This window comes from Sipha flava, unplaced genomic scaffold (assembly GCF_003268045.1).
Source record: "Sipha flava isolate LNK unplaced genomic scaffold, YSA_version1 103_pilon_pilon, whole genome shotgun sequence".
NCBI classification, from domain to species: domain Eukaryota; kingdom Metazoa; phylum Arthropoda; class Insecta; order Hemiptera; family Aphididae; genus Sipha; species Sipha flava.
Window position 1 is genome coordinate 166,768 of NW_020271717.1, and position 72,089 is coordinate 238,856.

General features: G+C 28.0%; 10 protein-coding genes and 1 non-coding gene across 17 annotated transcripts in view; 4 read left to right on the top strand and 7 right to left on the bottom strand.

Moving 5' to 3' along the window:
* The window catches only part of LOC112682597 (glycine receptor subunit alpha-4), a 20,252-nt gene extending 18,993 nt beyond the window's left edge, over positions 1-1,259 (bottom strand). Inside the window, exon 1 of the mRNA XM_025553236.1 lies at positions 1,244-1,259. The gene's annotated coding sequence lies outside the window, so the exon portion shown is untranslated. The remainder of the gene's footprint in view (positions 1-1,243) is intronic.
* A 516-nt stretch (positions 1,260-1,775) lies between these two features.
* LOC112682089 (adenylate kinase isoenzyme 1) lies at positions 1,776-6,038 on the top strand. The gene is made up of 5 exons (XM_025552564.1): positions 1,776-1,890; positions 3,550-3,607; positions 3,676-3,839; positions 3,910-4,026; positions 5,632-6,038. The coding sequence occupies exons 2-5, from the start codon at positions 3,571-3,573 to the stop codon at positions 5,893-5,895; spliced, it is 582 nt and encodes a 193-aa protein (XP_025408349.1). The 5' UTR covers positions 1,776-1,890; positions 3,550-3,570; the 3' UTR covers positions 5,896-6,038.
* Positions 6,039-10,164: 4,126 nt separating this feature from the next.
* LOC112682470 (kelch-like protein 28) lies at positions 10,165-14,833 on the top strand. Of its 2 annotated transcripts, none has more exons than XM_025553083.1 (7): positions 10,165-10,523; positions 12,707-12,886; positions 13,011-13,749; positions 13,801-13,927; positions 13,986-14,110; positions 14,198-14,455; positions 14,517-14,833. In XM_025553083.1, exons 2-7 carry the CDS (start codon positions 12,728-12,730, stop codon positions 14,765-14,767), a joined length of 1,659 nt encoding a protein of 552 aa, XP_025408868.1. In that variant the 5' UTR covers positions 10,165-10,523; positions 12,707-12,727; the 3' UTR covers positions 14,768-14,833. The 2 variants fall into 2 exon arrangements, with proteins under 2 accessions (XP_025408868.1, XP_025408876.1); XM_025553091.1 differs by having other exon boundaries at positions 10,166-10,523; positions 13,819-13,927.
* A 2,621-nt stretch (positions 14,834-17,454) lies between these two features.
* LOC112682483 lies at positions 17,455-18,039 on the top strand (the record flags this gene model as incomplete). The annotated part of the gene is made up of 2 exons (XM_025553101.1): positions 17,455-17,634; positions 17,732-18,039. Coding segments are annotated over 2 exons (330 nt in total), but the record flags the coding sequence as incomplete, so codon positions are not given.
* A 4,618-nt stretch (positions 18,040-22,657) lies between these two features.
* On the bottom strand, positions 22,658-22,730 carry Trnan-guu. Its single transcript has one exon. It is a non-coding gene; the product is annotated as a tRNA-Asn (tRNA).
* A 4,998-nt stretch (positions 22,731-27,728) lies between these two features.
* LOC112682565 (facilitated trehalose transporter Tret1-like) lies at positions 27,729-41,788 on the top strand. 6 transcript variants are annotated; one of them, XR_003148532.1, is made up of 7 exons: positions 27,729-27,974; positions 34,214-34,327; positions 34,386-34,521; positions 35,232-35,417; positions 38,830-39,609; positions 41,074-41,295; positions 41,482-41,554. XR_003148532.1 is itself a non-coding variant. In XM_025553199.1 (6 exons), the coding sequence occupies exons 2-6, from the start codon at positions 34,292-34,294 to the stop codon at positions 41,715-41,717; spliced, it is 1,374 nt and encodes a 457-aa protein (XP_025408984.1). In that variant the 5' UTR covers positions 27,729-27,974; positions 34,214-34,291; the 3' UTR covers positions 41,718-41,788. The 6 variants fall into 6 exon arrangements, 5 of the variants coding, with proteins under 5 accessions (XP_025408984.1, XP_025408995.1, XP_025408991.1 ...); XM_025553199.1 differs by lacking the exon at positions 41,074-41,295 and having other exon boundaries at positions 41,482-41,788; XM_025553210.1 differs by lacking the exon at positions 41,074-41,295 and having other exon boundaries at positions 35,259-35,417; positions 41,482-41,788.
* A 3,318-nt stretch (positions 41,789-45,106) lies between these two features.
* Positions 45,107-48,141, bottom strand: LOC112681929 (facilitated trehalose transporter Tret1-like). The gene is made up of 5 exons (XM_025552302.1): positions 47,856-48,141; positions 47,635-47,770; positions 46,859-47,044; positions 45,886-46,650; positions 45,107-45,403 (listed from the first exon to the last, which is right to left on the bottom strand). The coding sequence occupies exons 1-5, from the start codon at positions 47,910-47,912 to the stop codon at positions 45,162-45,164; spliced, it is 1,386 nt and encodes a 461-aa protein (XP_025408087.1). The 5' UTR covers positions 47,913-48,141; the 3' UTR covers positions 45,107-45,161.
* Positions 48,142-49,522: 1,381 nt separating this feature from the next.
* Positions 49,523-56,460, bottom strand: LOC112682648. Its single transcript, XM_025553321.1, has 5 exons — positions 56,305-56,460; positions 55,776-55,988; positions 51,931-52,072; positions 51,397-51,663; positions 49,523-49,581 (listed from the first exon to the last, which is right to left on the bottom strand). Exons 1-5 carry the CDS (start codon positions 56,458-56,460, stop codon positions 49,523-49,525), a joined length of 837 nt encoding a protein of 278 aa, XP_025409106.1.
* Positions 56,461-57,170: 710 nt separating this feature from the next.
* On the bottom strand, positions 57,171-64,811 carry LOC112681936 (facilitated trehalose transporter Tret1-like). Its single transcript, XM_025552313.1, has 5 exons — positions 64,679-64,811; positions 64,439-64,574; positions 61,634-61,819; positions 60,281-61,057; positions 57,171-57,674 (listed from the first exon to the last, which is right to left on the bottom strand). The coding sequence occupies exons 1-5, from the start codon at positions 64,712-64,714 to the stop codon at positions 57,448-57,450; spliced, it is 1,362 nt and encodes a 453-aa protein (XP_025408098.1). The 5' UTR covers positions 64,715-64,811; the 3' UTR covers positions 57,171-57,447.
* Positions 64,812-65,544: 733 nt separating this feature from the next.
* On the bottom strand, positions 65,545-66,624 carry LOC112682657 (ATP-dependent DNA helicase pif1-like). The gene has a single exon (XM_025553329.1). It carries the CDS (start codon positions 66,622-66,624, stop codon positions 65,545-65,547), a length of 1,080 nt encoding a protein of 359 aa, XP_025409114.1.
* A 346-nt stretch (positions 66,625-66,970) lies between these two features.
* On the bottom strand, positions 66,971-68,578 carry LOC112682663. The gene is made up of 2 exons (XM_025553342.1): positions 68,527-68,578; positions 66,971-68,394 (listed from the first exon to the last, which is right to left on the bottom strand). The coding sequence occupies exons 1-2, from the start codon at positions 68,576-68,578 to the stop codon at positions 66,971-66,973; spliced, it is 1,476 nt and encodes a 491-aa protein (XP_025409127.1).
* Positions 68,579-72,089: the final 3,511 nt, after the last annotated feature.

Here is a 72,089-nt window from a genome sequence, read left to right on the forward strand (position 1 = left end):
TGACAGACAATGATTAGTCTTTATATGTTGTCAATAATACCCATTGTTAAAAATATCATGACAGAAATTTTTTCAGTATGAAAAGTCAAAATTAAACAATTATAATTTTACGATTGGCAATATACTAATAACAAATATACTTTAATAAACGATAAGGTATACTCTGTACAATGAAATGGATTCAATATTTTTAATTTTTAATATTTATAATGTTTAATATTATTGTTATAGTCAATAACTTAATAGTCATTTGTAATATGTAAACATAAAGTTAGTTGTTGTACATAAATTAAAAAATATGTAATTTGTCAACATAAATATTAGTTTATTATACTTGTATACGTAGTCATATTTAATTTAATGATAATAAACTGGAATAATCTTTAATCGTGTGTGAGTTGTCTACATACTAATTAATTTAGGCTACAATAGACGTTTGGACGGATATTTTATACCAATAGTTATTCAGATAATTTCTATTACACTATGTAGCAGGTTAAGTGTGAATATTTTTTCCATCATTAGCTATTTATACATGTTTATCGCATATGTTAAATTTTAGTTGTCCACATTCCTCGTAGATCTATTTATTTTATTATTATTATTATTTGCATTATTATATAGTGGTTAGTAGGATTTTCAGCGAAATTCATAGAAACGTGCACTTAATAAACTATTGGGATTAATTTAATTTTTCTACATTTTGGAATTTGATCTTTTAGTCACAACTCTAGTAAAACTAATGTAGAACATAAAGTATTATTAATTTATAAATCACTTATTATGTTTTTAGACACGTAGATTAGTATGTTACATGTATGAATAATAATATTTTTGTTAAATTAATACTGTACACGTAATTTTATTAAGCAAATAAATGTCCTTATTATCCTTATATAAATATCCTTTTTAGATCCACGTAACAATACATCACGTATGCATCTGGTTAGGTAATGAATAGTTGTGACAATCATTTATTAATTGATCACAAGGATTAATAAATTATGTTCGACGCGCCACTGGCGTGGATTTCGATGGACAATGAGATTATTTGTATAATCAGCGCTGTAGACAGCGCGCTAGACCGTCGGGTCTCGATCAATACTATTTCGTATTTATATGATACACATACACACACACACACACACACACATATATATATATATATATATATAAAAGTATAAATTACGTATGATAATATTGTATATCTACGAACGACTTAGGAAATAAAAAGTGTACGTACCGCGACAACGTACATGATAGTATGTAAAATCATTGTAAAAAAAAATATTCCCATGGTAAAATAAAATAAATTACAAATCATTTGACTAAAATGATGACACGTAGCATTTACAATACGGCAAACGGTTTGAGTTAATCAAGTAATAATAGTATTTTTTCCGCTTTAGGTTATTTTCAAAACAAACTCACCAAATGTACTCGTATATTGTATACATAACATTATATAGATATATTTATAAAGTACATAGGTGTTATAATAATAATAATAATAACTACCGCCGTGGTCGATACTTAAAAATAGAAAAGCCGACCTTGGTCTGGTATCTACGACCTGCAATACTGTGATGACGGTTAGTATTCCACCGCCGAAATGACCGTTCGCCGAGGCCAACAAATTCATTTTTCGAAGTCGATTGCCAAAAAAAAAAAATAAAAAAAAATAAAATAAAAAGTTTCTTCACCCCACCGCCCACTCGATTATCGAGATTATCGCTGCCGCCGTAGCCGCTGCCGTCATCAGCGTCGCTACCACCCAAACTAATAGTCCAAAACCTTTGGCCGCGTGCGACACTCTTGTAGTAGCGTTAGCGTTTCACTGTACTCCGCTGCAACAGCACACTTCTTTTTACCTACCCGTGTGGTTTCACGGTGAGTATGACGATATAATCTCCCGTATCTCTCTCGGCCCCTTTCAGCTCGGTTACCTGTTTATTTTTCGTTTCGTTTCGTTTTTTTTTTTGCTGTTTATTTAATATGTTTTTGCTTTTTTTGTTTTTTACAACCGCTGTTGCTAGACTATGGCGATTTTCACAGCACCATGTTATTAATTATTGCACTCGCACATTTTTAATTTCCTCGAAATATTATACAGCGGCAGATAAATCATTGAAAAATCACTCATCAATGTCGTTATACAGCAATAATTCGTAATTTTTATTGATATATGTGCACATGTATGAAAGTGAATACACAGAAAATTTAGAAATTTTCTAGTCCGTATTGAAATATTGAAGCGTCGTTACCGTTGTTGATCATATTAACAGTATAAACGTTTCCAGTTAAAGCTGTAACAGGAATGAATTTAAAATAAAAATTTATAACGATGCTCGTTTTTCTTTTTTATTCTCGAGCAAGTATTTAATGATTTGTTAACCCTATGTTATTCATGCGTTAGTGTACAACTCTTAATTACCGATTTTCTTATAATTATTTATTTACCATGTACGCATAGTAAAATTATGTAATTTTGTATACCCAAAACTTATATATTATGTTAAATTAATAAAACTGTAAACTAATTGTAGTCTATCCGTTATAATTATTTAATTTTGTCTCGTGTTTCTGGTATATCAGCTTGTGTTTATTGATTTAATTCACATTTGTCCTTGACGTTTTAATACACTTGACAACGGATACATGCTGTGTTAAATTCCTTAACAACCGAAAATCCTAATCATTTTAGGTCTTGTAGGTTATATTTCATTTTTTTTATTTTTATCTAAGCTTTTTAGTATTAAAAAAGCGTTTATTTGTTACGAATTCACGAACACTGGCGATTTAAATATTTAAATTAAGTGATTTCATTTTGTTTCCCTGATAAAGCTGAATTATATTGTAATTTATTTATTGTTAAAACATTAGAAGAGCTATGCCAATTATTCACATTTTCAAGTTGTAAAATGTATAGTTAAATATTATTTAAATACTCTTTAAGTAATAGGTTATAATATAACGATTATAGGTTATTAGAAAATATGCTTTCATATTATTATTAAAAAACATTTAAAGTATAGATTTTAGAAAGGTTTTGAAGATTTACTTTAAATTCAAGTTTCAAATTAAAAAAAGCTTTTATATTTATTTTATAGCGCATTTTTTTTTAAAAAAAAACTATATTTTTGTATTATTTATTTTAAAATCAATATACAAATTTCCAATTTCCAATTTCCAATTTGTCGACATCTCACCAGAAAAATTAAAAAAATACATACAAATTAACTTATTTTTTAAATTAAATTAAATTACCTTTGCCATCATTAACTGTAGAATATTATACATTATAGCGGTAATTTTTTTGTTGATGTTAGTACCTAATGATATGACCTTCAGTATTACCCATCCTTTTTTTACTAATAACTTTTATTCGTAGTTTGTATCGTATATTATTGTTCATGATAAATTTATACAGTTTAAATTATAAATTGAGTTCGTCTTTTGTTTAAATATTTATTGTTATATAACATAATTCACACACAAATTAAATGTTTTAGAACTAGAAATATATTTTTAATCCATATTTTTCAATAGGCATAGACAATTTAAACGAAGATGTGTGAAATCAATTTACCAACTATTTGGATTCTAGGTAAAACACAAAAATAATGAGTAATTTAATTTGTAACTGTTTAAAATATTCAAAATTAATTTAAATAGGAGGCCCGGGCAGTGGAAAAGGTACCTTATGCGACAAAATTGTAACCAAATACGGGTTTACTCACATTTCAACTGGCGATTTGCTAAGAGATGAAGTAAACACCGGATCAGAACGTGGTCAAGAATTAGTAAAAATTATGAAAGAAGGAGCTCTTGTTCCTACGGTAAATTTTTGAAGTATATTCATATAGTATAGCTATTCTATGAATATATATGGGTACATATTTCTTTTAGTCTGTTGTGATGGAATTGCTCAATGAGAAGATAAAAAGTAAAGTAGCAACATCCAAAGGATTTTTAATCGATGGTTATCCACGTGAAAAAAAACAAGGAGAGGAGTTCGAAATAGCGGTAAATTTGCTTTATTTTTACTTTAAACTATTTACATACTGACAATAGTAATTTGTCAAAAATATTCGTATTTATTTTATATTTTTATTAAATTGAAGTATTGAACTGATTCGGATAAGTATTTAAACTCCATTAAAACATAGTTAGATAATATTATTATAATTAGGAAAACGCTTACAATTTACTTTAGTGATTGATTATCTGGATATTTTTTAACAATATCCTTAAATATACAGAATGAATATAATTGCTTTGAAACAAATTTTAAAATCTAATGAAAATCTTGATTACAAGAGTTTAAATTTCAATGTAATGTACATATTATTTTGAGTGATCTAAAAAAATGCTTTAAAAGTACATATTCGTGTAATATACACTTTAAAGGTGACATATAAGTATTATATAATACTTATATTATAAGTATTATAAGTATTATATTACTTATATTATATTATAAGTATATAAGTATTATATAAAGATAGTATATTTATTAATATATTTACTTGTTTTAATATATTTATCAGCATGAAGTCAAATTTATCTAGTTTTTTTTTTGTTAATTATAAATTAGGTAAATAATAGAGCAATTAATTTAATAACAATTATTTAAATTAATTAATACTTTTAAGTAAGCACACCATATTTCTTATGTGTAAAAATGTTTGATTATATATACTAAGTAGCAAAATTAAAAATTTTTATTACAAATGTATAAATGTTGTTGATAACTAAGTTTAGATACTTTAATTTTAATTATTTGGTTTTTTTTTTTTAAAGAAATTAAATCATTATGTTAGATTATATTATTTTGGTAGAATTTAAACAGAGAGACAAGTAAAAAAAAAATTAAATGAGTAATAAAATTAATAATATTTCAATTTGTTATTAGTAACATTTTGAAATAACAATTTTCCAATATTTTCTTTAATAATTTTAACTATTTTTTTTAGAGTATAATATTTGCTAATAAATAGCATTTAACATATAATTCCTAGTAAAGGGTATTTAATAGAGAATATGAATTACAACTTCAAAATTAAGTTTATCGATTTTTGTAAAATATTGAATGATTTATTGTTGCTTTTAAATTTAATCCTACACAAGTGACTTAGTAAGACACTTGGTTTTTCTAATTTATATACTTTAGGTTTTATATTTTACTATGGATTGACCTAGAGTTGGTGTGAATTGTACAGTAGCCAATATTCTATGCTTAATGTGTTCTTGAAAAACAAGTTAATTATAAAAATGATCTACGAGCCAAGATTTATTATAAATTAAGTGAAACAAATCTAGAATACATTTTTTTGATATAAAAATAATATTGTAAAATTGTATTTTCTAAATTTTTTTTACACAATTACATTCAATTAAATTTGTGTCAGTAAGTAATTTTAAAACATTTTCATTTTGAAAATTCCATGTGGTACATTTTTGTTTGTAAGTTTCCTTTTATTTTTAAATAACTTTCAATCATAACTTTTGTAGAATGTATTATACATTTTTTTGTTTAATTATTTTCAATTTCCAAAAATTTCATTAGTAATTATAAGATTATAACATTATAAGGTTTTTAATAAAATTGTTACTTTTATTTTTTCTTAGATAAAACCTGTTGATATGGTGTTATACTTAGAATCTAAAGACGAGACAATGGTACAAAGGTTGCTGAAACGAGCAGAGACTAGTGGTCGGTCAGACGATAATTTGGAAACAATTCAAAAGCGCCTGCAAACATTTCATGCCAATAACGATCCAATCATTGAAGCGTACAAATCAAAAGTGGTGATTATTTCAGCCGAACAAAGTGCTGAAGCAGTTTTTGCTGAAGCTGAAAAACAATTAGATGCTTTAGTTGCTACAAATTAGATATAAATATGAACTTAAAATCTATACTTGTTAATTTTGGCAATGAAAAATTATTTTTGTAGAGACATCTGCTCAAAGTTATATAAATAAAAAAAAAAACAAAAATTTATAATTCATAGTATAAGCACCACAAGATACATTAAAGTTTATTGATATGATAAAAAGTTTAATTTCATAAACAATCTATTCATAAATAATTTTTATTTATTATTTAATAGTGAATTAGATTATAGTCAAAGAAATATGAAATACTTGAGTGCTTTTAGTAAGTAATATAAATATCATTTTTATAATTCTCGGAAGCTGTTATAACTCTTTATAATGTTATAATCTCTATATTTATTACAATTTTTGATTATAATAAAAAATACATCTTTTATTAGTTCTTTACTTAAAGCATTTTTTTTATGGCATTACAGTTGCCTTTTAGCAATGTTTTATCAAAAATTTGTCCAGTAATTTATTTGTAAGTACCTATCATCAAGTATTTTTAAGCTAGCATATTATAATGATATTGATAAATAAAACACAATTTTTAATAATTAGGTATGTATTGTTATGTTTTATAAATTTGTTATTAAATGGTGCATATTTAATACATTATTTGCTTTTCAAAAATAAATATTTGTTTAAATACAACTTATATTTTTTTATACTTAAATATTAATATTATTATTTTTATTTAGTTACTTCATGATTATCCATTTTATTATGAAAATAATTTGTGATGAAATATACATTAAGACAAAAAAATGTATTTTTCATTTGAATAAGATAAGAAACAAAATTAAAAAATCATAATTTTAGTCAGTAAAAGCATTTGTTTTAATTTATGAGGGTATTAGAACATTTATTTTTTATAGCTTACTAAATGTAATTTTCTTAGTGTTAGTATTAAAAAATCCATAAAAATATTTATAAAAAAAATAAAAAAATGCATTTTACAGTTTTGTGAACAAAGATAATATAACTCAATAAACTGTTGTGTATTATTTAAATTTTTTTTTAATAAAATTATATTTTTATCACTCTATACATAATTATAAAGCATTATGTTGTTTCATTAAACTTTTTATACTAATCATTAATAAAATATTCACTGATTATTTTAATTTGTGTTAAAGCAACAACAACAAACTTTATATAAAATGAAGATTTTAAATTAAAAATAGAAGTGAACAAAAAAAGTGTATTTAATTTATTAATTATTTTGTTATCATTTGCTATAGTTTTAGAGCACATTCAGCTTAAAACAAATCATTCACGTAAGTTGATATTTATTATTTAATATACATATACATTTTGTGTTTTATTCTTAATAAAATAGATTCTAGCATTGCAAGTATTTATAATGCAGAAGTAAACACTGGAAATTTAGTAAATTTGATATTTTTAAATATTACCTAGTATAAATAGCACTTACATTGATTTTATAATATTTATTATAAAATCAATGATACAATACTTTTGTCTAATCATAAATTATAAAGTTCATTTATATATATGTTACCGGAAAAGATGAAAATTCAGGAATTGTCAGTATATCCTAGTCATTGTAGGATATTTCGTAGTTTTATCAACATTTTCGTATTATATTAGGCAATGTTATAAATTCGCATTCAAACAAATATCAACACCGCTTTAGCGATGATCTATCTGATTATGGAACATTCAAGTCTTCATGAAATATATATTAATTTTAAATGACGAACATTTTTTTAAATTTTTTGTGGTGTTACAAACGGAGCCCTAGGTAAACCATTGCGGAGCACCAAAGGCTTCGCGGAGCACAGTTTGGATACCGCTGTATTAAATTATATAATTCCAAGTGTCATAGTGATTTACCACATAACAATAAAGATTAAGATTATGATTTATCCTAAATAGCTAATAAGTATTAAAATATATTAAATTAATTTTTAATGTTTTAATCAATGCTTTCTTTTATTAGGAATTGTTATCAATGACTAGGTATTGACATTAATTCCTTACTAAATCAGTCATTATCGTTATTGACTAGTCATTCTCAACACAGACTGATTGTCATCTTTTCCGGTAATATATATATATACATTTTTAACTTGCAAGTATTTATAATGCAGAATTAAATATTAGCAATTAAGTAAATTTGATATTTTTAGTAGTTATAATTAAAAATTATGTTTATTTTTTTATTTCCTCTGTATCAATTAAAAATATATTGAACAAGAACATGTATATAAATTCCTACAAAGTAAAATGTAACTTTTGAATTCTTTATATTATTTTATATAACAAAAAAATTTAACCTTGCTAATCATTTGAAAAAGTTATAATTTAATATACATAAATAATTCTACAATTCAGAATGATAATAAGTATTTATTATTCCTTTGAGAATTAATTTGTAAATTATGACCGGTTTCAGATTAAAAATTCATCGTTGTGTATATAGAAAGTCATTAAAACTAGATTCTAAAGTTCATTCTGAAATTTAATAAATTAATTTCTATACATAACCAATTTGTTTATTTATTAATATATTAAATTAGCATGTATTAAATATGTACTAATTTTATATTTAAATTTAGTTTTTATTATTTTATTATTTAAATAATTAGTAAATCAAATAAAATTCCAATGAGGCTGAAAGAAAAATGTTACAGGAGTATAGTGAGACCAACTATGCTCTACGGTTTGAAGTGTTGGGTGGTTGATAAGAAAAAAGAACAGAGAGAAGAAATGAGAATGCTTAGATGAATGAGTGGATTGACAAAAGAACATAGAATAAGGAACGAACATGTGAGTGGTAGTATTGGTATAGCTTATATAGTCGACAAGATGAGAGAAAATAGACTGAAATGATTTGGGCATGTGATGAGATGAGAGGAAATAAAAGCAGAAAGTAGTTATGAAAATTAACGTTGAAGAGGAAAATGAAGACCAGAAAAGAGATAATTGGAAAAAATCAGGCCCGTATATGTGAATATGTATGATGTAGTGTTATGTTATGTACTATGTTATGTTATGCAGATCTTATTCTAACGGGCAGTAGGACCCAAATTGGGTAGTAGAAAAAATCAAAAGGGCAGTTGACTTTATGAATATGGGCACTTTACAAAAATATAATTTTCCTTATATATTGATTGAATTTCTACTGAGTATTTGAAATCTGTGTAATCTATAAACACAATCTAGTACTTAATAAGTAATAATTATATAAGTTTACAATCTTTGCTACTTCGATGTTTGATTAATCTATGAAATTTAAATTTAAATAGTGGTTTACGTATAACTGAAAAGATTCGTTTTTTTTAATTTTATCACACGATAGTCAAAATTCTAAAATATCAATATACAATTTATTTAGGGGGGGGGGTTAAATATTATAATCTAAATAAATTTCATAAAACAAACTTTTCGATGTGTTTGGGCAGTAGGTAAAAATCCTTAGAATAAGTCCTGCTATACTGTGCTACTTTCTAATGCCTTACCCCATAAAATTTGGTTAGCTTTACCTGATGATTTAATGTGGCTACGGGCCTGAAAAAAATTGAGAATGATAAGAGGGCTGTTGGTGTATGAGTAAGGGATGTAGAAAATCGAGACGAGTGAAAGTTTAGGATAAAGGTGGCTGACCTAAAATAATTGGGAAAAAATCAAAGATTAGAGAAGTAAATCAAATCAGTTATAAGATATAATTGAAAATTGGGTTATAGTTTTTCATTAGAAAAACTTGGTAAAATAATTTTATAATACTACATTTGTTTTTACAATACACTCAAACAATAAACTCACCAATATCATTTAGGTAATTACACTGATTTAGTTATTTGATATTTATGAGTCTATTGATTCTGATTTTCTAATAAAGATTAACTCATATTCCATTCTTACTTGTTAAGAACATAATCAACGTACACGAATCAAAAAAAAAAAAATAAAAAAATAAAAAATCGATGATTTAACTAATAATTAATATTAGGAGTATCACAAACCTTTAGCTATGAATTAATATTTAACCGAATTTGATCAATCATGTGTATACATATATTTATAAATATATATATAGATACATCGGATCAAGAACTGAAAAAATACAAGCATAGATTTTAATTTCTATTATAGCACAGATTATATGAATATAATATAATAATAATATTCATATAATCTGTGATTATAGTAATGCAGTTTGACGCCGTTTTATCAGTTATCGTCGATTAATTTATCACGTATAATATGTCTGATATATTAATATATATAAATATATTTATATTATTGTCTGATTATTATATCCATTGATAAGACTATCGAAACAATAATCTGTCACCACAGATAAACAGCATTGTTAATGTTTACTGTTTTCAACAACACATATAGTTTATGCAGTCGTAATTCGTAATCTTATATATTGTGGCGTGTGCCAATTACCGCTTAAATCTGTGTAAATTGTATTGTTTGAAAAAATTGTATTTCTTAAATGAAAATACGGCAAATGTCAAATCTAACATTTCGATTTCTCGCTGTTCGCTGAAGCACACGAATCTGAAAACTTAAACGTATAATACCTTATGAAAAGTGTTTTTGTTTTGAAATTAATTGATCAACTATCAAGCTTTAATATTTATAAAACCTACTGATTTTTTCATGTAAGTATATATTCTTCAAAAATAAACATTTGTTATTTAGCACTTAAATTATTTTATTTATGTGAATATTATTATGTTTTTCAATTTTATTATTGTTTATTTATCTTTGAATTAATGAAGTTACTCAATTTTTATTTTCCATCTTAAGAGCAAAGACTTAAATGAATTAGGAATATAGGTAATATAAAATAAGAAACACAAATGTATCAAATTAAAAGTCGGCGATTTATATAATTTATATATTAGTGTCGTGCCTGGGTCTCGCAAGGCGATTTTTAAAAATTTAGGAGAAAATATTTTTCAAATAAAACAATTTAACCAAAGTCATTACAATTTGATTGTATAATAATTCTAATAATTATTAAAATATAATATAATAATTTTTAAAATAAACTGGTATGAAGATGCTATGATCAGACTAAATTTCATCTGATTTTGTTGTGTTTAGGATTCTCTGATATCTTACAATGGTCATATCTGATAGTCAGGGCCGTCTCGAAAAAAAAAACTTTGGGAGAGGTTGTAGACTAACTAATTGCCAAATTGTGGTCCTAAAAATATTCTTGCTTCGTTTAAATATTTTCATGTTATAATATACTTCCTTATATAATGTTTTTTCATATCGTTTAAAACACATTTTTTTTAGTTTTATAAATTTCAAAAATAGTTATTATTCACTTTGGTATCAAATAAAAATAGTAGGACCTATAGATATCAAAATATTATTTTTAATTATGTTGTAAAATTACATTTTAATTTGTACATAATATTTTTCATAAAAATTATAGAAACAATAAAATCAAATGAAAGTAATTATTTTTAAAGGCCCAGTGCTTTGGATCTTGTTCCAAAATGTCTATTATCGGGACATATTTCATCAAGATTTTTAATTATTGCTTCTAATGAGCCCCATACAGTTTTGATACTTTCTGATCTTGCTGTCCACTGTGTTCTTGATCAATTTTTTAGCTGCAACACATTTTAGATTTCAAATAATTTTATGTTATACCATACCTCTTATTATTTGCAGAAAAAATACATAGAGATTTTCTAAAGTACCAATCATATTTGCAATAGTTGTGCTTGCATCTATGCAACTATGCTGTATCTTGCAACTATGTTCTAAAAATATATTAAGTTTAAATGTATTATTACGATAATGTTCCATAGTAATTTTTTTTCTTTCTTATTTTACTTATTAGTTAATACTATAGTAATAATTATATTATAGTTATTATGATATTCTTATCAAATTGTAAACAAAATAAAAATTTTTCATAGGATAATACTTGAATTCGTAATTTTATTGTGTAATATAAATACTATTTATAGCTAAATATTAAAATACTTAAAATATTATTAAATTTCCGTCTCAATGTATAGATAAAGCATTGTGACAACTGGGCCCAACCTAGACGCCGTGAGGGGGATGAACCAACCCCTACAACCCCCCCTCCTCGAGACGACCCTGCTGATAGTGTATCTCGCTCCTTAATATGTGTTGTTTGTATTACAGAATGCAGTTTAGTTAATAAACCTTTGTCAATACTGTTGTATATAGTTTCTATTTTATTAAAACTAAATATTTAACATACTTAATCTTAATTTTGCTTAGTTATTTGTTGACATGTGTTCATTATGTAAAATAAGTTCATATTTTTACCATGAAATAGGGCTAAGAATTGTATATTATTATTATCTCTATGATTATAATAATTAATTTTTGTGGAATATGGGCATAAAATTGCATTACATCCTAGTTGGTCCTAACATTGTCATCAACGATAACTTGTCTGTGGACATCCTAAATGTGAATAATTTACATTTTTGTAAATAAATGTGAATTAACTAAACTTCATGATACTACTTCTTGAATGATGTACTGTTTTAAAGGTATCTACTAATGATAATGGAATTGTATGACTATATATATATATATATATATATGTATATTGTTTAAATGTTATAATTGTATATAAAAAATATATTAATATCTTCCAAAGATATGAGTTGGAAAGGTATGATTGTGTGTACTTTTCTTTATGAAATATAATAAAAATTTTAAATAATTACAGAATTATGATAACTTTAAAAATAATAGTATAATTGATTTTAAAAAGATTATGGCATTTTTTAAAAGAAATATTGAAAAGTAATTATTGTTATTTGGTAACATGTTTTAGGTTTATTTAATTTATATAGAAATGGAAAAAACAGATGAACCATGTGTTACAATACTTTTTGATAATGGTGAAAAGGCTGAATTTAGTAAGATGTATTTAATTAAGCATAGTGCATATTTTGAAGCTATGTTTTGTGGAAATTTTATGGAATCTCATTCTGGAAATCAAATAACATTGAAAGTATGAGTAAATATAATTATAAATACATGTTATTAGATTTTGTAATTAATTTTAGTTAATTTTTATCATTAAAAAAATGTTTTTTTTTTCTAGAGTAAGCAATAATAAATTTTTATAATTTTAGGACATAAACAATAAAGGTTTTATGAGTGTTATTGAGAGTTTGAAACATAATCGTATTGTTTATGATGGCCTAGAAAACTTACTCAATATATTGGAAACATCACAGCTTCTTCAGTTTACGGATATCATACAAAAATCAATTGAAGTCATCACGGAAAAATATTTGTTTTCTGTTCATGCAGTACCTATATTTTCTCTTGCTTCTACACTTGGATTACAAGAACTATATGAAAAAGCTCGTGTGTTTATTCTCTATAATTTCAAAAAATTGTTGGTTCTGAATAAAAATAGTTTTTTTGAATTAAATGAAGAAGATTTACAACAGTTATTAAAAGATAATGGTTTAAATATAGATAATGAAATAGATATATTTGATTTGATTATTGAGTGGTGTTCAAAGACTAATAATTATAATATTGGGTATGAAATAGCTGTTGATTGTGTAGATTTTAATGCTATGGATATGGTGCAGTTGAATTATAGTATTACAAAAACTAATCATTTTAATTTAATAAACACTATTAGACACTACATAAATTATAAAAGGGGACATGAAACATCATTGAATTTATTAATTAAACCACCAAGATGTGTTCCACATGTTTTATGTGCTATAAAAAATGAAGAAGATGGCTATGCATTTATTTATCGTTGGGATTGGGTGTCCCTGAAGTTCACTAAGTTTCTTAGATTGGATCCATTGCCTCTCTATACAACTGGATATCATGTGATTGTACATGGTAATAATGTGATATTTTTTATTTTAAATATATATTTAGTATTAATAATAGTTACATTTATGCTTATAGAGATGGACATTTTTGTATTGGCTGGAGAAATTGGGTATTTGAGAGATACATGGAATAGATCAGGTTGGAAGTACAATTTATTATCTAAACAGTGGAAAAAGTTAGATGGGTAAAAACAAGTTTTGAATTTTTCCATTCATAATAATTGAACACTAATTTTTTTACAGATTTGTTTCATCTAAAAGGCGCCATGGTGTTGGACATTTTTGTGGTAATGCATTGTATTTGATTGGAGGTCATTCAAATCATCGATGTCCTAATGAATTAATAGAAAAGTTTTTACTACATAAAAGTAAATTATAAATTTAAATTTATATAATGTTATATTAAATATAAAAAAAAAATTTCAATTTTAATCTAAATTATTTGTTTGTACTAGGTTTAGAAATGGATACACTTGTTCGAGTTGAAAGCTATCGATGTAATAATTTTACCAAAAATGTTGATAGAAAATATTACATTTGTTTGAATTATAAGAAACAGTTGGTGGTGATAACTAAAGATCATAATCCCGTGTGGTATGGTATGTGTCCAGATAAATGTAATTCAGAAAATGTAAAGTGGGAAAGTTGCTCAATGAATTTAAAAGCAACTATCATTAGTGCTGTTGTTTACCTTGATTATGTATATTTACTTGGTATGTTGTTTTTTTATTCAAATAAAAAACATTTGATTTAATTTAATTTTTTGTTTATCAGCATACAGCGCTCGGTATATGATTGCCTTGTACTGTTATCACCCTACTGAACAATTATGCCGGGAGATAAAACGTTTTACAACAATATATAATCCATATACTACAATGTGTGCCTTTAACATAAATATGGCTATGGTATTTGGCAAAAATTATCTTGAATGTCATTCTATGGCTCATGATACTAACACAAGGTATAAAACCCAATTTGATTCATTTCATTCTAACTACTTTTTTAGTATACCATATTATTAAATCAAATTATTTCTTGATTTAAATTTTGTGAAATGTATATAAGTATTTTTTTTATATATTATAATGTACACATACATGTAGAAGAGAGTATTAAAAATTATTACTGACTGCTTAGTGTGTTGATTATTCAATATTTTATATAAGTTTTGCCATATCAAATACTTAGCATAACAATAGAGATTATTAAATGTTATTTTATATTATTTATATTTATTAATTAAACATATTTTTATGTTTCTTAAAAAGAAAAAAGATATTTATAATATGTATTTTGATGCTGTCATGATATTCATTTTTCATCTTTATTATTTTTTGTTGTAATTTAAAGCAGTATTTTTTTAACTTGCATTTTTTAAGTATATGATCTTTTTTTTTTTCATTTTATGTTCATTACCTAGTTATATTCAATTTCATCACATAATTTATACAATAAGTATTAAACTTAATTAGTATTTATTATGAAAAAGACTAATATCAAATTTTTATACTTTTATGAAATATTAAATTTACTGAATACTTATAAGCAATATAATAAATATTATTTTTATGTACATAATTTATATGTTTAATATAATATAATATGTCATAATCGACTACTAATATTGTTTCAATTTTACGCTGAATTATTTTGTTATTTTATGATAACTTGTAATGCATTTTTATGTAAAAAAAGTATATTTTTTTTTTTTAAATAAAACTTAATTATAAAACAATAAATATATTAAAAAACAATAATTTTATTATGATTTAGCATTATAGATAGTATTATAGAATCTAATTATATTTTTAATGATTATTAATCAAATAAAAATGTTAAACTAACAAATGTTTAATGGTGTATAATATAGTAAAATCAATAAAAATAAAAATATTAATAATATTTATAATAATAATTATAATAATTTTATAATAATTATAATTTTTTAAAACCATGGTGCTTGAAACAATTAGTTGTGTAATTATATCAAACCTATATTATGAGATATGACTGATAAAATTAAGATATAACCTTTTTTTGTTAATGATATCAGTTAGTAGTAATATTAATATTTTTATCAAAGATTTATTAAGCATTAAGAAACAAATCATTGAATTTTATTGAGAAATATTATCTTATTGACTTACATTGTTCAATAGTATCATGGTTTTTGAAATTAGCACTATAATAAAATTAAGATTAAGATTTTTTTTTATAATTCAACAATAAATATTTATGTATAATAATAAAATAATTTATACTAATTAAATTTATTATTTATTTTGTATTTATATTTTAATATGAAGAAACGTTTTTGTATATTGTATATTATACTATATATATTCTGCATATGTTCAATTTATATTGTTTAAAAGAAGTCATTATTTACAAATATTATTATTTAGAAAAGCTACAGTGATTTTATGAAATATTATATTTATTTATAATTTTTTTTATCATAGTAAAATTTATGTGCTTAAAATATTTAAGTATATACATACAAATGTAAATAATTAAAATATTTAAGCATTTAATGCATTATAACATATGCAAACAAAAATAATAAAATTTCATATTTTTAGTTTATAAATACAATTTAAGTTAATTTAAGTATAATTATTAAAATAAATAAATTCTTATAATAAAATATTTTCCATTAAAAAATAAAAAAAATTGTATTTTCTATTTAGTATTGTATTATATGAAAAAATTAAAATAAACTTCACATTTTAGTTGATATACAAACTTTGAAGTTAAATCTTTTATTAAATTTTATTATCAAAATATTATTTAATTGGGTATCCGGTGAATTGTTCGTGAATAATTGATCGAATTGAATTCGATGTTGAATTCGTCACCAGTTTGATGGTGAATTGATCGCAGGTACAATTGGTCGTCATAATAATTGATCGCCTAACAAAAATTATTTTTAAATATTTTTGTGTTATAATACTATATCACAGAAAAACTTTCTACATTCTTCCTAAATTCTACTATATTATATGAAAATGATAAAAGATAAACTGTAGCTGTAAAATTTATAATAAATAATTTATTTCTGTCAATTAACTGACTCACTCGGCAGCTGCGATAAACTATCGCAATCTTTATTCTAAATTATATACGTTTAGTGTATTTGTCCATGCTGGTGCGGTGTCGTTTGTGTCAAATTTATTATTTTTATTAATTTTATTATATTTATTACGGTTTTTAATAATGGAATTCATACAGTGAAAAAGGAAAAAATAAATTACTTTGGAACAGTGGCGTATTTTCAATTTTTTCTGGGGGGGGGGGTCCACAATTTATACATAATTAATATAAACTATATATTATATTGTAATAGTTACGTCTTTATGCAGTTTTTGGAGGAAGTTGAACTAAATACATAATGTAATAATTGTATAGTTTTATGTAATATTATATATATGTACCTATATATTGTATTTAGCATTTTATATTATAAAGTATTGTTATAAAATAAATTCCAGTTGCCTCGATTTTTTGACCAACTTTTCTATCACTTCATCAGCAGTAATTTCCACTTTCCCTGTAAATGTTTAACATAGCCAATTCTGCAAATATGTAATAATTTTTGTTAATTTTTTATTTTTTGGAGAGGTTCTGGGGGCGGTCCAGTACCCCTGGCCCCCACCCGTAAATACGTCACTACTTTGGAACGGTCACGTTTACACATTAATATAAAAAATTAAAGTGCAAAGGACGTATTCATTCGAAAAATGACCACATAGTTAAAGAAATTGCACATAATCATGTATCAAATTGTGGAAAAATTGAAGCCGCTAAAGCTGTTAATTTAATAAAAAATATTGCCATCCAAAATGTAGAATTGAGTACTTGTGCTGTAATTAGTTCTACTTCAATTACAGTAAGTTAAAATTTAAATTTATTTATAAAAAATAAGGAATCACCCGTAGATTAATTTTATATGGTCAATCAAATTTTTTGATATTTTGATTGTTTAGTTGATAAGTGCTGCTGCAGGACAAATGCCACCAGTATCTGTTTTAAAGAGGACAATACGACTTATTCGACAAAAAGTACAAGCTGCACCATCAAACCCAAAAACTTTAATAGAATTGGTCATTCTGGAAGATTATAAAACTACATGGTAAACCTTATTTATTATTTGATAGTGGTCCTGGAGAAAATAGAATTTTAATTTTCTCTACTCAAAAAAAATCTACAACTTAAGCAAAATTGTGAACACTGGTATGCAATGGCACTTTTTCTACGTCATCAAATTTATTTTCTCAAATTTACACTATTCCCGAAATTCAATTTAATAATGTTTTTTCCATCAGTTTTTATATTATTACCTAATAAAACGGAAAATACATAGATATGTTAATTTTTGTAAAGCGTTAAAAAATTTAAACGAGTCATTAAATTCTAAGACAATTATGGTTGACTTTGAAAAAGCTGCGATTTATACTATTCATCATGTTTTTAACAATACATCAGTTCGTGGGTGTTTTTTTCATGTATCGCGAAATATTTGGAGGCACATGCAAAACTTAGGGTTCCAACAAAGGTATACCGATAATTCAATATTTGCTTTACAAGTTCGAATGATGGCAGCACTTAGTTTTGTACCTGAAAACGACGTAGAAAATGAACTATTAGATTCAGAATTTTATTTGCAAAACGAAGAAATGTTAACACCCTTGACAAATTATTTTGAAGACACGGATTGGGTGTTTTGATCGAAGAAATCGAAGGAGACCAGCAGTATTTCCTAGATCGCTATGGAATTGTTTTAAGTATATTTTTGAAAATATTCCTCAGATTAACAATTCTGTTGAAGGATGGCCTAATGTCTTTGCGTCAACTTTGAACGCATCCCATACAACAATATGGAAATGTATAGACACGTTTAAAAAAGAAGAGAGTCTTATAAGATTACAAATGGAACAATTAGTAGCGAAAAATACAATAAGTGTTAAACGCAAGTACAAAGATTATGCAGAAAGAATTGCAAAAATATGTGACTATAATAATAGAAGTAAAATAGACTTTTACAGGGAATAGTCCATAATTTTCAACTACAAATATATTATACTCGTGTATATAATATATAATATATACTTTTGTAAATGTATTACAGTAGTCATTCGATAATTCGAAATTCAGGGGACTGAGCTAAAAATTCGATTTATAGAGGTTTTCGATTTACCGAGTGTTCGAATAATCGAAAGAAAAAAATTAATTCGAACTAAAGAGAGATGAAAAATTATATGTATATATTACATTTATTAATTGACATTTATTTATTATACATATTATGTATTATATTTTACATTTATTAAGTGACATTTATTTTTTATATTATTATATTTTACATTTAAAGAAATCTGTTCTTTTTTTTTGTGTTAAATTGTTGGCTACAATCTAGACTATAACGTTATCTAACTTACTGATTGCATTGAAAATTGTATCGTATCCTTTTTTGTCTATTTCAGAATACCTCGAAAAATGTTCGCAATCCTGACATAAAAATGGTAAAATGATACGATTAAAGTCTAGATTAGGTAGGTAAGGTACGATAAAACTACGATAATATTTAATTGCTGTCGTTATTAATTTCATTGCGAGTACGTCAAATAGATGTACATAGTGGCGGCGCGAAATATCTTACTTCATGAGTCCTGTTAGGATTTTGCCCGACCACCCACCCACCCACCTAAAAAGAAATTTAAGGGTAGCTTGTAAAAAGAGCTCCTCCACTATTCGTTCTACATGCTACATATACCCACTCGATACCCAATGGTCAATACCCACCCACTTACCCACCCACTGACTTGAGTCCAGGGACTCAAAAATCTGCCATTACGTCGCCTCTGGATGTACATATAAATATACTTTATACATATGAACATACGTATAACCACGTTAAAGCAAATTCGAATTATAGAGGTTCTGGAAAAAAAATTCGAATTGTAGAGTAAGTCCCACTAACAGACATTTCGAATTATAGAGGGGACTGGAATACATGTGTTTTTTTTCTAATTATAGAGGTTTTCTCAGGGGACTAAGCGTTTAGTTTGATTTATGGAGTTTTTTCGAATTATCGAGTGACTTACTGTATTAATAATTTTTAATTTAAAATTATTTTTTTTTAGTTATAACTTATAGTTTAAAATATTTATTTTTTTATTATAGAATCTAAATAATATTTTACAATGAGCAAAAATAACATAAAACAAAAACATATTATAATTTTATAGTGGAATAGCAATAATAACATTTTAATATTCGTGTAATTTTTTTTTTGCGTTATTTCTGTAGTATAATATAACTAAAAAAATATTTAAAATAATTCTTGTTCGGCAATCAATTTTTAAGGAGGCCAATTGTACCCTCGATCAATTCACCGGTGATCAATTGTTCGTGACCAATTCACTGCAAACCATTTAATTGTACTTTAATGGTCTTTTATGCTGAGAGTTAAAATATTATAAAACAGTTTGTGATTATAATTCTTTAACGCATGTCTTTAACATTAATAAGGCTATATACTAATAATACTTTTGATACTTTTCTTTGGATATCACTACATACAAAAAATATACAACATGACTAGTATTTTATTTTAATAATATTTTATAGTATAAAAATTATAAACTTTAATTAACAATAACATTTATATTTTGTGTTTAATTATATTGGTACATATTTAATTTTAACTATTATTATGTTAGTGTTTGATTTATCTTACTGTTCATAAAATAAATATATTACTATATAACAGCGATTCTCAAAGTGGGGATCGCCAGCAATCTTTTTAGGGTCACCAATATATAAAATAACTAGTAAGGTGTTTTTATAAATATTATCATAATTTACACGGACCATATGGAATTGAAGTGTCAAACAATTTGCAAACGTAATAATAAAAAAACCAGGACTTAAAATAAATATCTAAAATTATCACTGGAGAAGTGTCCATGAACCTTAATTTAATAGCAGAAAATCTAACAAGTAATGATTTAGTATTTTTCAAGTTTGCTTCCATTATTTCGGTTGACGTGGAACGTTAACTTTTGGCATATAAGTGTATTCTAGTCGACAATAGAAGAGCCTTCCAGTTCGAAAACATCTCCATAGTTTAATGAAATCATAAAGGTATTTTATTAATACATTTTTAGTAAATATTTACCCAGGGCCGGCTTTAAATACGATCTGAACGTGCGACGGAACAGGGCGCCAAAATCAGAAGGGCACGTGAGAGGCGTCAAAGTTAAAATTAAATTTCATCAACCGTTAGCGACACAAATCATCTACTATAGATAGAAAAAAATGTCACAATATGATTCAATATAAATTTGATTTCTATTATAATTATAATTATTTATTATTCTATCGACATGCAAGCAGTGCCGCAATTATCGGGTGAGCAAGGTGTGCATTGCACATTGATCCCCAAACCGTTATAGGCCCCGAAACACGATAAAACACGATGTATTATTATAGACATTTTAACTGAAGTAAATTAATAAATGTAAAAAATGGATTTATCATATTATTAAATATTTATAATCAAATAACATACTCAATTACTAACTAGTTGCCAATGACCAAATATAATACCATTGATTATAAATACTATTATATTGCTAAAGTATTTATAATCCTATGGTAATATTAATTCTTAGAACAGAAATAGCAAAAAATAATGCGGGTCTACATTAATGCAGGTCATTTAAAATTAAAGATCCACTAGACTACCTTTCATAATATAAATACCGGTTAACATATTTTATTTATAGTAGGAAAATTTTTTTTTGAAAAAAAATTAGGCCCCAAATTCAGATTTGCATACCAATCCCATAATCTGTAGTTGCGGCACTGCATGCAAGGTTAGGCTACTCTTACAATTACAGTTTTATAAACTATCATTAAATTATTTCAATTATTATCATGTTTGTTATCTGAATGATTTACAAATATGTGGCAAACATGCACGTTTAAAAAATTATTTTGAGCATTTATGATTATGAACGTGGCTCGTAATACAGGTATATATAATGAGGCACCTCTAGTTACCTAACCTGTTTTAGTTATATGTTTAAGTCATTTAAGATTGCCAAAATAATTCTTGCACCGAGCGCTGAAAGAGCTAAGGCCAGCCCTGTATTTACCTATATTATAATATATATATATATATATGAGTGTGTATTTTTTTCAGAAATTTTAAAACCAATTTTTAAAGATTTTATTTTATTTTTTTAAATTTATTAATTAATAATTATACTTAAATTACATTTTTTTTTATATTTATATCAAATAAATCCATTTTGTTAATGGTTTTTTAAGCGCTTTTTTTCATTTTTGCATTTTTAGTGCATATTTTTAAGTTTATCGGATTATATACAGGCGCATATTTTAGTGCTTTTTAGTGCTATAAGTCCCGAATCCTGCTCATTAGTGTAGTCAGTTGTTTGAAGGTAAAATTACCATGTAAATAGAAAGTAAGACCTGAGGTATATAAATGTCGGTAATTTTTTTACGTATTCGTTATCGTGGTCACTAGAAGAAGAACCATTTAGGACTTTTACTATTATATTTTTTACAATAAGGCTAACTTGTTTGACGGTTAAAGACATGGACTACCGACGAAATGCCTGTTTTATACGTCAAACTCAACGAAAATGGTCTCTCAAAACTAATGATAGTTTATGATGGTGAAATTTAACATTGGTTAAAAATTGAACTATTTATAATAATGAAAAATTTTTTTTATAAAACTTTTTTATTATATATTATATAAAATATATTGTTTAGTCTCAAGTTAATGAAATGTTATTTTTGAATTATTAATTAATTACTTTTGTTAAATGTGAGTGATAAAAGTAAACTTTGAAATGAAAAAAAAATTTTGCAAAATTATTCGCCCCCGGGTGGGCTCGAACCACCAACCTTTCGGTTAACAGCCGAACGCGCTAACCATTGCGCCACGGAGGCTGATTGCTTAGCTGGTGTAGATAAAATATATATAAATAAATGAAAAATAGTAAAAAGAAAGTATATTCATAATTATGTAATGAAATGATTTCTTTCATTAATCATAACTTTTTTGATTTATCGGTTTAATGCCTAAACAATCCTGTAGGTTATACCTATAATATTATTGTTGTTTATTTATGTTTTTTTTTTGGTTTTCTTTTATTAATATTTAACAAACCAATTTTTGGTCATCACTAGAGCAAAAAAGTTATAGGATTTGCATGTTTTTTTCTGAGTCTCTATTTTAAAGCAAACCAAGGTATAAGTATGACTCATAAGCCCCATACTTGAAATATTAAATTATTTTTGCATATTTTATACATTTTTAAAAAAAGAATTGCATATTTCGTTATTTTGTGCATATTTCATGCATATTCTACACATTCACACATTTCTGAGGGAAAATTACTCAATTTATATATAATATAATTATAATATAATTAATTAAAAACAGTATGGTATTATTAAATTGATATACTATATATATATTATACACACCAACCGATGCCCATATAGATTATGTATTATTATAGGCAGTGGTTGAATTGGGGGGGGGACGCAGAGGGTCTGAGCTACTCTTCATTTTTCTTCATATTATAGCGTACCCCTTAATTTAATTCATCAAGGAACGCAGGGGACGCAGCGTCCTTCAACAATTACATGAATATGAATTTGTTTCTAAGAAAAATTAAATAAATATGAAAAAAAATTGGAAACGATTAATATTTTATTTAATTTTTGGTATTAGTTCGTAATCTGTTCATTATTATTAGCACATATGTATACTAGGAACGCAATAATAAAATATATAATAATGTTATATAATTTATGTAACACGTTTCAAGTGTTTCCACTGCGTATTCGTGGTATAAGCTGCTAAATTGCTAAAAATATAATTATTACGAAAACTTCCCTGGGTGTACCGATATAACGATCCTTAGTAAACCATTGACAATAATAATATATTGACTCCGTATTTTGAGAATCCGTCCGTTGTTTTAGTTATCGACGATTAACAAATGGTGATCCTTTTCAAGGAAAATTAAATATTATTTATATTTTATTTGGAAACGAGGTGCGCCACGAATGAGTAATCAGTATTATGTTAGCTTGTCGCGTACTCGCGTATGTAATTTATAAATTGTAATTTTGTTGAAAATAGTAAACACCTCAACCGCACTCCTACAGTCCTACATGTCACGTCAGCAATAAACAAATAAACATGAATAAACGTCAAAAATTGTCCATATCGGACTTTTTCAATAAAAAGAAAAACAATAACCAAGGTAATTAAAACACTTTAATTTAATAATAAATCATAGACGTGCGCAGATTCCTGTTACCGGTGTACTTTTATTTTTTTTTGATAATCCACCCCCATAAATCCCGCCTTAAAAAAAAAAAAAAGTAGAAATAAAATTTATTAGAAAAACTGATGTACAATCTGATTATCAATGAACGTCAGTCCCGGCAATTTTTATTTTTTTGTAATTTGATAAAATTTATAAAAAAAACTTGATTTTCCAAAAAAAAGTTATTAGCCCTTTTTACTTAAGTACCTAGTACCTACCTAAAAAAAAAGTTAATAAATACAGTTAAAAGTTCCTTAAATTTTTTTGGTCATACATTTTAAAGCAATACATATACATAACTATGATAAAAATAATTATTATTTAACTCTCAGCAAATCTTAGTCCTAAAAATAATGTGACGGGATGAAATAAATTATTTGACTAATATTAAACTTCAAATATTAAAATTAATATTGACAAAAAAAAATTAATATACTAATTAAAGAGTAACATTTATAATCTATAAATTTAATATTTACTTTTTGTAGGCAACAGTAAAATACATGAATTATTTTAAATTGAAAGTTAATTGATTAATTAATTTTATCATGTGGCTATATATTTACATTTTAGATTTTAAATTTGCTAGACGTGTTGCTGTGTTGATAGAATTAATACAAATAAATACCTATTAGTATTGTTTATTATTTGTTATAGATATCTGTGTTAATCATTAGATATATTTAATTATTTAAATTGTAGATGCATTTAGGTGGTGGGGGGACAAAGACCCCCACGGTTTTTTTTAGATTAATTTGCTTTGGAACGCTAATTGTTCAGCTACATTTAGAGTCCACCTTTATTTTTTTTTCCAATTCAACCACTGATTATAGGTACCTACCTATTTCAGATGGGCATTTGGATTATGTTATCTTTATTGTTATAACGTCGTAGCAATTGGTAATTAAGTATCTATATTAAATTTTATATCAATATTATTATATGTCCGTTAGTAATCATGTTAGTACATAGTACTATGGTGTTACGAGCGCTTCCCCGCAGTAAGGCATTTGGCTGGCTTATCATAAAAGAACGTTATCATAACTTCAAATTGTGAAATGTAAATGTAAATGTAAAATGTAAAATGTAAAATGTAAAATGTAGGAGCTAGAAGATCTCTTTTAATTTAAAAGGTATATATAAATATATTATTAGGTATATTATAATGTATAGTTTTATAAATTCTTTACATTTGATGAATATAAATTATATTATATCCTAATGTATATAGTAGGTAGGCAGGCACGTAGCTAAAGGAGGGCCAGGGTGTGCTTGGCCCACCCTAATATGTGTCCGGCCTTAGGCCGGCCCACCTAAAGTATTGAGAGGGGCTCATTATTATATGATTGCTTTTAATTTTTACCAAATTTTTAATATTGCCTAAATATGACGCAAATAAAACTAAATGCATCGGGTTTTAATTATAATTTAAGTAATGTAACTTGTACCTAAATTTAAACGATCGATTAGGAAATAATTGCTATTTATAGCTAAATACCGGTACTATACTACAATGTCAAGTTGTTCTTATCATATCTAGACAGTGACTACTGTATACTTATATGTCTATTTTTAAAATACTTTGAGCGAGGGTATTGTCATGATATTCATTCATATAGAAATATAGAATTATATTATGGTCTCCGATTGGGCACTTACATTCACATTCAGCGCACGCCGCACTTATGCTAATGTCACCTGCGTTAATATTTGTATAGTTTATAGTATTTATACATTTTATCTTATATATTTAATATTTAAATTAATTTTAAAATGGCACTTCTCAGTGGATGTACCAAAAGTAAACTAAAATTACAAAGAGAAGAGCAAAATGATAAAATATGGTATTATTAGGTTATATTAACTCTATATTAAGAGTTAAGACCTTTAATTCCATTCTTGTAAAAAAATAACTACATTTTTCTAGTAATTAATATGTAATAAAGTAATTATAATTAATAACTCCAGTCTCCATTTTAACTATTCATTTGCTCTAATACCAACCTACCATATACATTAGGACATAATATAATTTATATTCATCAAATGTAAAGAATTTATAAAACTATGATAACGTTCTTTTATGATAAGCCAGCCAAATACTTTACTGCGGAGAAGCGCTCGTATGGTGTTGTGTCGTTTGATATGCGTAATTTTATTCCGTTCGCAGTGTTTTCCACGTTTATATTTTTCTCTTAAAAGTTCACATAATGCCAAAAATAAATAGAAATATATTTTATAAGTATGTGAAACAGTTTGGTAAAGATTCATTTGCTACCGATGGTACTATGTTTTATTGTAAGATTCGAGAAATCTATACTGGCTGCTGACAATCGCCGATCATTCGATGTAGAAAATATTTTAAAATAACATTAGTTGTACAATGCAATGATGTATCTTTTATATCTAATTTTTTTATTTCACTAAGATGTAATTTTTTTTGTGCATATTTTTCCAATTTTACCTCCTATAACTTCTCTGCTCTAGTCATCACATATAAATCCAATTTATGTTGTATAGGTTGATTGTTACATAAAAATAAGAGTGATTCTCTTATCTAACTAAAATCTATTCGAGTGTAGGTAGGCACTATAAGTAAATAGATATCTAAGTACCTAATTTTGAGTACCCACCAATTTGATAATTCAATCGATAGGTAGGTACATGCATAACAATTTAATACATTTTGTATCTATTTAAACTTAGTCTTTACAGCTTAAGCCACTGAGTAGTTCATATCACATTCATAAAAATCATAATTCAGTAGGTAGAATGATAAAACAGATATCGTCAGTATAAAATAGTTTTTCTTAAGGTGTGATTCCTTAGAGCGCGTCTATAGACGCGCGACTGATGCGGCTGACACAGTGCGACTCTAATTTTAACTGCTTTTCCTATCTTTAAATGAAACCTATTCCCAACACCGCCGCGCAGCTGTTGCGTCTAATCGCGCGACTGACGACCGCTTGGTAGGCGGTCAAAACGCACTAGACGCGCGACCGATTATCGTCGACTTGTTAATTTAATACTGTTTATTTACCGTTTATTTGAATTACCTATATAATTTTAAAATGTCTTATGATAACAATGTAGATTATGTACCTGCCGCGTGTCTCTTGCAAGTGCGTTTTGTAGTTGTACGTAATACCTACTCCAGAGGTTCCCAACCAGGGTGCCGCGACACCCTAGGGTACCGCGAGATTAAATTTAGGGTGCCGCAAAAATATTTGAAATATATATTTTTTTTTTAAACGCCTTCATGAAAAATATAGCACTGTGAGTAATAAAACAGACTATATGTTTATAGTATAAGATCTATTGTGTATAATTAATTAGGTATACACAATATAATTTAATGAATTAATTATTAACACATATAATTTTTACATAGTAATACTGAGATGTTCAATCTATTTTAATTTTCATATTGGTTTGATTTCTATCGATTTTATGTGAACTGTTTTAAAGTTATTTACGGTGAAATACTTGTGACTTTATCTTATCTTTATTGTTTATTAATGCTTAATAAAACCAAAGTTACAAAATATAAATTATTAATTATTAAAATATTATTATTTAAATATACGATATATTAGTATTGCGTACTCAGTATAAACTATAAAGTATAGGGCATAGATTATAGGGTGCCTCCAACTTTTTAGAAAATAATAAAGGGTCCCGTGAGTCAAAAAAGGTTGGGAACCTCTGACCTACTCAGTCGCATCGCAAAAATTCAAATCGCGCCACGTCAGTCGCGTCAGTCGCGTGTCTACAGACGCGTCCTAAAGAATCGCACCTTCACATTTATCGCAGTGATCAAGGTAAAATTTGGAGCTCGAGAGGAAAACATGTAATTATTATTATAAATGTTCTTTAAATATATAATTATTCAATTAATCATTATATCAGTATTACCTAATTAGAATTTTTTGAACTATGTGATATTTAGGTTTTATATTTTTTTTAATCTGTATTTTACAATTATAATCTTCGATCTATAGTTTTGAAAATTGTAATCGAATAAAATGTTTTTCGTGAATGATATAAGTAAATAAATATAATTTTTTCCTCACAAGCCCGTTAGTCATGCCAAATTTTCAAGCGTGGTAAACAAATTTATATGGGGAATTAGAAAAAAATCAATATTAATGTTATTTTTCATTTATTAATACTTACTACTGTAATTTTTATAATAGGTACTTTAAATTAAAACAATAAGAATTAGAATAAAGTGAACATAATTAAATTGTTAATATTTTTATTATATATTATTTTTTGAATTTACCAGTTTTTTTTAAAATTAAAACAGCTGTAATTTTTTATCTTTTTGCTTGTTGAAGTTCATTAATAATATTACTATAATAAAAATATAATATAAAATATAATAATACTACTACTATATATTACTAATATATATATTAATATACAGTGCTGGCCCTAGAGGAGGGTAAGCCGTGCGATCATACCGGGCCCCGCACTTGTATGAGGCCCTACAATATGTGTATTACGAGTATCACTTTTTCTATAAGTAAAAATAATATAGTTCCTGTACGCAAATCGCAACCCGTGTGGTCTTGTGGTTTTCTCAGGAAACGGGTTGTATCGACGAAAATTTAGACGGTACCAATTATGCATGGCTTTGAAGTATTGCACGCGCATGCACTTGTAAAATTGTCGTCAACGACGATGCCAAATATTATTTAGTTATATAATAACATGAACAAACGTAGATTTTTATAAACAATTAATAAATTAATACATATATATATATATGTATATGGGGCCCCGCATAATTCTGCACCGGGCTCTGACAACCGTCGAGCCATCACTGTTAATATATATTAACTATACTATACTAATATATACTACTATATACTACATACTATTAATACTTACAATTAATAATACATTTTCTAAATTGAAATTTTCAATCCGTTTGGACTCAAACGTCAATAAAGCTAAATTGGATAGTCGTTTATGTCAGGGCTTGAAACCGGTATTTGATATCGTTTTTGAATACCGTTTAAAACTGTTAAAAAAAGAAATCAATATCAAAAATGAAATTAAAAACGAAAAAAAACAATAATGATGTTCAAAACCGAAATCAAAAACGAAAAAAATAAAAACGATATTCAAAACCAAAATCGAAATCTTAAAAACTAAATACCGATATTTGAAACCAAAAACGAAAACGGAAAAAATAAATACCAATATTCAAAACTGAAATCAATTTAAAATTAATATATCACATTTAAACTTAAATAGCTAAGTTGTTATAAAAACGGTGAACTGAGGAGTGTTGGGTCGTCCGATAGAAATAAAGTATAAATCAGGGCTTGAAAACGATTTAAAAATCGATTTCAAATATCGATAAAAATTGTTAAGCATCTTATAGAAAATCAAAACCAATATCAATAGTCGTTAATGGTTGGTAATGATTTTCAAAATTTATATTGAAATTGAAAAAAGTTAAAATCGATATTTTATATCAAAATCAAAATTATTTTATTAATTAAAACGATTTTAAATCAAATTTTAAAATTCAACAGCCAACAGGTCTATTTATAATGTAAATTCGTAGACATTGCCATATTTGGTAATAATATTGATTATACATAATAATAAATAACGAGTCCCTATTTTGTTTTCTTAGTATATTTACGATAAAGAATCAGTGTTCGATGAGCGATTGTTGTTTTTATATATAGACATTTTGTAGTGTATTATTATGGATAAGATATTAATTTATAATACTCCAATAATTGGTGATAGCAATTATTGCTATCACCCGAGAGTTATACTTTTAACTAGGGTTGTAAATTTGAAATATTTTACATGAAATATTTCATAATTGAAAATTTCCTGCTTTATGAAATATTGAAAAATATTTTCTTTTACGTTTAAGATAGTGACTGTCAAATGTCATTTAATCAGTTGATATTGTATGATATCGTTTTGGTACAATGTTGGGGTTTCCCGTTTAACGTGGTATAGTCTATCAGCTGCCTATGAATAGGTAACGACCCCAGATATATTTAATATTAATATATATATATATATATATATATATATGTAGTAACGACAAAACCGGCGCATTATTATTGGTAACAGCTATTTTTATGATAATATTCGTCTAATAAGTAATAGTTCTAATCACCTGTGATTTATTTAAATGTTACTAGTCAAGTTTTCTGAAGTGTCTTCAACCATCTAAATTTTAATTTCCATACTTTCTTGAGTATATTAATGAGAATATTATACTTCTCTAATTTATGATTTGTTTAACTATGTAAAGGAATTTATTTTAATTTTATTATATTGTTATCTTTAAATAATATATTTATATTATATGATTTCAGTCATTTTAATTTTAATTTCCATACTTTCAATAGTATAGTATTTAAAAATGTATATTTACCTAATGGCTAATTATTATGATTTTATATTTTATACTGATAAGTGATTTGTTTAACAAGTTGTCTAACATTATGTTTATTATTTTTTTTATATATATATATATATATATATATATATATATATATATATATATATTTTATTTATTATTTATATATAAATAAAATTCAATATTGTACTTTAATATTGAATTGTAATTTTCATCTATCTTTAAAAACATTTCCAGATGCTGGTATAAAATTGTGTGTTTCACAATATTCACAATAAATTTTATAAATATGTGCTTAACTTTTAAACTCACTCGGTACCAATATATTTTTTTAATGAGAAACTTCTGCAATAATGTGATAGCTGATAAGTAATGGGACTACTGGCAACTTATTTATAAATTCATCTATATTTTGTAAAATGTCTTCAGGTGTTTCAATGATTATTGGTCTCTTACCTCTTAAATCAATATTTATAAATTATAATAACTATAAACTGATATGGTGTTAATTGTTAATTAATATAAATTAGTTTTTATTTCTATTTAGTACAGTTGATAATACAAGAAGTATTACATAAAAAATAAAACATAAAGCATTATATTTGTACTGAAATGAAACAAAATTTTTATTTTTCACTCAAATTATATATTTCATGAAATTTTACAACCCTACTTTTAACCAATAATATACAATCAAAAATCCTAAAATAGTTTTATTTTGTACTTTTGCAGTTTTGCTAAGCGTCGTCATATTTGTCTTACTTATAATTTAAAACATTGTTCTCATATTTAGTTAAATTATGTCCGAGTCTATGAATAAAAAACTCTATTTTACATTTTAATCATTTCACATAGTTTACTTCATTTTAGTTTCACTTTCATAATATGTTTTTTCATTTTTGAGACACTTTAATAATAATTGTATTTTGTACGAAATGTTATATAGTATAGGTAATAAAAAAATGGATTTAAATATATACTACCTACATCAGTAGCTTGTCGCTACAACCTACAATACTATTATGCTGATGATGTACTAAAATTTGAGAAATTATTTTAAGTTATGGATAACATTCTATTGTGAACCCGAGATTGAAAAAAAATAAATACTGATTTCTAAAACCGAAATTGAAAAAAATGAATAACGACACACGAAATCAAAAACGAAATTGCAAAAAATAAATATCAATATTTGAAACCAAAATCGAAATTAAAAAAAACTAATATCAATATCTAATCCAAATTGAAATTAAAGTTGAAATTTTATATTTCGATTTCAAGCCCTGGTATAAATATAGGAGTAGTAAGATGCGAGTAGTTATTAATTGCAAATTTAGTCTAGACTATAATATATATTCTGTAAACAGTATTATATTATATACTAATTACAAGTAATGACTATTAAAAACTAATAACTTATAAGACGTAATAGTATATAAATTTAAAATGTTATAACGTATGCCTAATTAAATTGTATTTATAACTATAATTGTTTAGATATAACATTGATGTAAGTACATTGGTAATTTATTTTATAAATAAACAGGATGATAAAATAGGTTAGGCCGTATATTATTATGGTGACAGGTGTCTAATAATATTATTTCGGAATTAAAAATAAATTTAATTTATTTGTAATTTTTCACGAATATTGTATGTTTTGTCATAAATTCTACATCAATATAACTTTTACTAAAAATGAATCGAAAATGAACCGGAAATCGAAAAAAAATTAATACTAAAATCTAAGACTGAAACCAAAATTAAAAAAAAAAAATACCGATAACCAAAATCGAAATCGAAATCGGAAAAAATAAATACTGGTATTCGAAAACAAAAACGTAATCGAAAAAAATAAATACTGATATTCAAAACCGAAAACGAAATCGGAAAATATAAATACCGTTATCCAAAACCGAAATCGAAAAATAAAAATATCATCAAAAAAAAAAATGTCATCAAACATCAGTCAGATGCTATAGTGTTTTCCAGAGAAAATTCTATACCATGTTGCTAAAAATAACTTCTTATATTTAACAGTGTTTCTACTGCCGATGAAATTATCAAGCAATAAATTATAAATATCTAACTACCACGGCTGTATATAGTAAAAATCTACTATCTAGAGCCATGCTAACTACCAAAAAGTCATTACTTTATTAAGATTTGTTGGGGGGGGGGGTAACGATAAGGTCTAAGGGGGCAGTGCCCTCTCTTGCCCCATCGTGGCTACGGGCTAGTTTTCTCATTTTACGTTTTTAAGTTTGAAAAAGTTCAAAGAATTGCTTGGTTTATATACCTATTAAAAATGTAAAATTACGCAATTTAACTATAATACCGGACAACTATTATTGAAACTTTCAAATCTGTATTATTACTAATATCGATAAATAACATGTTCAAAATTTGATATTAGTGTTCTATTTTGATTCAGTTATAAAAGAAACATAAAAAGGATTGCTGTTTTAATTAGTACGAAACCTATAAAATCACGAAGAAAAAATAAACAATGTGTTTTTATTATTGCATAGTATTATAACTATGAGCTTTAATACGTACCTATTTATTATTATATCGCACACTTGGTACAAGACTGCCACAACTCAAAATTTCGGTATTTTGAGTAATGGCTACAGGTCGATAGATTTTATTTTTCTCTACAAAATGGTATACCGCCTGATGTAGTATAATCAAAGGATCCATAATACATTTATGTCAGTATTGAATTTATTAATTTTGCAGTAAAAACAAATTAATACTGCCATATTTGATATGTAGCTTTGTTGTGTAATTGTAAGTTTTTTTTTTTTTGTAAACAAACAAAATCAACACCGCCTCATTTTGTTTTGAGACGTTTCAACCTAATACTTTTCAACTGGATTTCTACTCATGGAAAAATATAAACTGCCATATTTCAGTTTGTGGCAGTAATGAATTATTGTCTTTTCGTTTTATTAGTCACAATCTGAATAAATCAATTATTATCAATTGACAATAGAGCGATGAAACAAAAAACAAAAATGTATTGTGTCACCAACAGATTATTTTTACGGTGGTTTCAATAAGATAACACAATGCACAATCACAGAATAAAATATTTTAATTATTTAATAAATATAATTTTAATAAAAGGTGGTTTCAATATAATACCACTATGACTTAAAGAGATAAACAAAATACAGACTATGTGAATGGTAAATATTTTAAATTTTTATTGAGATTAAGATGATTAAATATTGCATATAATCACTAAAGTTAAAACATGCTTAACATTTTTTATTTAACCCAAAACTTAAAAATGTATTTCTATTTTAAATCCTGAAGAAAAACAAAACTACCTATTTTGTTTTGTGGTGCATAAATTATTTGATTTGAAATGAAAAAATGACACAAAACTAAATGTGACACTTTTGATATTCCAATTCTAATTGATTAACTGCTATAACCTCATTTTCTGGTGTCTGGTCGGTATATAACTTAGTAGATTAATACACAACTAATATTTTCAAAAAATATGAATAATTGCAAAGTTTTAAAATTAAAGCTTTAAAAATAACCATTTGGGAGCAGATTCAATTTTAAAATTGTATTTTCTCAGACTGATGTTTTTTGAGTTGTGGCACTCTTGTATCAAGGGTGTGATATACCTAGCCTTACAATATTATCAGTTAACATTTTATGACTAGGTACGTATGTGTTATCAAAAAAGTACCTAGTTCTATATGAAAATAATCCAACGAGGAGCATACTGATCGCAGTTAAAAATGAAAAAAACTAAATTAATTCATCAACTTAAGTTGGTATGTATACTGTATATAAAAGCAAACAAAATTTAAATATTCACTTTTAACATTTTAGACTACGTCAATGTTTTTAATTGCGTATGTCGATATATTTATTGGATGCGTGGTTATATTCTCAGCAGTAATTTTGGGACAACTCAATGAGCCTACATCTTCGCTAAAAGTAAACAAAGAAGAGGCATCTTGGATAGGTAAGTGTTAGAAAGTATTAATAAATAATAAAAATTATTTAAAGAAGATGTATTGTGCATTTCTATTTAAATCAATATTGTGGTTCGAGTTTGTGTTAAACATAAGTTTGTGCTTCTAATATTTTTTAACAAACATTATTTTCGAAGATAATTTAAAAATTAATTTACCAAAAGTAATAAGCTGTTATTAGTAATAGACAATAGTGAAAATCTCTATAAAATTATATGAGGTATTTATTTAAAAGTGTAGGGAAAAATTAAAACTAATGATTGTAAAAACGTGTCAAAGTTTTCTTCTTGCTAAAAAATATTGTTATCGTAAACTCAAAACACATTTATAACCAATGAAAATAAATCATAGTTACATATGCTGAGTTTTACTGATGATATATTTTTTCTTACAAATGTTATGCTTTATTTTCTTAAAATTGTCTTAAAAATCACGTGGATATTAATGGAAAAGTCTTCGTAAAGTTCTGTTCTATACTATAATATATTTATTTTATTAATTTACTGTACAAGGCGTGGAATGCAATGAATATACTATAAACATGTATAAATTTAGAATTTTCATATTTTAAACAGAGAAAACTAATCACTCCATCTTTTTATATTTTCCAGTTGTTTTCCTTCGAGCTTTTATTATACCAACTTATTAATGATTATCTAATAAAAATATATTTATAAAAATTAAATTGTTTTTGTTTTAGCTAGTATTATAACACTAATTTGTCTAGTGAGCTATTTGTTTATTGGACCATTGATGGATATAATCGGAAGAAAAAAGGCACTTTGTTTTACTTATATACCAATAATGTTGAGTTGGTTAATATTTGTATATGCTGACTCCTATTATACCATTCTCATAGGAAGAGTTCTGCAGGGATTTGTAATTAGTAAGTTAATAACTTTCATTTTCAAAGCAGATAAAATAATAGGGAATCACTATTTACACAAGTGCATAACTGACTAAGGTTGAGTTATATATTAAATAATGTAATCACTTAAAAAATGCTAGCCTAACCTAACTACTTTTTCATTTTATTTAGTAGTCCAAGGTACTTTAATAACGTAATTCAATTAAAAGTTCGAAACAAATATTAGACAGACAAGTTTTTTTTTTTAGTTTGATGGTTATTAATATTAAATTATAATAGTAACGGGTGAAAATGCAGTTTGGGCGCTTCTCCATTTTTACTTATATATAATAAAAACTGAATCGTGTTCGAACGGTGAAAAAAATCGGTTTCACTTTACAAAAATCATGTTTGTATATACTTTTTAATATTTTTATACTTCACGAAAGATGTATGGGTCACCGTTAGTAGTGGTCGACTTCTAATGTGTCGCCATCGGTATTCAAAACTCGTATTCTGGACAATATACAACGTTTTAAATGTACGTGATTTTGTTTATATTCATATTATTGGTACAATCAATGTTGGATATATTAAATGTTTTTAATTTTTAATATAAGGAGTTCAAAGAAGATTTTTACATTATATTGGTTATAAAAACAAATGATCTAATAATAGGAACTTTCATACCTTAAATTATGTTTTAATTAATTCTAGATCTTAAACGTGGAAAAAAATACGGATATTACTTTTCTTTCTGAAGTAATAAATGGCTCGGTAAAATATTCCCTTTACTAGAACGTATTCTTTTCCACATCCCAAATTATAACTTCACAACATGCCCAATGGGCTTAGCCCATTTTTCATGTTAAGCGTACTCTGCCTTTCCAATTGCGTTGATAGTCGCGGGACGGGGTCGGATTACTGGAAAGAGGACAAGTTCACAACAAAGCAACAAGAATTTAGGATATATATAGTAGACTGTAATTAAATAGATTTAATATTAAAAAACAAAGCTTGTACCTTACATACTATCGGGTTGAGGGGAACTTATATCTAAATTAAATAATAAAGTCCTCAATGGGCGCACAAAGGTTTAACAAATGACGACAATTCATTTAAGCAAAAGAAACTTGGTACACTGTGAAGGCAACTGATGTCGACGGAGAAACGCAGAGTGGATGACGTTTCACAACGACACAACCACCGTGGCGTATAAATGATGACGGGCAAGAGCTTCAAGCCGAGAAGTCGATTACCTCAGTGAACAGAGCACGTAAAAAGGTGAAGACTTCTGCTGGATGCGCGGACCTGTAGATTATTCCTCGTATATCGGTGACAGAGCCGAGAGGAGAGCAATCAAATAAACGGATTTTAAAAAACACAAAATGAAACACGCAAACGGAGCGAACGACAAACGTTGACAACGTGTTTTTACGCCATGTTTTCGTTATGAAAAACTAACGACGGATGTACAGGAGAGACGGCGGCGGCAGGACAAACGTGTTATTCCAACTAGGACAGTTAAGTCGACAGTGTCGCCACTACAACTAATATGCATACAACAGTCGGTCGTGCCGGTGTGTTGACAGTGACGGAAACTGCCCAACACATATCAACCAATCGAATTAATTATGGTCAAAATAATTCCTATGAGAGAATTTTTAAGTTAGGAAATGAGTCCGGTTTGGACTTTTTTTTTTAATAATAAAACATACATAGCTTATAATAATTTATTATTTATAATATTTATTGTTAATTATTAGTTAAATCGTTACTTTTAAAATTATACCTATGTATATTTTAATTAGTACACTGTGCTTGAGCCTATTTGATCTAAATTCATGTAATACAGAGGCAAAAAAAAAAACGCTTTGCAAGTGTTATATATATATATATATATATATATACAGTGCTCGACTTGGAAAAATTAAAGAAGGGGGACTCTATTTACTTTAAAAAAAAGAACGTCCACTAAACTGGCTGAGCGTTATGATTATTACGTAATAATAGTAAGGGGGCACTAAAATTTCTGAAAATTAGTTGGGGTACTCCGTCCCCCTGCGTTCCCCCTCAAGTCAAGCACTGTATATATATATATATATATATATATAAGGAAACTAGTCATAATAAAAAAAGTATTTTAAGCGTCGTCAGAACTTTATTAGCATAAATACACTCGCGTTGTTTATATATATATATACATATAGTACCTCGTCTTTATACACAAAAGTATTAACAATATTAACAGGCAATTATGTCGGCTAAACGTCGGTTCCGACGATATCAGTGAATTCGGACGGCGATTCACTAATCCCAGACGGTGATACTCGATTGAGCATGGTCGTTATCGGCCGACCTTTTTGATGACCCGACTGAGCACGGAAAAAAAAAAATATATTGTGTACAACGTTGTCAGATTGAAAATTAACTATTAGGCTGGCAACACACTAGCGTTATTTTACCGCGCCGTAATTTTACTGCGCGTTTTGTTTAAGTAAATTAAAATGAATAGAGCACAACACACGACTGTCGCGCAGTAAAATTATGGCGCGATATTTCAAAAACTGTCGCGTGCACCTTGACTTAACCGTTCATTAAAAATACCATTATAAAGGCTTATCGTGAGTACTCTGAAATTAAAAATGCTGACAACTTACTTAAATACTTATTGAAAGTTGGAAATAAGTATTTAGGGAAAAAAATTTAATTTCTTACCTTTTTCATGACAATTGTATGAGTACTATTTTTTAGCAAAAAAAAAAAAAATACTTAATTATAACATGTGATTAAAATCCAATAAAAGATTTTTAATTAAAAATAATTATATTCAAATGTATTTTATTTTGTAATAATTATATGGACGCACCGAGCTCTATACACCAACAATATAAAAAATGCGAAAAAAACGGTGTCTTGTCGTTTTTCTATTGAAGAGTTATTTCTTTTAGAAAAACTGAGCCGTATAAATTTGAAATTATGAAATAATCGTTACAAATCTAAAATTGAATTACATAATAATTATAAAAAAATCCTGCATGCACAGTAATACGGTGCACCGAATATTCCACGGTACAAAGCGGTAACGTCGCACCCATTTTCGTGCTCAATCGAATGGTTTTTTGGTTCTTTTTTGGTTCCTATTATTTGATTGCAACCGTGCTCAATCGGGTAACGAAAAAGATCAATCGTTCTCAATCGGGTTCCAGCCATCCCGGAGCACTGCGTCGTAACGTCGACGGCACGAAACTGTAGCAGTGTGGCACACTCGCACTACTCGCGTGTCTCAGCCGCCGTGACGGTAGAGTCGAGCGGTGCAAGTGTGTCACACTTTACAATAAAAATAAAGGGTGCTAACACAAGTTGTACACAAACCTCGTCGAAACGTAAACTAACCAATATTAATACTTGTGGATAATTTATTATAATCCGTTGATCACATTTGTTGCAGGTGCAACACCTTGTACGTACGTGTACGCCGCAGAAATATGTCGGGCCGAACAGCGGCAATTGTTCACCTCGATCATTAACCTGTCCGTGGGTGTTGGCATGACGTTCCAATGCGTGTTGGCCATGTTCTTCCATTGGCACACGATTTCCGTAATCATGTTGGCGATGAGCGGTGTCGGGTGCGCGTCCCTGTTCTTGTTACAGGAATCGCCGGTGTGGCTGAGGGCCCGGGGCCGAGTCCTGCAGGCGGAAACAGTGGAACGGTGGTACGGATTGGAGCCGCCCGCGGCCGCGGCCACCGTGGAGTCGGTCGACCGCAGCCGCGGTGACGTGGACGGACCGATGAGCGCGGCCAGCTATTGGTCGGTGTACGCGCACCGGACCGTGTGGAAGCCGACGCTGATCTTGTTGACGTTATTCGCCTGCATGATTCTGTCCGGTCTGCACGTATTGATCACGTACTCGGTGTACGTGTTGCACGGCTTCAACGTGCAGTGGGACAGCATCCGGGTCACCGCGCTGCTGTGTGTCGCCCGCGTACTGGGAAGTCTTTTCTACTCCGCTTTGCACGGCGTCAAGCGGAGAACGCTGTTCGTCGTCTCGAGCGCCGGCATGACCGTGTCGATGGTCGTCATTCTACTGGTGCCGAAAATATATGGCAGCACGCTGACTAACTCCGTTCTGGTCGCGGCGTTCTTCGCGTACGTGTTCTCGTCCATGTTCGGAGTTCTGCCGTTACCTTGGATATTGTGCGGCGAACTATTCCCGCGGACCGTGGCAGGTATACACTACACTGCTTGTACCCATGAGACGTTTCCGTCTCGTTTCGAATCCCTGATACTATAGATAGAGATACGTCAACACGGGGCGTTGGTAATTTAAGCGTCACTGTATCACGTACGATCTGCGCCACCTACGGCTAGTGAAAACCGGGTACACATGTGTTTTGCTCCATGTCGTACCTTCTTGTCGCGTCCACTGTGTAGGTAATCGATGTGAAACATCTTATGGCGCGGTACAGTAGTGAGACCGACTATTGCGTGGCGACGCCCCACTCATAGCTCGTCGGCTCAATTCTCCGAAGCTCGGCGATTTCCTCTTTATGTGCGCAGCATCGGCTTATCTATTTTTATACGATTTATAAACGTATAATATGTATTTATTTTGATAGGAATGATCAGGGGCGGCTCATCGGGGGAGACTTAGACTGCGTCTCCCTCTTTAAATAAAAAAAAAACCAATTATTTGTAAATAATAATTACTAAAAATAAAAATGCATAAAAATAGAATTGAAATTATATTATATAATTTATATCGTTTTTTTTTGTTTATTATTAAATTGAAAGCCACAAAGTCTGAAACTTATTAATAGTTATTTCAATAGAAATACCATATTAGTTTTTTCGACGACGACGACGGCCATGATAAAGAAAATGTTGTTTTAATTATGGTTACAGTGAAACTGCCGCCCGACAGTTTCAATCATAACATGTAAAATGGTATGGCCGGTTTGATGGTTTTATTGAAACTGGATTCACGACAATAATTTCTGTACTGCGTGTCGTTCTAGTCGTCTTCATAATTGAATGTATATTTAATGTTTAATAATTATAACACGTTTACTACAAGCATACTATCTTCTACCTGATATTTATTTTATTTTTAATTATTTTAAAAATGCAAAAAGACCAAATAATAGACTTTTAATTAACTAGTGGTTAACTAAATATGTAATACTGTAATATAATTAATTTTTCAATTAAAGGGTTTTTCTTGTTCGTTATTGTATGGAGTTTATGTTAAATAATTTTTAGTCTCCCCAGAATATTAACTGTTAACCAAATACTAATAAGTAATTAATTATTTTATTTATACTAATGAATACTTTATTAACTCAATGATTTAAATGGACGCTTATTATTGTTAAAGTGGTTATAATAAAAATTATTACAAAAAATATTTTTTTGATGTTTCACATCTGCCAGGCGTCCCGTGACGGCTCATTTTTTACATTTTTTTTTTTTTTAGACACATCGATTTCTTATTTAGAATGGCAATATTCTTTTACGGAATTATTGCGAGCTAAGTTTTCAAAGTACAGCGCCATAGTATTATTCCATTTTTAGCCTACTGAATTTTACTGTAGATATAACCTTCGAATAATAATAAAACTTTGTTTCTTAGGATTTTGATAATTTTGATAATTAAACTTAAAACTGTGAATATTTATACATGTGAACACTAGTAAATTTTGGACTGTCGTGACGTATCATCTAACGCGATCTCATGTACAATTATCAATCGATACACCGATCTATTGAACGAACCAGTTTTGAAGAATTTTTCGTTATCGGCCATGGTGCACATTACATGTATACTTTATTGAACCTGTCGCAGATTACATATGTACCCTTTTGGATGTGACGCAGATCATACATAATTTTTATTTTCATCGGTAATTTTTGGCGTAAGTTACATACGTCCATTATAACGATATGTTGAGTAAATATTTATTAAAATGCAGTAGTTAGTCCATCATATTTAATTTAATAAAATAATTTTTATTTTATTCAATGTATTTGCTGAGCTAGTAATTTTATTTCTCGGATAAAATAATATGATATATTATCATAATTATTATTTAATTTTTCAGGCACTATGAGCAGTTTCGTACACATATGTAATTGCATCATGATGTTTACAATAATCAAAATATATCCAATATTAGAGTTAAACTTTGGAATATATGTTATCTGGTCTATGTTTACTATATTTTGTATAATAAGTATGTTACTGGGCATATTTATTTTACCAGAAACTCAAGGAAAATCTCTTGACGAAATTGGAATGACATTTGAAAAACGTAAAAAAATCGCCAACAACAATTGATGCCACGATTTTAAGATTTAAATCGAAAAATGTAATTTCCATTAAATTTGTTTTTTGAATGTTTTAAAAAAACTTACAATGTATATTAATTAAATTAATTATTATAAATTAATTATTATATTAATTAATATATTTTAACTTAAAACAAATAACAATATCTAGAAATCTTTGAGTAACTTGAGATTGTTTCACATCAGTCATTATAATTCTTAACAGGTTAAGTGCCATGTGTATATTTAGTTTATTCTGTGATTATAAAATGTATTTCAATATTTCAATGGACTAATCAAAAATTTGTTTGTGTGGTGGACTAAGAAATAATTTCCTGTGTTAAAATCGTATTTATATGTACCACAAGAGATAAATTTAATATTTTTAGGCAAAGACTCCCGTGTACCTATAATGGTACACAAAAACTTATTTGTAAAGCAACAAGTGTACCAGAAATGGTACACGTGGCGCTTAACCTGTTAAATTTTAAATTTTAAATTATACATTATTATATTTTATATAGCTGAATTCAAATTTTTAACTACTTAAACATTAGTAAAATGAAAATAAAAATCTCATAGTGCTGAAGTATAATGAGTATTGTTGTATGTATTTGGGTTGAAGAATATGGTGTCCCACACACTGAAAATATATTTTTTATATCGATTTCTATTATATGAGTATAATGAGTATAATATATACCCACGTATTTTGTACCTATATTAAATATTTAATAAAACAAAAGCTTATTATATAATTATATATTTTAAACAAATAATGTTGTAAACGTTTATGATTTAGTTAGTTTGGAGTTTGAAATTTCCACAGTAAAAAATACAATTTATGATTTTTTAATTTATATAATAGCTTTATATACTATTATTAAATGTAAATTTAATATTGAGTTTTATTGTCTATTAATTTTAGTTAAGACTTTATAAAATCAAATATTTGAAGACAAACGATTTGTGATATCTTTAGTAAAGCTAAGTTTCAATAATATATCAGTTTTAAAACGTATATAGACTTATTGTATATGCTTATTATCATTACCTTTTATTATTTTAATCCGTGTTGGAGAGTTTAAAATACTACAGTGCACTCCTTATAAAGTCACAAATTGCTATTACCAATTAAGTTATTTGGGGGAGATCAGGGAGATATATCTCCCCCCTTGGTCTTTTTTTTAACATCCGTGTTTTAGTTTATTTATTTCAAATAAGATTGAAATTATTAATATATAAATAAACAAACAGTTTATGCACAAAAGTAAATATTTAAACGGTTTTTTTTATTTATTTATGTATTAATTTACAAATTTTAACCATTCAACACGTTTAATGCCACGGTCGACAACTGTTACACGGTCTCCGGGACCGTGGTCGACAAATGTTATGTATAACTTCATGGGTGTATTATTTGATCGGTTTTAGACGTACTGTTTTCATTTTTTTATGTGGTTATTCAGTAGGATCTCGTAATTTCATTGGATACTTGGATTTTGGGTGACTATTTTTAGTGGGTATTAATTATTTTTTCCCGAATGACGATGGTGGAAATGGCGATGCCGATAATGTTTTTTTTCGGATTAAATATTAATATCATATTATTTTTGTTGTTACTATATATAATTTATTGCCTGACAAAATAGGAATAATAAAAAAAGTTTAACAGCCAAACTTTCGGATAGTAACATTTTACGTTGATCGATGGTTAACGGCATCTTTTCGAATGTATTGAAATTTCATAAGTTCATAACCTATAGCACGTATGAATTCATTGTCGTCAATTTTGCCAACAATACGTTGCATTGCGTGTGTTGCGTTTCGGGCGAACGTATAGCCGCATCGGGCGGGTTCAGTTAGGATACAGCATTACACATCAATATTTCAAGAACGTTAAATAACAATTGCATGGCGTACAGCAGAACCGATGTCGATACGTCGCCGCGGCTCAGTTTTAGCGCGGAAAAATACTATACGCACGTCATAAATACCGTGTCACTCAACGTGTTAATCATTTTTAATTTTAATTTAATTTTTAATTTTTTTTTTTTTTATTGAAAATATTATATATATTTATAAATAAGTTATAGATCATTAAAAATTGATAATATTTACTACCAAATGACTTTCAAGAGGAGAGTGGAAAAAATAGTCAAATCAACCTCTTGAAGAAATCCTAAGTACGCCACTGTTCTGATGAGATATTCATGTACGTAATAATATAGAATAGGTATGTAATAATCGATGTTTTGATATTCAATAAGATAGAGTTTTTTGTAATTTTTATCTGAACTTGGAAATGTACAAATTTCAGTTGATAAATAATTGTTAAAACAGATTAGCATTGACTTTTGTGAAAAAATCGATTACTGTAGACATTTTCTTTGGGAGAAATACTTATTAATATAATAGTACTACTACGTTAAGTTATAAGTAAGAAACTGGTCTGATAGTGTTCAAGGTTATTATAATGTTTTTATATAAACATATAATTAAATAAAAATTTAAACTGTCGAATTATTTAAATAAACCTACCTGAACTTTTCAGAATTCCATTTTGGTTCTTTATGAATATTCCATAGACTTATTTTTTGTGTGTTTTTTTTAACGGATTAAATATTGATGTAGGTATTTATTATTTGTACATTATATTCATCATATTTGCAGTAAAAACTTGGTGCGATAAGATTATATTATAGTTATATACTCGTATATACATATATATATATATATATATGTATATACTCGTATATACATATATATATATATATATATATATATATATATATATATATATATTTACATTTCTGCTGCTAAAGTCATATAAACGCAAAGTATCTCTATTTCCATTCAGCGTGAATTATTATATTAAAAATAAAGATAACGAATACTTGACATGAAAGTCGATAACTTAATAAAAGCTAAAAATGTTGAGTGCTGTATATATTTTAGCAACACATTATACTATTATTGAATTAACGAATTAATTATAAAAAATGTTATAAAAATTGTAATTAAAATATAAAAGCGAAACTAAATATTATACATATGTTTTTTTTTCTTTTTTAATTGGTAATACTTTTAAACCAATTTAAGATGTAATATAATAGAAAAAATAATTTTTTTGCCAATATAAATCATTTGGCTGTGCAGGTTGAACTCAATTTAATAGAAAATTATAGATCCATATTATATACATGTAAAAATGAAATAACTTTAATTAAACCAACTATAATTATCCATTATAAATTTTACATGATATATGATACAAACAGTAACTGATATTTCAAATAAGTTTACAAATATTAAGTAATATTAAATTATTATTTAAGTAGTATTAATTATAAGTACCTATTTATGTACCAAAAATATAAGTATTGTATAAATTATATTTATTATATCATTATGAATAAACTTAAAAAAATAATGGTCTTATAAAATGATAATATTAGAGATTTTCATTTAGTCCGTTTTTTTTTCGCGTTACAAAATACGATAAAATGTCGTCTAGAGATTTGCCTTTAGTTTCTGGCATTATGAATACTCCAAATAAGGAATTTATTAAACAAATGGTCGCAAATAATGATAAAGACATTTCAATGCCAAATTTCAATACCATCGATGGATATAATTTAATGATCAGAAACATTATAAAGTATCCCCATGTCTGCACAGCTCCATTCATAGTACCTTAAACACAAATATTTGAATTAATTGGAATTAATTTTACAAAATTACGAAATAAAAATACGTTTATGCATAGATATGTTGTTTAGGCGTCGTTTAACAATTTTAATTTAAATTTTAATTTAGATGTATTAATTAATACTATAACATTGTACCATGAGTATAAGTTCTACTGCTAGATAACAGAGTAGAGAGGAAGATTATCTAAAATGTAATATTATTATAATTTAGATAAGGAAGTATTAATGATGAAGGTGATAAAAGATAATGTGACAGGAAGGGATTGAGATTTGAGGAGAACACTGCAAATATTGGCTGTATGATAACCAAGGGATCAGAGATAAGCGAGCAAAGATAACCCGATGAAGAAAAGGGCAGGACGATCAAAGAGAAGATGGCGGAGGTTAAAGCGGGCCACTGCAGTTATTACATTATTTTTTACTGTTAAATCTATAATAATAATAGGAACAAAATAATGCGTATACCTTTAACGGTCATTGGGAACACTTCGCCGCATAATATCCATGGTAACGGTAGGATTCCCAGAAGGTTGAAGAACATGTATGCGATGAATGCGGTAGCGAGGACTGTGCCGTAGGGTGGATGGGCGACGTCACGGAAAATAAGCGTGTACACCACGACGACGAACAGCGACGTGGACGCGCCAACGCCGGAAATGACCATGAGTGTTTTACGCCGGAGCCGGTGCAGGAACGTGAACGTTATGCCACCCGTCACGCGTGCACACGCCAGGAGCAAGGACAAGGTGGTGCCGTCCTGTTGTACGTTGCAGTCGTGAAACACGTCCACCGAGTAGAACAGCAGCACGTACACGCCGCTCCACTGCTGCAGGAACAGGAACGCGGATGTGATCAGGGTGGGCTTCCATACAGCTCGCTGCAAGTATAACGACCAATACGGAACGTCGATATCATTGGACGGCCGTGACGCGGACACTGAAATGTCGGCGCGCTTCAGGCCGAACCATTTGTCCACGCGGTCCGCCTCCTCAACCCGACCCTGAGCCCTGAGCCACATCGGCGATTCCGGCACGAACAGCACCATCACAAAACCAGCCACGCTCATGGCGCACAGCACCGCGGACAGGGCGTTCCAGTGGAAGAACATGGCCAATAACCATTCGGTCATTATGCCTAACCCCACGAACAGAGTGACCGTCGAGAAGAACACCGACCGCAGTTTGGTCGGGCTTATCTCCGCGATGTACAAGTACTCGCAAGTCGATGAACCTGTCCAACCGACTTATTATTATAATATTTGCGTTACGAGTGCAGCATAATATTGAGATTCTGGCGACGAAGAAAAATCGCGGCAGCTATTACGATGACTCAAAAGTTTTTGCCGACGATAGGTTTTGGTTTTTTAAATGTAATAACAGCCCACGATTTTGGTCCACGACTTATATTACGTCTTATTGTTTGTGAAATGAAAACTTACCGAAAGGGAATCCTTGAATGATTCTAGCGATGAGTATGGCTTCATAAGAATCGGCAAATACGAGTAATAGCCAACTTATAATCATCGGTATATAGACAATTTGAATAGCTCTTTTCCTTCCGATTCGATCGGTTAACACTCCAGTTATAATCAAACCAACTGGACACACTAGGACTGAAATACTAGCTGGAGGGGGAAAAAAAAACAGAAAAACGACATTTTGTCATTTATATTATATTTGTTTTATAGACATACATTTTAACGTATCTGATTATCAACAACAGACATGCAAAAATGAAAAAGCAATTGACAAATAATATTCAGAGGCTTTTTTCAGTTTTCATCTCAAAATATATTTAATATACTTATTCATAAACATCAATTTTATTGTATTAATAAATCAATATTTACAGTGACTTATTTTCAAGGGGGGGATTTCCCGGGTCTTTGGCCCTTCCCAGAGGGGAAAAAAGGTTTAAAAGTCAAAAATGACTTACTACGAAGGTCAGAGAAAGAAAAAATTAATTTATATAATGTGGTAGTAAATAAGTTTTCACTTGTTTTTATAATAATAATAGAATAATATAATTATTAATTCATATCTTATATATATTTTTATATTATAAGATCAATTATTTTTTTTAGAAAAATTTAAAACCCCTACTCCTTCAAAAAATTTAAAAATACGCCACTGATTACTGGTATATTTTACTTAGGTGAAAAGATGTTAAGGTTAAAATAAATAATACTCAAAATTACATTGAAAATGTACTCACCAATCCATGATGCTTCTTCACTATTCAATTTTAAGGTCGATGTAGGTTTTCGAAGTTGTGCCAGTAGGGTCGACGAGAATACATACGAACAGCCAATAAGAAGTTGAGCAAAGCATATTACAAATACACAGAATATCTATATGTAAAAATGTATGAATGAATAAGCTATCGATCCCAGAAGGTAGATTTCATATTTTGATTTTTTTTTTTTTTTGACGTACAATTTTTAGGCGACTTATTAATTCTGCATGTTTTGTATTTTGAAGAAATTTAAACATTGTAATTTAATAGTCAAACCGCTCGACTGTATATTTATAAATATTTAATACATTTAAACTTGAAAAATAAGTCTGAACGTAAAATATGATTTTGCAAGTACATAACATATTTTTCATCGAACCATGTTTCTTGAAGTACTAATGGCTATTGATAACAAGTAGGATTAATGTTACTATTAATATTTTGTAATATAACAGGTGTCGGGCTGTACTAACTATAAAAGTGTAGTGCGTTAGAATCTATTTGAATCAGGTTGTTTATATTTGTGTTAGTGCGCGCGCGTGTGTGTGTAGAGATATACGTATAAAATAGCCTTAACTGCGCTATAGATTGAGCTATGAATCGATTGTCTTGTATATTATATAAACGTAATACAATATGGTAATTTAAAATAAACAATATTTACATAGTTGTAAAATGATCTAGTTTAAGTATTTAATTATCGTTTACAAGTACCTACAAAATATATTTTATATATTTCATTGAAACACATTTAAACTTACCTACGTTGTAGATTATATTGTGTGTATTATGACAAGGTCAATTAACGAATAATGTTTTAGCTAATTATAGTTAATGATAGAAAACTTTTGATATTTTGACTGGAACTATTTGAAAATATACAGATATGCCATCATTTTGTTAAAATTGTTTGCGCCCATGTGGACGTAACTACTAAATGTCTCAATATAAAACTTTTTATTCTGTTTAACTTGATAAAAAATATATATTTTGTTTTTGTAGTTAAAGACTTCTTTTTTTTAAGTTAAATGCAAATGATTACAGCGGCGTTTAGTGGCTGCATTCACGTAGACGCTACAAATATTAACAATACCTGTTTGTTATAAAATCAATGTTAGATTACATTTTTGAAAATGATACTTTTCTCGCTATAATCTAAAAAATAAATTATGTTAAATAATTATAGAATTTAAAATTTTTCTTTTAGCCATTTTTTTTCTACTAAATTGATATTCAAAAAGGTATTTTACTGCTCAAAAAATATTTAATACATAAAAATTTGATAAAACTAACAAATATAATATAATTTGATTGCTAAGACCATGATGATCATCTAAGACCATGAACGATTTAGATTACCACATGGGCCATAAATCACGTTTGTTAGAACTATGTCGAATAGTAATTGATCTGTAGACGGATCAGGAATTTCCACAGAAATAATAACAATAAATAATTGATAATTAATAATAATAAAATATCGATTTCTATAAAACATATTTTTTCGATTAACCAAATTAAAATGTGTGCATGAAGTAATCTTCGACTATTTGTGTTTCCCCAAACGATGTGATTTGAAAGCATGAATTAAATGTGCGAATGGATTTTAATTGCACTTTTTCTGACGCGCAACACATCCCAGCTGGTTCATTTTTAATTTAAGCACATGGAAATGGGGACATTCTTTGTCCATAGCACCAATGGTCATTTTCGAATGAGCGTAATACTCAAAATTTGGATCATAGTTGAGTGCCAGACGAAGGAACGAATCAGATGTAAATGCTCGATGCACATGTTGGCGTTGTCGGTAATTTGCCCTGCGTGTGTTCATTACGAACCGACGTGCTTATCTTTAATCCGATCGTCATCATTCATTGCGTTCAGCTCGTGGCTCTTGTGATTGAGATTCTCGCAATTGTGTCAATACTGTATTGACACCGTATAAAGTATAAGTAAGTATACTGTATAAAATATTGCAATCGCAATACTTTCACGCACATTTGTATTATCGGATTGGATTTCTTTGTCTGTTTATTGCTCTCTTCTATTTATTTTCTATTTATGCTTGTCCGATACCATTCAGATGACGAAGTCAAAGATGCCACACGTGTCTAGTGTTCAATAACTGGACGGGAATTTTTCAAACAACAGATTTTCAAACTCGTACCATGATACGAAAAATACAAAGAATTGTTTAGTGAATAAGTCAAAAAATAGACTGTTATATGTATTTTTTTCTAAAATCGTATTATTTTTTGACTTATAGCAAAATGCAACTTACTTTTTAATTGTCAAGCCATTTTGGAGGAGTTCAATAACAAACACTGTGACCAGAGAATTCTATATACAAGAATATATTGAATATATATATATATAATATACATTGATTAACAAAGTATTAACTAGTTCTAATCCAGATACTTATTTTTCTATTAATTTTGAGATATTACGTAACATTCATGAATTTAATGTTAGTATACACATATAATATTTTTAATTTATTCAGCTTATAATAATTTGGTATTCTTTTATTTTAATTCGTCATTACTTTTATAAACGTAAAGAATTATCTGTTTTATGTTTTTGTCTTACTAAATAAATCAGGGGCGTATTTATAGGGAGGCCGAGGAGGTCCGGGTCCCTTCCGAAATAAAAAACACCATTGTTAAAGATTGTTATTTTTAACATGGATATGTCTTAATGTTGGGGGTTTCCGAACATTTGTCACGACATTGAGAATGTTGCTTATGCGATAATTTAAAATTTTATATTTATAAAATATGTTTATTCTTTTAAGAAAATATGTGGTGAATTTTGAGTGACTCTAATAAAAATTTTTTTTATTACAATGTAGATTTTATACTTTTAAAAAATAATAAATTATTAAAAAAATTTAGTTTCTTATTTCTGTGATGGTGTAAAGACAGTCGAGAAGTCTTATAGTGTTTAAGTAATTTTTCTTGTAATAGTGTGCTTCCTCCTTCCCTTCCACCCAAAAATCAAATACATAATCGGCCCCCTCCGAAATGAAAACTTATATACAAAACTGAAATAAATGTAAAATTTATATGCTCATAAAGTATTCGATTTTTTTTAAAATCTCCAAAAAAAATTTAAAAAGTTATTTTACAACAAATTTACACTTCGTTGTTAAAACGTAATTTTACTATAAATTTCAAAAAATAAATTATATCATTTTAGGATGGTTTGAATCAGGGCTTATAGTGGAGAAGGGGGAACGCTAATAAAGCGTTCTCTTTAACATTTATCTGAAAATGTTACTGAAATGCTCAACTGTTTGTTAAAAAAAATTATACACAATAAAATTGTTAAAAAATTGACTTTATAATTTAGTTGATGTTACTAGGTATTGAATAGTGTTCTACAAACAAAACTAACTCGTATTGAAATAAATTATAAATTATATAGTAATATATATTTATATATATATTTATTATTAATTACCTAGTAATTATATGTATTGTAATTGAATATTGAGAACGATATATAGATTAGAGTCCTGTCATTTTTGACTTTTCAAACTCTGTTTTGAATCACCAAAACTACTTTCTAGGTATTACTGTCTTTATATAGTCTTGATAGTGGGTAAACTCTTAGTTAATTTTTTCGAATAAAAATCATAATTTATGCTATTATATTTTCAAATTTATATAAATTTTACTGTTATTAATTTAACTCAATTAATTTTTAGTGAAGTTCTTTTTTATTTTTATTATTTACTTGAGGTCGTATTGAATTTTGACATAACTTTGGCCGAATAATTATTTGATGTCGTTTTTTTAAAAAACTCTTCGTGTTTATCATTTACTTTGTTTTTGAGGATCCATTCTTCATAAAGAAAATCGTATAACGTTTCCATTCCCAATGATTCGGCGATATGTTGACTCACTTTGCTGGTAAAAACACCCGTGATCACGTTGATGTTTGACCATTCATATTCTGGTAATTGCCTTAGCATGACGTTTCTCAACAACTCCTTGCCTATTCCTGCACGCAAAATTTGATTTCAACGACCAAAAATATCATAGGCTTTATTTACATAAAAACGACATATTTATATTTATGACTTAATAAAAATTGTGAATGTTTATGATATACAGATTAATTTGCAAATATATCAAGGTCTAAAATATATTGGTAAATAATTTATTTTTAAAATATCTGTATTGCATTAATAATACTAAAATATTAATATAAATATATTTTATTTAATTTGTTTAGTCACATTTTCATAAAGTTTTGTTGCTAACAAACCTTTATTTCTATAACTGGGAAGGACAAACCACAAATAAATTTCTAGAACACTTTGTACATTATGATGTTCAAATGCATTGCCTCTTTTAGTCAAATAATGTTTAAATGTTTGTAGCTCGTTCCATATTTTACCTTCGTATATCTAAAAAATTAGAACAAATATGATTTAAATAAAAAAAATTATGATTGTAACTTTATTTTACTCTTAGATTATCATCAACTATGACCTTTATCCAGTGGTACGGTGAAGGAATTATTTTGGAGAAATTAATCCTTCAAAATTTTTGATGTGTGGGTTATCCCCTTGCCACAAAATATCTAGCTCCCTAGATGACTATATATACTCGTATTATAGTAAAAATAAATATAAATATATGTCTTACTTATGTAACTTTTTTCTTATGTCTTACACACTAAAGCAGGGGTCTCCAAACTACGGCCTGCGAACAAGTTTTAAACGGCCCGCAGCACCCATAAGACGGTAAATAAAATATAGATATCTAAATATATGTGTAATTTAAAAAGTCGTTATCATGGGCACGTATCATAATTTATGACGACAGACATTGCAATTTCCTTTTATATTTTTAGTTTTAACGTCGATAACGGAGAGATTAGTCACATAGACGAGCGGTACGACGAAATCATTTCATAACGTTTGTACAGTTACATGTCTAAGTATACCTATATTTTCATAAAATTAAAAATTATGTGTTAATAAACTTTTGGCCCACTAAGAGCATTTGATATTTTTTGTGGCCCTTCAATAAAAAAGTTTGGAGACCCCTGCTCTAAAGCATAAAAAATGTTATAATTTAAACATTTAGTAATAAATTAGTACATCAAATACATCAGTTTGTTAATTCAGACGGTCATTGTCGGTCGGTTACAATGAATTATTATAAAAACACAGTTAAGCTAGTTGGTTTTTAAAAAAATTCGCTCAACGACCGCGATTGCTTTTACCCTCATGATGTAATAACAATACAGAATCTTAGGCGTCCCCACTACCAACAATATTTCATGTAAGTTACAAAATATTAAAAAAATGTAAGTCGACTTCAAGACACTAATAGTAAGATAATAATAATAAGAACTACAAATATACATATCGTGAAAATGATACCAACGATTCTGAATCAGAGTAATTAAAAGTATCATATTTTAGTTCAAATCATTTAAATATTAGTTTTTAATTTTTTTAGTGCTTCTTTCAAGAGAGTTAAAAATGTTAGTTTATTTAATTTTGTTGTATTTTTGTTTAAGTTTTATAATATTGAAATTCATGTGCAGAAATGATTGATATTAGTATAGATAAACGATTAGTTAGAATATTAAATAAATAATATCATTACTATATATTTGTTAATTATTATTTAAAAATATTGGTATAAAAGAAAAATATTAAAGAGTGATTATTTTAAATAGCTATTTTATTTCATTTACAATATATAGGTATATATATATATATATAAAAATCTCATGTCACAGTGTTTGTGATCATATTCTTCCAAAACGGCTTAACTGATTTAATGGAATTTTATATGTACGATTGGTAGGTCTGTGAATAGATTTTTATCTATTTTTATACTCTTAAGTGCTATTGTTTAATAAATCCGTTGTTTCATTTAATAATTTTTGACCAGGTCAATAACTGCGCAATTGAAAATGAATTATTAAATGATTCTATTGAAAAAACTATTAAAAACTATTTAAAAGTTATTAACTTTATTTATGGTATTAAATGACGGATATTGCATAAATATTAAACAACAAGGTCAACAGGTGCCAAAACAATCAATAATGTTAGTTCGAAGGATTATTATGCATATCGGTTGATGATTAGATGCGATTAGGACAACGTTATTCTACGATGCGTGAGCTTTATCAACAATTCATGGTCGACATGTATGTAAAGATAGAGAACGAACGATTATGATACTTGTGATTCAACCAAAAAGAGCTGCGCGAGGAAGATTTTCAAAACGGTTGTAAGATATCGGTTATGGGAAAGTTACTATAGATGAAACGGGATGCATACAATTACCGACCGATTTCTGCACAATCATTGATTCACAAGATGCTCTCGTTGACCAGAAATTTCCCAATGTACATAGACAATACACAAATCATGAGTGGCAGGCAGAAAGAGCAATTTTAACAGCAAAAAATATGGACGTCTACGAATTGAATCTCAAGATACATTTGTTACCAGGACCCTTGGTGTTATACAAATCTATTGATACAGTTTGCGATGCTACTGAAGCTTTAAATTACCCAACATAGTTTTTAAACTCATTGGATTTACCAGGCATGCCACCGCACAATTTACAACTGAAGGTTGGATCTCTGGTTATTTTGCTTCTTAATTTGTACCCACCACGGTTGTGCAACGGCATGCAATTAATCATTAAAAAATTAATGAAAAATGTTATTATTATGTATCAAAATGAATTCATTAAAAATGAAGCAATCATTTTAAATGGCAAATTCCGAGGTGAAAATATATTATTACCGCGAATCTCTTTTATGCCCACAGATGTGTCAATACAATTTAAACGCCTTCAATTTTCAATTAGATTGGCATTTGCAATGACTATCAATAAGTCTCAAGGCCAAACGATGTCTGTCTGTGGCTTAGATTTGAGCATATTATGTTTTTCACACGAACAATTATACGTGGCGTGCTTTCGAACCATCCAATTTGTTTTTGTCGGCGAAAGATGGGATAACAAAAAAATATTGTACACTCTGTTGCATTAAGGGATTGATATTGTTTTTTACTAATATTGTCATAGTTAGCGATTTATATATATATAATTTTAACGGATCAATTTTAATAAATTATTAAAAAAATAAATAGGTATCTGATGTTTTTTCATTTTTATTTTTCGTCACCGTTCACAGCACTAACCTCTTACACTTATATAGCATATCCTTACACACTTATATTAAATAAGTTATTTTCTTCTAGTAAAATATTCTCTAGAAATAATTTATATGACAAAACAATGTTTATCGGGTCAGCTAGTAATATTATAAAAATTTATTAGAATTATGCTTATTTAATTGTTCGTGCAATATTATTAGTAAAAAGTGGGGTCAAGTGAGGAAAAAATAAATGCAAAAAATTTAACATTATTTCATAAAAATTATTTTTGATACTTCAGTATCAACTCAGATATAACTCATTGAAAATTGCATGACCGTTAAAACAACATGGGGTTTCTTAAAAAATAACTAATGAAAATCTCAGAAAATGACTTAAAAAAGATATATGAGTATAAATTGTAAAAATAAATAAAAATAATTTTTCGCGCTTCCTTGAACACTTAGAAAAATATAGTTTGTGCTTTTTTGCCTAGTAGCAATCGATATGTATAGTAGAGCGTCGATTATTCACGCCGAGGGATCGTGGGAGGTGCATATATTCAAAAACTGATTAAAAATAAAGTAATTGAACTAATTTACTGTGTGTATAACATACCAATAATATGATTTATATTATTTATAATATTCATTATTCCTATTTTAATATTTATATATTAATAAAAATGTATGTATGTACATAAATTTAATTAAAATTTAAAATTTAAAAATTCTTTTGGAATTCATTTAAAATCAAATGTGCAAACATGTAAATTATGTACTTGATCGCATTTACGAACCAACTAAATTTAATATTATGTACAAACATATTATCTACATTAGAGTGAGCCATAATAGATAATAATCTCATATTTCATAATCTTTAATAAATTTATTGATTTTTCATTAAAATACGAATATATTCGCAATAAAAATATACAGTATAATGTATTTATACCTTAAGTTCTTATTATTACCCTTTCTTTGCTGAACTCGCGATTTTTGTCAATTGCATGATTAAATTTGTTTATAAGAAATCCTACTATATTTCCTGTTTCTTGTTCTACTGCAATGGTTGAAAGTGTGTTCATAATCCAATGTTGAGCTAAGTATAAATATTCTTCCACGGATTTATCGTCTATAAACATTTGACTTCTATCCATTAGTGGTTCTTCTATGATATAATATTTCTGCAGATGATGGTTTTAAATAATTACATTTGAGGAGACTTATATAGTTACAATATTTTATAAATGTTCTAAGATAAACATTGAAAATATTATTATCTTTCATTTAACTACAATGATAGGTACCATAACCTACACTAAAATTTATTTTAATTCTGTAAAACGAATAAATATTATGGTAAGCTATAGTGAGATTCATTATTTTTAATTTATTACAACTATTAATTTATTCATCTTATTAAGTATATTCAATAAATAATAATTTTTATGTAAATTAGAGTATTATTTCGTAATATTTATATTGATTATTATGATTCACCTTTATCATTTCCATTACTTCATCAATTCTATTTAATTGTAATTCATGTATTTCGATTCCGTTATCTAATGTAGTCCATACTCGAGTTAAATCAATTCGCTCTTTTAAAAACTCATCTGTCCAATTTATTGTTAAAAAATCATCACTTTTAAACATGTTACTTTAAAATAAAAATTATATTTTTCGATTAAATTTAAATATCTTACTTATCCTGTTGATTTATTATAAAATATTGAATTTTATAATAAACAATAACAAATAGTGATTATTATTATTTAATTTATTTTGAAATGTTACTATAGAACCAGAATATAAAATATATAATCACATATTATGTATATATTATTTATGATATATTTTGTGTATGACTAGAAAAATTATATTATTAAACCAAAATTAATTATAATGATTTATAAAGTTAAAAACTACTGACTAAAATATTCATACTTATTGTTACATAGCGCTATTGAAATTATTATAGTAAATACGTTCAGGACGTCATTTGAGTTTAAATATGTTAAACCAAAAAAGTATTTAAGCCACTTTCCAATCTTAGAATCATTTTTCGAAGATTTTTTTAGTAAATTTATATTTTTTCGCAACTGCTCGAACCAAATTTGTCCTAACCTGATGGAAAACCACGAATGAAAACAAACATTATGCTTTTAGAGCATGCGGACACCCTGTACACCCAAAATTGTACCTAAAAGCTGGTTTTCATTGTTCAAAATATTGTGCGCAAATGAGTTTCTTTCATATTGACACAAAAATAATTTTAATCATTTATTTATTTATTTGTTGGTAATAAAATGTACATTTATATATCAATATTATTTAAATTGCATAAACAAAATACTACTACTAAATATACAATATATATATATATATTTATACGATATTTATTCTAACACTTAAACTATTGAATACTAAAGAGGTAACAACAATATATGCATAACCTTTACCTATTACCTCCTGTGAGTACAATCTTCAAATATATTTGCATTGAATGCTGTGTGAACGCTGTACATACATTTATGACAGAGAAAATTTAAAGATTTAGAAATAGTTGATCAAAGTTTTCAATTTAACCCGATTTAATTACCGCCACTTCGTCATAGCTATTGACCCATTACTAGTGTCTACTCAAGTTGAGCTCTTTTTCGATTCAAATGATTTTATAATATCATCGAGTGATTTTCCTTTTGTTTCTGGCATTACGAATTGACCAAATAGTGCAGTGATAATACAAAATCCACCAAATATTGACCAAATATTTAACACTCCAAAAGTCGATGACATTGCTGGATATATTTTGCAGGTTATGAACACTACTAAATATCCGAAAATATTAACTACTGCGCACATTTTACCTGAAATATAAAAATTATAGATTATTTGTGCTTGTAGTTATTTTATTATTTTTATGTGAACAGAAATAATTTTGAATAAAATTAAAAATATATAATCTGCGATACACACAAGAGATATTTGCCATCTGTTATACACTTTTAATTATTATTTAACTATTAATTAATTCAACGCAAGTTGTACGGGTATATAAATTATATAAATTATAATATTATATTTATGAACAACTAGTGTTTAATAGCACAGAATAGCACAAGCAAAACAGGCATTTTACCAAAAGAAACACCTATTAACGGCAAACACTGTTGGCTTAATCACCAGGAAAAATCTTATAAAGAGTTTTGTATGGAGTATAGCTCTCTATGGGGCAGAAACATGGACGATATTAAAAGCGGAAAGAAAAAAGATTGAAGCATTTGAAACATGGTGTTGGAGAAGAGCACTGAAAATTTCTTGGACAGAGAAAGTTAAAAAATGAGGAAGTATACCTAAGAATGAACGAACAAAAAGCAATATGGACGACAATCAAAGAAAGGAGGAAAAAATGAATCGGACATATTATGAGAAATAATGAATGGATAACGACAATAATAGAAGGAAAAATAGAAGGAAAAGCTGGAAGAGGTAGACCAAGAACACCATTTATGAAACAGATCATAGACGATATAGGGGAAACCAATTATAAGGAACTAAAAGTAGCTGTAATGGATAGGGATAAGTGGAGAGCCATCAAAGTAATTTAACCAATCTAAAGATTGAAAAAAAAAAAAATTTAATAAATGTTGACCGCACTTGAATAAGATATTTATTATAATATATTTTCGATAATATTTAGATTTAAAACGTTATTGCCATATCACAAGGTTTCGAAACTTGTTCTCAGTGACTTTTACTTTCAATTATCTTTTCTTTATTCTATGGGTTAGTTCATTTTCGTGTCTCAGTATATGACCCATCATGTTCCATCATTTTGTTCTGATGGCTTTGAGCTCTCTTCGTTCATCTATTTCACTGAGTATGTTTTCGTTAGTGCGGTGTTATATCCAACTCACTCTCAGAATCCTTTTCCAACACCACATTACGAAGCTTTCTAGTGTTCGTTGTTCTGCCTTATTTAATATCTATGTTTCGCAACCATAGAGTGCCATACTACATACATATACTTTTATGAAACGTTTTCTCATCTTAATACTCATATTATTGGAGAATAACAATTTTTTTCTTTTTCATAAATGCTGACTTTATGCGATTTTTGATATTATTTCTGCGTCTTCCATCTTGGTTGATTATACTGCCTAGGTATTTATAATGTTCTACTTGTTCAAGCAGTTTGTTCTCCATTTAGATATTTATTCTACGGATTCGTTCTTCTTTTTGGTACATCATAACTTTAGTGTTTTGCCAGTTGATCATCAAATTATATTTTTGGAAGCATCTCGTCATTTGTACCATATGTTGTAGTACTATCATTTTAATATCTAGATTGAGTACTACGATTGCTGCCCAAGTGGTAATGCTCTCTCTTCCCTTTCTATGTTGTTCTTTGTATCATATTATTCTGTGAGGAGGGATTTCGAATCTTACTAGGTTGTAGTGTCTTGTGTCTTGTGTATGACTCTTGAAAGAGTATGATGTCTATGTCGTTCATTTGACTGCAGTTTAGAAGTTCGTCGTTTATTTTGTGGTTTATCGCTGCTTTTATTTGAATTATCTTTAAATCCATCATGTAGAGTTTGTTCCATAGTTTGTCTTTCTGCACCTTTGGATGATTGCTCCAAAACGTGATAGGTAATCTTGGAGATTAGACGGTTTGTTTGCTCCACAGTTGACGCATTTCGGATTTGATTTGTAGTTTTTCCAATCAATTTCTTGGGACGAGCATATCATACATGTTTATATATTTGCTGGACAAAATCTAAATTTATTTCTTATAACTAAGAATTTCTTATTTCTTATTTCTTACTGTCCATTTGTATCTCATATTAATTATTAATTATTCGTTTATTAACATTCAAAAAATAACTAATGTACATGCCAACAATCACCAGTAAATGTCTGCAATGTATGTTACCTGTAAAAATAGACAACATTCACCAAAATAATCGGTAAAGCTCGACAAACACCGGTGACTGTCGACACTCACCGCTGAGTGAGGTCATATACTTTAACGTATGTACAGTTTAAAATTATAATTTATTTTTTGTAAAACGTTCAAAGAGATTTGTTTTATTCAATGTTTATACACGGGTTAATCGTATTATGGAGTCATTCTTTCTAAGATCAACTAATTTCATCCTTCCATTCTTTTCGGGTTTAAATACGAATTTTATCTAAAATCTCATTCCTAATAATATTACGTTTCCATGGGATCATGTGGATATCGATGACTGCCATTGAAGTTCCCCCTGCATTTCTTACATTATCACACACGAATCACATTAAGTTAAGTTGAGTGTCTTGGAAGATGCTAGACGAATGCAGCACCACTGCACAATTACTATAAACGGCGAGCAAACGAACAGTTGAGCAGCCGATAAAGCGAACGGGCAGTGGGGCGGCCGATAGGGCAAACGTTCGACGGTACCGTTGTCGACGTACTGTTACGTACCTTTGACTTCCATGGGGAACAGTTCGCCGCTGATCATCCAGGCCAAAGGTATGACGCCCAACAGCGAGAAGAAAACGTAGCAGACGAACGCGACGATCACGACGTCGGCGCATGGCGGGTCATCGGAGCCCGCGTACCATTTCATGTAGCCGATGAACACCGCGACGGACACGGCCATGCCCATGCTCGAGTAGACCATCAGTGTCCGGCGCTTGACCTCGAACAGCAACGAGAACACCACGCCACCCACGAGCCGCGCCGTGGACATGTAAACGGTGATCTTAGGGTCCAGTGACAGCGGGGACCCGCGCAACACGTCCGTTGAGTACATCAGCAGCACGTAGATGCCACTACCCATCAGGCACACGAAGAACGCCAACATGATCAGCGTGGGCTTCCACACGGTCGGGCGCGTGTACACGGACCAGCCGGACGTCTTGTCGCCGTGCGACGACGCGCAGCCGTTCTCCGCGTCGACCGCGGTTACCGTGGCCGGTGGCTCGATACCGAACCACTTGTCCGCGGCCTCGGCCTCGCCGGCCCGGTTCTTGGACCGGAGCCACATGGGCGTTTCCGGTAACAGGAACAGCGAAACGCAACCGGCCACCGACATCACGGCCAGTATGGTCGCGATCGCGTGATAGCCGAAAAACAACGACATCACGTTCTCGGTCACCATGCCGATGCTCACGGATAAGTTTATCAACGACATGTACAACGACCGGTGTTCGCGGGGACATACTTCCACCAGATACAACACCACGAACGGCATAATACCTGAAAATCGCAAACGATATTTTTCTCCTTACAAAGCGCGTAATACTAAAATGTGTTCGTTTTGTTTTTGCAAATGGTTATTTATTTCGGGATCGAGTAATGTAGTTGATTTTAGTTTCTTTGAATTCGCTACGATTACGTTTGGTCACAATCCAGGTAACTGTTTTTAGTTAAGTTGCTACAATCACTTAACATTATTAACTTAACTTAACTATTTTTTCATAGATTAATATTCGTGTCTTTGTGGTCTGCTAACCAACTGTCGCGTATGAAATTCGATTTCTGACACTATTGATTCATTTTTATTACTATTATGATTTTATTAATTTTATGTTTAATAAATATGGTTAATATCTATTATAGTAAATAAACAAAATAATAATTTAAGTGATAATTATTCTTATGATAAAGTTCCATCATGTATACCTAACCTATCTTCTAGACGTATTTAAACTTCACTTATTATCATTATTTACTTAATTTATGATAATATGATATATTTTACAAATATAATAATTCTATAAGCCAGTTATACAATAATTTACTTATTAATATTCTTGTAAAAATATAACATACCAGTACTAACACCCATTAAAAGTCTTGCAATTATAATCACGAAAGCAGAATTGGCATACATAAGTACTATCCAACTACAACATATTGGTATAAAAGCTATTTGAAGTGCTTTTCGTCTACCAATATTATCGGATAGTACCCCGGTTCCGATTAATCCAATGGGACACAACAGATACAGAATACTAGCTAAAATTCAAAAACATAATTTTTTAGTAATTTTAAAATATTTTTCAAAATTAACGACTAACTTTTCAACTGGTTATGTATTGTAAAATATGAAATATATAATATGACAAAAAATAGAATAATTTATTAAAAAAAAAAAAGAAAAAAAAAACTAATCGGTGTCTCTTAGTAGTCTCAACAATCTTATTATTTATAAACATCTGAGAGTATGTATACCTCTATCTCATTATCTAAAATGATTTAATATTTTAAAACCTTAGATTAACATTATTGAACGTTGAAAATTCATCAATATTATTATAATTTTTATGTTTTATAATAATCCACTCTAGTAAATGAACAAAGATACGATTGAGTAGGGATTATTATTATTATACTTATAACATTGTAAAACTCAATGATGTATTTTTTCAAACTGATTGTTAACACATACAACTTACTATTCATTTATTAATTTTTATATGTATTTATATGTATACTTATGTTACACATACAGTATTATAAAACAATAAAATACAATATTATTAGTGTGTTATATCTATCAGAATATAGAATACCTACTTGATAAATATTATACGTACCAATGTGTATTGCTTGTTGTGAGTATGAGCAATGAATTTTATAGTGGTGAAATGGTTCGTTCAATTTATTATTTGTTTCTAGACTAAGAATAAATTTATGCTATAAAATAATATTGACAGATAATTTAATTGAAAGAAAACGTGAACCATGAAGATTTGATAAATTGACATTATTTATTATATGTTGTAGCGGTATTATATTGGTTAGTGTACGTGATACAATTTAATATTAAACTAACCCGTTTATTGTTATTAATTGTTGTTGCTATAATAACAAATTTTAATGACTATCAAAATATTCTCAATTAATTTACTCATATAATTGTTATTGAATGTTGTTTAAAAATAATTTGTAATAGATAGTTAAATAATACATTTACGTGATCATATATCAGCATAATATTATACAGTTGATAGGATTAACAATTTAATTAATTAACTAATTGCACCGAAGGATCTGTTGATGTAATTATTGATTATTGAAAATCAAAATATTTGAAATAATTTACAAATATTAATGATATATTTTATTGTACGTACTCTGAACCACCAAACGAGATTATTAGTTTATTTAGTAATATTAAATACAGCCAATGGAATATTGAAATCATATTACGAAACACTTAAAGGCAGTTAAATGGATGAATCGCACACAACATAAATCAAAGAATCATGCCATTAGTGTCAAGGAAATAAAAGACTAACAGAAAAATCGATAGATCAACTATAACCCATCATAATATCAAAGTGATCAATGGATTGATCAGAATTAGATTACTAAATGCCTCTAATATTTAGTAATGAAAATAAATGCACATCAGTATAGTAGTACTTCGATTATCCATCACCTCACTAACCGTCTTTCTCGATTAACAATTACTACACAGAAATAATAAGTTACATAATAGTTAAAAAGCATGTGGTATAGTCAAAACATAAATAACTAACCGATTTTTTAATCTTATAATTGTAAACTTATACATAATAAATAACTGTCAAATATATGAATGTATATTAAATTTCAAAATATAATGAAAAACGCTTGTCATAATTATTGAAAAAATAATAAATAATGTATATGTATGTTTGAAAAAGTTAACCCTAAACATAGAGCCTTCTTTCTAAAATTACAAAAAATAAATAAAAATTATGACATATTTGGTCTTATGTATATTATGTGATTTTATATTACATTATGATTTTTATTATATTTTTATATTCAGTCCCAGACAGTTTAATTTATTTTTGAAACACAAATCATATGCTATAATAACGATTTAATGTGTTAATAAAATTAAGAAGTACAATAATTCAAGCGAGATTAAATAGCTATCAACTACAGAACAAGAAATGGCTATAAATTAAAATCCCGAAAACATTATTGGTGATATTAAGAACTCAACTGTACGCAAAATCGTTTTATGATTAATTTTGATTATTTATTAAATTTATTTTGTTTTTCATTTAAGTATATAATTACATTTTTATTTATTTACCTTATTTAAACGTATTACTCAAATCATTTCAAGTGCTATGTATTTAATTTTTTTTTTTCGTAATTTATCTTAAATTTTAATTGTGAAGACAGTTACAATGATTAAGGAATGGTTATTCAGTCACTTTTTTCAGGAAAAAAATTAAAATTTTAAATTAAATAGTCATTAAGAACCAGAATTTCGAACGCTTAAATTAACTTTCAGTTTTAGGGGGGAGTAGGCAGTGGCAGCCTTTTGCATACCCTGAAAAAGAGGTCTGCGTACACCTATGAACTTATCATACAAATAGTTTTTAAATGAATTTAATTATTAAAAATAGAGTATTTAGACAATTTTTTTTTAGATAGAAGTGTCGATTTTAGAGTTTAAATAGTACAAGATGTTACATAAATTTAGGTAAAAAGCGAGTTATATTTAATAAGTAAGATTTTCAGATTAATTCAGATTAAATCAAGTATAGGAAAATTATAAAAAAAAAAAATTCTATTAAAATCGGTACATACCTCACTTCGCTCAGAATCTATAAGCGTGAAGTTACATACCTATCCAAGATGCGTCTTCGTCATCAATTTGAATCGGTGACGAAGGTGATCGAAGTTCTGGCAAAAGAGTAGACGATAATGCAAACGAACATCCATTAAAGAACATAATATATGATATTAAGACGGTGGTGTACAGCTAAAGGTAAATATATGAATACACCAATATACACAATATAAACAATAATACAATATGAATATACATTAAAAATGCAAATAAATCATATTTTTAATTTTACTCACAAGTTTAAGATGGAGACGACAATTAGAGCCCAACATTTTAAAATTTACTAAAGGAATATTAATAATTATATACTATCACACAATACTATAAAATAGTATTAAAATTCAATGTTCAACCATTATAAGTCGTAACTGTATGGCTACTATTGTATGATATGATATAGTTCCACTTGAATCTACTTTATTAAGTATTTGACAATTGAGTAATCTATAAATTTAATTTTGTATAATTGGTTTTTGCTTATATTTTTAAGGTCATTAACATACATTATTTTTATTAAAATTTATTTTTATTTAAAATACAGTGGTCATCAGTTATTGTACTCACTTTTGAACTAGGTTATTCAATTCAATTAACCGAATAAGTCAATAAGGCGAAAGACTAACAAAAAAAAAAAAAAAAATAAATAAATACAATTATTTAAATTTAAAATAATTATTGAAATTTTAATTTAATATAAACAAGATATGTGTGTATAATGCATTTATGTATATATACCCAGATAGCAATTGTGTAATGATAATAATATAATATTATTATGTTTCCTTTACAAAAAATATTATTACAAAAATAATATTATATTTATATTATAACTAGCTGTCCCGACACGGCGTTGCCGCGTATTAGTGGGTTTTTTAGCATTTTCGTAGGCCATGTATTAGTGTTATTATGCATGAGAAAATTTAAAAGTAATAGGTAAAGTATCTAAAAGTTGAAATTAAGTACAAACCAAAATATATATTTTCTGAATTTACATTTTATTCATCTTATATTAAATTATTGTTTGTAATCAGTGACCTACTTACAAAAAATACTATATACATTAAAAACATACAAAAATAAATTAAATTATTAAAACTAAAAATTATCTAAGTACTACTTTGTGTACAACATTCCTGGTTAACCTGTCTTTCGCTAACACGAAGAGATTTGATGGTTTTCTTACACGTGAGCAGGCAACATATAGCTGTCCATGTGAGAAACATGTGTTTTCCAAATCCAAACCGCAAATAGACATTGTTTGGCCTTGAGATTTATTTATAGTCATCGCAAAAGCTAAACAAATCGGAAATTGGAGCCTTTTAAACGGTATTGAAGATTCCGACGCTAACAGTGGAATACGTGGCAACAGGACGATATCTCCTTTAAATTTTCCCGACAAAATTGTTGCTTCAAGAATATTTTCGGTCATTTTTTTTATGACTAAACGTGTACCATTACATAATTGAGGTGGGTTTAAATTACGTAGAAGAATAATTGGTGAACCAATTTTCAATTGAAGGTTGTGTGGTGGCATTCCTGGCAAATCCAGAGAATTCAAAAATTCAGTTGGAAAGTTTACGATTTCGTTTTCATCAATAACTGTGTCGATTGATTTAAAAGACATCAAATCACCGGGCAAAATCTGTTGTATATGGAAGTTAATTTCGTTCACATCAACATTTCTTGCTGCCAAAATAGCACGATTACAGAGCCAATTGTGATCTAAATAATAATTCAATATATCCGGAAAGACACTCTCAATTAGTTCATTTCTCGTTTCAACAACAGTGCAGAAAATATCTGGTAATTTTATGTATTGTGTATTTTGATGCAACTCAATTTCACCATTTCCAATATCCAGCAATTGTTTAGAAAATACTTGTGCTGTTGGATCATTTTGCAATTGTACTCGCATATTCATAGTCAGTCGAAGTGTCTCAACACTTGTCCATAAAAACGATTGTTTTAAGCATGCGTTGATCTCATCGGCAAAAGTAGAGTGAGGAATAACTGGTAAAGTCTGCCGGAAATCACCGGACAGTAGTATAACAGTACCACCGAAAAGTTTATGGTTGCCTTTCAAATCTTGCATAGTTCTATGAAATGCTTCAAGTGAATGTTTATGAGTCATAGTACACTCATCCCAAATTATTATTGCACTTTTTTGCAACACTGTAGCCATTCCGCTTTTTTTTTTTTAATGTTACACATTGCGTTTGGTTTGTTATGAATGTCTAATGGCAACTTCAATGCTGAATGTGCTGTTCGTCCACCATCTAACAAAGTTGCAGCAATGCCTGACGATGCAATTGCCAAAGCAATTTTCTGTTGGGAACGTGTCTTTGCAAGAATTAATGATATTAAGAATGTCTTACCTGTTCCACCTGGTGCGTCTAAGAAAAAAACCCACCTTGGTCAGCATCAACGGTCAGCATTATCCGATTATAAATATTTTTTTGTTCGGCTGTCAGTAATGGCTCATTATTCACAATAATTGTAGCTAAGTCAACGTCATTGTACTGTTTTTCTCATTGCAAATCAGTGTTAACTAAGTCGGCAGCCGGGCGATCAGGTGATGACATTCCATAATGACTAAGTGGCAAATTTGAAATTAAAATACATAAATCTTCGATCAACACTAATGCTTCATTATACATCTCTGGTGTGAAATCTAAATTTGGACATTGATTTGTTCGTCTAATTCGATGCAGTATATCTTCAGTCATATAATTTTTATATTTTTCCCACAGAGTCGATGATTGTGTTGGAAAACATGTTGTCAAAATTATTGCAAATAGTTGACGAATATTATTCGGTGTAGATGTCAATGCTGCATCAGCAAGTGTCAAGTCCCAATGATTATCTGCTTCCAGTAGTTGCAACTCGCAACATGCATCTTGATATGTATTGAACACTCGATCGTTCACTGTTCGCAAATATTCGAAAGATGTTGGTCCGGGAATATTCACCAGCAATAAACGCAAAAAGAAGCATTCACGTTGTTTAGGATGTACAGTGTAAAGTCGTCCCAATGTCTTAGCTTTAAATATGCCTGGGATCGATGGATGTGGTTTTCCTTGCTTACGGGGCTCCCACTTTTTCCCTATTTTATTCCATGTAAAATAGCGTGGAACATCGGTATATAATAATGTTTTTGCAAATTGGCCGAATACATCAGATTTTTGACATAATGTAAAGAATTCAGTTAGTGTCGTTTTCGGTGTCTCAAATGCTCTTTGGAGAATATTTTCTTCGGTAAAATATACTCGTTGACCGTTTTCAAGATGTACTGCAAGATGCTGGACAGAAGGTTCTCTTTCGTGTATTGGAAAACTGAAAATACGCCAGATAGCTTCGCTGCTGCTTATATATCTACCCATCTGGTATCTTGCTATTTCGTCATTTTTGTTTATATTTTGTATTTCAAATACGGCCAAATCACTTCCTTTATTAACATATTTACAAATGTACTTAATGGATTTGACGGAACTGCAAAACTCGACATTAATATGAGCCTTATACGCTTTTGACAGCAATGGAGAGTACGGAACTACCCACCGATTATCAATTTCAACTTCATTTATAGAATTCGACTTTCGAATTGTAAATGTGTGACCACCATGCTCAGGGTCTCTGCGGCGATACAATGGATAACCATCGATATCCGTAATAGTATCATTGGTAAAGGGTTTCGGGAAACGTTTCTTACACCTTCCTTCTTCCATGCATGGTGATGCCATGTTAAAAGCACCACACGGTCCGTGGATCATGTGACTGGTAACAATATCGAACAATTCTGAGTCAGTTAGTGGATCCGGAATTTCGGCAGAAATTATTTGGTCAATTTCTTCTGGACGGATTTTATCTTCAAGCCAAACCAAAATATGAGAATGAGGCAAACCTCGCTTTTGCCACTCAATAGAATACAGCCAGCAACGTGTGTTACCAAAAACTGAATATTTTACGATTAAATTAATTAAAGATTTTAACTTTTATTTAAACACACGTGTAACGATATCGTGACGATGTATTGATTGTTGGCCTGGTAATAACAAATTTTTTATTTCTTCCCAATTTGGATTACACGTAAATGTAACAAACAAATCAGGTCGACCGTAATGACGTACATAAGTCATCGCATCTTTTGATGCGAATTTGAAAAAAAACTATCCTATATTTTAAGTTGGACCAAATTACACATGGTGTAAAAAATTTCATCAAAATCGGTCCAGTAGTTTCGGAGATTATCGCGAACATACATCGTGACACGAAATTTATATATATATAGATTACGTAATTTACATAATATTTTTTTAGTAATTTATTAATACTATTATTTTAATATTTTTTATATACAGAATTTATAACGTTATTCAAAAAATATTATTACTAAGTTACTACTATATAACTAATATAATATTTTTACTGTAATTTATTAATAATAATATTTTAATATTTTTAATATACCATACCGTAGTATAATAATGAGAGTATAACATTATTATTTATAATACAACCAACAAATTATCTTCCAACAAATATCATCAGTTTATTCGGTTTCGATTTAGGTTTCTAATAAAATCAAAAAAGGGTCTCGGTAATAATAAGGTTCCGGTTAAAATACCGGAATTTTTAATTTTGGTTCCAAACTCTGTACCTTATTATTATTATTAGTGTAATGAGCAGGCCTATTTGCGTCATCGCTTTACATCACGCCACAAGACGTCAGCATCACGCTATACTGCGTGATTCAATCAAAGGTTCTCTTGATCATCACGCCACTTTTGTACCAGGCTCTGTGGCGCAAGTGGGCTCCTATATAACACACCTGCTCACTAAGCTCTGGGAGTCAATCTGATTACATTGTTACAGAAGGAACTTGACTGTGTTAATGTTAATACTAGTCGTGACCAACTAGACTCCTGTACAGTTTTCCCTTATGTCAATATTCATAGTTACAGTGTGTTTGTCTATTTAATAAAATAAGTTATATAAACTTGTTAATAAAATCTTCTAAGTGTTGTTTTCTTACTTCTCCATCACTACCCGTCGTAATCCCCTTTGGGTGCACGACATTAGCTATAATCAATATACATTTATATTTATATAATAGAGTTGAAAAATAAGCAATAATATAAGCCTATACCTATAAACACTCTATAAATCTGAAGGAATCTGCAGTTAATATAACATTACTTTTATTGAAAATGGTCCAGTATAGTAAAAGTCTATTTACTTTTTGTATTTTTGTTGTATACTGATTGTAAATCTTTTTTTAAGTATAAATTAATAGAATGATCTACTCATTTGGAATAAACTGTACGTGTTAGTGTGATACTATACGTTCTGTAGATAATTGTAACATATTTAGGTACTTTTTAGTTTTTAGCTGTGAAAAATATGGATAAAGTACGCTGTGTTAGGTTAGTATGAAAAATATCTGCATGGTTAAAAGATTCGTAAATCCAATTTTCGTATAATGGCTACACATGTACAAAATACCAAATTAAGTTCGTATAATATACGAATATTATATAATTATAATATAATATAATGCGTAGTGCCGTAAATGCTTACGAACGATCGTATATTATGGACGAAGAATAATAACTAGGGCTAGGGACTTCATGCCCTTAAAAACCTTAAAATATGTATGCATTTATGCCCTAAAGAATCAATAAATATGCTATTAAAATATGTATTTAAAAAAATTATATTTGTAATAATTAAATAAAAAAATTTAACTAGTAATAAATTATAATAATATTTTTATATATGATAGATATGATGATCTGAGATAATTTTTTTTTTTCAAATTTTTTTTCATCTTATATTGAGTTTTTATCTAAAACAAAATATTTAAATGGTTTTAAAAATAAATTAATTTGAAAATATTTTTTTTATTTTTAATATAGTTATAATTCTTCTAACCTTGAGCATTACATTGAACTATAAGATAATTTCTTAAGTTGGAAAATTTAAATGACTGCCTGTTATCAGCCAAAATAATTTTATATTTAGAAAAGGAACGTTACACGTCTACGGAACTTATTGGTGCAAACTTAAAAAATCGTAGGTCACTATAACCAATATCTGCAGGCAATTTATCCATAGATTAATTTTTCGATTTAAAATGTTCGATATTTTTTATAATTAGCCTTAGCTTGTGCAGATTCTTCAATTTTTGCAGAATGTATACGTTTTTGTAGTTTTAATTATTTTAATGCATTCAGTTAGTGCACCAATAAGACACCTTGAGTTCCAAGTCACGTGATATATGAAGAAATAAATCATAATTTTTTTTTATAAAATTTAAAAACTTACTCTTTCATATGAATAATTGTCAAATATACATATATAAAATGAAAAATGGTCAAATATGCACTTATAAATGAAAAATGGTCAAATATGCAAAACATGCAACTATAAATTTTAAATATAAACTTGTATTGCTATGAAACAAATTTATATATTACTTAGCTATGTTTTTGATAATTATTTAAAAACATGCAAGTTCCTAGAAGTCCCGAGCCCTAATAATAACATTCATAAGTTGTACAAAATATATTTTGCACGACTGCGTCCGGCGATCAACTTTGTACCTACATTTTACAGTACAAATTCAAAGTTCTGAGACAATTCGTGATTTGTTGATGTGTTATTAGTATAAACTAATAACTAAAAATAAATAGGTAAGTACTAAGTAAGTTAAGTATTATGACATTATGTAATAAATAATAATATATACGAAATACGAATTACGTATTGGATAATAAATAATATTAATATCATCAGTGTCTCCTCAATTTCACTATTTCACAGTCTCGCGAACGTACGCGCGTTTTTCGATAACTGATATAACCATTGTTAAGTTTATATACACTATACGCCATACTACGTCAACCTATAATAATAATTTTTTTTTCCTAGTACCAGTCTACCTATAGCCAAAGTGCATATAACTACACGGAGGCTGAACTATTTTTACACATGGTTTAACCCCTATACATACGTACATGAAATACGGCGGAAATCGGTATTACTATAGATAATAATGATATCATTATTCATTCCTCCTCAGTTTCTGAACACGTCGAATATTGTCCGCTGAACACTGAAGAGAACCAACCGACAATAGTGTTTTGTATTATATTATACTGTACCGTAATTTTATATTTTGGTGTAAATAGCGGTGATTTGGTGAGTACTTACCTATTATTTATTTAAATAATTAAGATTGTAGTTGTAAGCGTATATTCAATTGAAGTTTTAACTCTTTGAGGGGCAGAGACTACCTATGAAATAAAACCCTTCAGGGGCAGTAAATGATACAATAAGATTTTTAAGTTTTTTTTTTTTGTAAAAACTGTTTCTTATTAACTACCTAAAGTCAAAACTACTAAAAAAGTTATTTTAAATTTATGAATTTTCCAGGATCCAGTCCCGTATAATCAACCAAATTTGATATTTTTTTTTTTTATATTAATAGAGAAAAACATTCTACAGGCCTCATTGATATATATTCCCAATATTTATAATGAATCTTTAAAAAAAAGTAAATTTTAAGATTTTTTTCATTTGAAATTGGAATTACAAAATCGGAGTTCAATGTGGCCTGTAAAATGTTGTTGTTTATCAGTTTTAAAA

Bases quoted from the DNA above. Each gene is read 5' to 3' on its own strand.
- LOC112682089 (XM_025552564.1), top strand. From the start codon at position 3,571: ATGTGTGAAATCAATTTACCAACTATTTGGATTCTAG. The intron at 3,608-3,675 runs GTAAAACACAAA...TAATTTAAATAG, and splicing joins ACCAACTATTTGGATTCTAG to GAGGCCCGGGCAGTGGAAAA. The intron at 3,840-3,909 runs GTAAATTTTTGA...TATTTCTTTTAG, and splicing joins AAGGAGCTCTTGTTCCTACG to TCTGTTGTGATGGAATTGCT.
- LOC112682565 (XM_025553199.1), top strand. From the start codon at position 34,292: ATGAAAAAAACTAAATTAATTCATCAACTTAAGTTG. The intron at 34,522-35,231 runs GTAAGTGTTAGA...TTTTTGTTTTAG, and splicing joins AGAAGAGGCATCTTGGATAG to CTAGTATTATAACACTAATT. The intron at 35,418-38,829 runs GTAAGTTAATAA...CATTTGTTGCAG, and splicing joins TCTGCAGGGATTTGTAATTA to GTGCAACACCTTGTACGTAC.
- LOC112682657 (XM_025553329.1), bottom strand. From the start codon at position 66,624: ATGGCTACAGTGTTGCAAAAAAGTGCAATAATAATTTGGGATGAGTGT.
- LOC112682470 (XM_025553083.1), top strand. From the start codon at position 12,728: ATGGAAAAAACAGATGAACCATGTGTTACAATACTTTTTGATAATGGT. The intron at 13,928-13,985 runs GTAAAAACAAGT...ATTTTTTTACAG, and splicing joins CAGTGGAAAAAGTTAGATGG to ATTTGTTTCATCTAAAAGGC. The intron at 14,456-14,516 runs GTATGTTGTTTT...TTTGTTTATCAG, and splicing joins TGATTATGTATATTTACTTG to CATACAGCGCTCGGTATATG.
- LOC112682663 (XM_025553342.1), bottom strand. From the start codon at position 68,578: ATGACTTATGTACGTCATTACGGTCGACCTGATTTGTTTGTTACATTT. The intron at 68,395-68,526 runs GTAATCCAAATT...TAAAATATTCAG, and splicing joins TTTGTTTGTTACATTTACGT to TTTTTGGTAACACACGTTGC.
- LOC112681936 (XM_025552313.1), bottom strand. From the start codon at position 64,714: ATGTTGGGCTCTAATTGTCGTCTCCATCTTAAACTT. The intron at 61,820-64,438 runs GTATGTAACTTC...TTTGAATTTTAG, and splicing joins CGAAGACGCATCTTGGATAG to CTAGTATTCTGTATCTGTTG. The intron at 57,675-60,280 runs GTACGTAACAGT...TTTATATTTCAG, and splicing joins GTTCCCCATGGAAGTCAAAG to GTAAAATGTGCGCAGTAGTT.
- LOC112681929 (XM_025552302.1), bottom strand. From the start codon at position 47,912: ATGTTTAAATTTCTTCAAAATACAAAACATGCAGAATTAATAAGTCGC. The intron at 47,771-47,855 runs GTACGTCAAAAA...TTTTACATATAG, and splicing joins TAATAAGTCGCCTAAAAATT to ATATTCTGTGTATTTGTAAT. The intron at 47,045-47,634 runs GTGAGTACATTT...TTCCCCCTCCAG, and splicing joins TGAAGAAGCATCATGGATTG to CTAGTATTTCAGTCCTAGTG.
- LOC112682648 (XM_025553321.1), bottom strand. From the start codon at position 56,460: ATGTTTAAAAGTGATGATTTTTTAACAATAAATTGGACAGATGAGTTT. The intron at 52,073-55,775 runs GTAATAATAAGA...CTAATTTTTTAG, and splicing joins GCGAGTTCAGCAAAGAAAGG to ATATACGAAGGTAAAATATG. The intron at 49,582-51,396 runs GTAAATAATAAA...GTGTCAATACAG, and splicing joins AAAATTCAATACGACCTCAA to TATTGACACAATTGCGAGAA.